This window comes from Tasmannia lanceolata, unplaced genomic scaffold (genome assembly GCF_043159265.1).
Source record: "Tasmannia lanceolata isolate RefF3 unplaced genomic scaffold, GAP_Taslan_0.1 ptg000003l, whole genome shotgun sequence".
NCBI lineage: Eukaryota > Viridiplantae > Streptophyta > Magnoliopsida > Canellales > Winteraceae > Tasmannia > Tasmannia lanceolata.
In genome coordinates this window covers 11,167,322-11,239,410 of record NW_027518680.1, presented here as the reverse complement: position 1 = coordinate 11,239,410, position 72,089 = coordinate 11,167,322, and the positions used below count along the sequence as shown (strand labels likewise).

Here is a 72,089-nt window from a genome sequence, read left to right as displayed (position 1 = left end):
TTGCGATCCTCTGTTTTGCAAAACCAAATCAGTACTTTTGAAAAGCAAAACTACATAAATGAAATCTGAAATCAGCCCAAAGATGGCCGTTTCCCTGTCACTTCCGGCAAGATCCAGCTAAAATTGTCAACAGAGAAATGTTTATTTGATCAATTTTATAAACCTTTGTAGTTGAACACTTTTCTTGAAAATATATTTTTGATCATCTGTTTTGTAAAATCAAATCAGAACTTTTGAAAAGCAAAACTGCAGAATTGAAATCTGAAATTTGCCCGGAGATGGTCGTTTTCCGACACCTTCCGGCGAAAACCGGCTGAAGTGTATAACTAATCAAATGTTCCCTGATGTGTGCCCCACAACTTTGATATGTATCACTTTTGCTAGTTTTTTCCATTTGGATAGTGTAATTTTAAATACAAATGTTCAGCTTCCATGTAGAATGCAAATGCGTGCTTTTGATGCTTGATTCATGCTTAGCCTAGTTGGCAATAAAGGCGTTAGCCCAAACCAATCCTTAGAGGAACCTACTTGGATATGGTAGTACCCTCTTCCCTCTTCTTTCCTCTTCTTTCCTCTTTCTTTAGGGAGAAACCTTCTTAGCATTTTAGGTACCCTTAGACCTTAACCCCATTCATTGTGAAAGGGCGATGAAGGAGTCATCCCAAGCCCATTTTATAGGTAACTTACCCAGTCATAATAGTAATCATCTCTCTCATTTAGAAGACTTGCTAAGTCTTTTAGACATGTTTAAACATTAAACCCCCTTTCTCATTGTGAAAGGGCGATGAATGAGTTATCCCAAGCCCATTCTTTAGGAGACTTGCCAAGTTTTTATAGTCTCTTTCTCTTTGCTTGAGAAGACTTCTCTAGTCTTTTAGACATGTAACTGTAGACACCCCATTTTGTTTTGTTTTAATCAACAAATAAATTAGTGTGTTAAATCCATGTGAGAACCCCCTCTATCATTGATTTATATGTTTTAGGTCATTAATATCTTGATCTGACTTTACGGATCATCAATCGGGACAAAATAAGCTAGGGTCACTTCATAGCCCGGACCCTGATTCCATTCCGAGACCCGATTTCCGTAAATCGTTAGATCAATGGCAGATCATGACCTGGGTCTAACCATCCAAAACCACCTAACCTCTCCTCTCATCCTAACCATTCAAACCTCACCTAACCTCACCTAACCTCTCCTCCCATCATAACCATCCAAACCTCACCTAACCTCACCTAACCTCACCTAACATCACCTAACCTCACCTAACCTTACCTAACCTCACCTAACCTCACCTAACCTCCTATCCCATTCTCCTATAAATACCCTCTCATCTCACCAAAGAAAAGGAGGAAAAAAAAGAAAAGAGGAGAGAACCCCTCTCTTAGAAAATTCAAGCCCTCTCTCTAGACCAAATCCCTCTTCTCCATAAGTTTGCATGGAATATCGTCTACAAAAAGGTATGTCTTTTGGAATTTTATTTTCTTTTCTATATTTGTAGGATTGAGTGTTGTTTTGCGTATATTTTGGTTGATGTCATGTTTAATTTTGTACTAGTTTGGCCTTGGTCATGTTCTCACTTATGCTAAATATGATTAATGTGTTAGGGTCATTAGAACCTATTTGCAATGGGATGTTGAAATCATTGGCTTGTTAGGGAATTTAGATTTCTTTTGGGAAAACAATTCATTAAAAATTTTGAACATTTACAAGAAAGAAAACTTGAATTTTACATGAATTATCAAAACCCATTTAATTTGGCTTACAAAACCTCCATCTTTCAATTGATAACAACAGCCCCCACTCCAATTTGATAACAACAGCCCCCACTCAATCTCAAGAACCCAATATCCATACCCCACCTTGCCAAGTAGATAAAAACAACCCCTTTTTCAAACATCCCATTTGAATCTAATCTCAGGCCCATTCAAGCCATTTTTCATATTCACCGTCTTTTAATCACTAAAAAAATAAGAACTATCAAAAGAAAACATGGGGGTGCCAATATCATTCCCGTCATAGTGCTAGCTGTTAGACTTTAAACAGATTTTTCGACCTCTAAACAACAGAATCGTGGGAAATGGTTAACTACAAAGTCGTAGATATTTTCGTGCCGTTTCCAACGAGTATTCGTGCTAGATCAGACAGCGAGCGGTTAAAAAGTTAAGTCCAAAATGGTTGCGGCACACCTTTAGGCATTTCCAGTTTAATGTTGCTGTCCTTTTGTTTGCAACACAAATTCGAACCTCTAAATCACAGATTTACAAACAATGGAGAACTACAAAGTTGTAGCCCTATAAAAGATCTTTCCAACGCATGTTTGTACGTTGAATTTGGCCAAGCGGTTAAAGAGTTACGACAGTTTTAGTGGGCTGCATTTGTCAGATCTTTTAATGGTCAATGGTTTGTCGAATTTGTGCAATTGTCAAAACTTGGTTGTGTTAACGTCATTTTCCAAACCAAAATCGAAAGATATTAATCTAAAGTACATCCAACCTAAAATTAACAAAACTAAAATTCACCCATTTAAAATCCACTGATAAAAATCCGTTAAAAGCCATTAACCAAAAGACCACTAAAAATTTCAAATGAAACTAAAACCTTCTAAATAAACAACTTTAAAAGCTACCAAACACACTAAATACCTTCAGATAATAAAAGCTTCAAGAAAACTCTAAAAGTTTCCACAAACCCAAAAGAATTCGAGATTCCCAAGAGCCGGTGGATTCAAAATTCCTTTAGGAACCCTTAGAGCCCAATTTAGGAACACTGGTGTCGTGTCGTGTCGTGTCCTAAGTTTTAGGGAGTCTTAGGTTTTAGGGAGTCCTAGAGTTAGGAGTCCGGCCTCATCACGGACGCTTGCTATGTATAGCAACCGTGCCATAGGTCTAGTTACACTAGTCACCCAATCTTTCCCTAGGACAAGCCTAGTAAACTAGGATGTAAGGCAAACCTGCATTAGTCTAAGGGACCATTTGCATTTAGATGAGAATCATATAGCATCTTAGATGAAATCCTAAGATAATAAAATCTTCAACTTGAATTAAATAACTTCTCCTAAAACTGTTGAAACAGTCAATCCCGTCTAGGTCGGTGTCTTAGTTGAGTTAGGCATATGTAACTTAGCTTAGGTGCACCGAACTACGTCGACTCTGATCCCAGTGAGGCTTGGGTACGTAGGCAGCTTGGATGTCTGATGGCATACCACCCGCGAGTCGGCACCACAAACAAATTGTGGTGTTTTGTATATTAATTTTCTTGTAAATGCTTAATCAAATCACTTAGGACTTTCCATGAAATTAGAATTTTAGGAGAACTTTCACTTAGATTGAATCCAGACAAATTAATAAATCAAGATACACATTTAGGATTCACATTGAAATTAGATCATAGGATGCATGTCACTTAGTTCGCACATTAACATAGAGTTGAATGAGCCATTTAAAATAAATTTAAAAGAGTTAGCTTTTGGAATCGAAGACCGATTATCGGGCAAGAATGGTGCATGTGGTGGATAACTCCCCATACCTTCCATTCTCGTAACCAGGTAGCGAGTCTAGATTTCTGGTTAATTACGGGTCCTAGATCCCACATCTAGGTGGCGACTCTGTCAGTCTCTTTCGTGTGGAATTCGGATTGCCTTAGTGATCCCAAGTTCACAGGAAAGATTAATTCCAATCAATAATAAAATGCACACGCCAATCGCGTGGATACGAGAGACCAAGAGAGAGAGAGCGGCGGCTCGCGCCCCACACCCCTCTCGCGGGATCAGGGTACCACAGTCTGGCGACTCTGCTGGGGACCACCTAACTTCATTAAAATTTCAAAAGATAATTCATTTGAATTTAATTTAACTGGCTCATAAAAACTCTATACTTGTTAGATTAGTTTGTCTTGTTTTATTTTCTCATCACATTTTACTCGAACTTAACCTAACAAAACCTGAGGGCATCATAGATTGCGCAAACATATTGCACACACTTACATCACTTGCATCTAAACTCTTGCATCTCACGTGCACACACGTCCTATTTTAGGAACCCGGAGTGTTATCTAGCATGGTTGACTGGGATTTTATCACCTGGTGCCTCTGTGCTAGAGAAGCATTCCACCCTTAGCCTAGTACCTTTATGGTACGTAAACGGATCTCTTGTTCACGTACTGATACGCCGGACACTGGTACAGTATATCGAACAGGGATTCGCGCTAAGGGAACTCTTGGCCTTACCCCTAGATTAACCCACACATGCATGTAGTATACGAACACATGTGCATCATGTGTGTGAGCCTAGTTTAGGATATCCTACCCATTGGTGTCTAGATTAGGCCGTGGTCCATCTTCCAATGGTCACGATCGGTCCTTAGATACACGAACAAAGTCATGAGTCGAGATTCTCTCTCCACTCCGATAGATTAGGATTAGGGTTGATGCCTTCAGGTAACACTGATAAAATGTGAAAAAAAAAAAAAAAAAATTTCCCTTTGGGTTAGGATATAAATCCCATAATTTTCAAAGATCTCATAGGATTAGTCATTCATGATCTATCCGTTGAAAGCAATCTTATGCTATCTCATCTAATCTTTTGATCGTGCGTCTTTCGTTCTTCTGTCATACGATTCGATCGTATCTTCATGCCATCCCCTAACTGGCAGATGCAGAATCTCACAATCTTTCGATTATGCGTTCTCATGATCTGATCATGCCTGGTCCAGATAATCCAATCTTGCTTGTACCCCTGGTCTGTTCCTCCTCTAGGGGCTACCTTTTTCAAGATTATTTTGCTAAGTCCTTCAGAGTTCACTCTCAGAATCATTGAGCTAGGGGCATTTCCCTATGCGAATCAGTCATCATTGTCCAAAATTGAAAGTATCAGCCATGATGATGTTCAGAACGAACCAGCCTTCGCCGAGCCTTCAACGCCAAACAGTTGCAGCAGTTAAAGTTTTAGTCACTTACTATTTTATGTTGAGTCAGTCATCATGGTCAGTATAATTGTTGAGTCCGGTCTTACAGTTAAAGGTCAATGCCTAGTCCAGGCAAGTTATCTTCTGTTTCTCTTTCTTATTTAGAGTTGTGAATCGTGAGCATGTTCAGGATAGGTCGTCTGATGTAATAGCTTTTCTTTAAATAAAATTTCAGTCAGTTCCAAAAAGTTCACTTGTGTCTGTTCTTAAGTGTGCTTCTGATCTTAAAATAAGACTCCCTCCTCAAATGAGGACAAAATTGACGAAACTCCACTTGAGTCACAGCAATTACTTGAACGAGAGGAGGAGCGCCAATCCCAACCTTTCAAAGATGAAATTGAAATGATAAACACTGGCACTGAAACTTTGATTCAGTGAATGCCGATTGAAAATACATTACCCTCTAAAGAGTGTGAAGAATTGATAAAATTATTTCAAGAATAAGAAGATTGTCTAGAAAAGCTACAACCGATACCAGGGGCAAGACATAGATGGAAAGCTCAAAGAAAATGAAGAAAGTGAGAAGATATATGCTATACAAGGGGCATAGAGTGGAAACAACTTTCATATTTCCAATCAATGACCTTGGTTCTCAAATTCATAAAGCCAACAAATTCAAGATGAAAAGTTCAAGAGCAAACAATGAAAAGTGATCATCAGATATCGAGAGTACGAATCCATAGATGGAGGATGTCAAAGAACAAGTTTCGCTCTATGAAAGTCAAAAGCACGTATTAGAATCTTGAAAGAAGAAGATCCATTATCTCTTACCTGGAAATGCCGTCAAACTCCGCGAAAAAAAAAAAAAAAAAAAAGAGAAAAAAAAAATAATCAGTACCAGAGGGACTCTAGTAACCTAGATCGATTCCCAATCTGAACATCGAAAGGCCTCCTTTGGCCGATTAAATCCCAAAATCAAAGCCCAATGTCAAAGGAATACCGATTTGCAAACCCTTCGAGCCTAAATCAAATTTTCTTGAAAACCCATCAAACTTGGGGCATTCCCCCGAACTACGCGAGACCTGATCCCTATACTGGGGTACGTAGGCAACTCGGTTGAACCGAGTTCGGTCGATTCAAAAAGGAAAAGAAATTCAATCCTTTCAAAAAAAAAAAAGAGAGGGACAAGTTCCAAAAGAAGAGAAGTTAATTGTTCCAGAAAGAAAAGAAAAAAGAAAAAAAAATCAAACAATTTATCTTCAAACTAGGGGCATTCGCCCTGAACTACACACGACCTGATTCCTACCTTGGGATATGTAGGCGACCTGTTCACAGGTTCGGTCGAAATCTTTGTTGAGCCTTAAGCCATTCTTTGAAAAGCCCTATCCTACCTATAAAAGTCCTTCTGGTGTTCAGAACTAATGAGCTAGGTCCTGAGATACAATAAAAAAATGAAATGATGATGAATAAGAAAAATAACGGAGTTTGAAGATCTGCTAGACTGAAAACCTGAAAGGGCGGTCTAGGCAAAATTTAAGATCATTCCCCTGCTAAGTTGAAAACCCGAAAGGGCGGCTTAGGCAAAAGCTAAGGGGATAGCCTGCTGGATCGAAAACCTAGAAAGGTGGTTCAGGCAAAAGTTAAGGCTAGCGCGGTCCGCCAAGTTAAAAACCCTGAAGAGGTGACTTGGTCACGGTAAGAGAATCAGTATAAGAAGGCAACAGCCGGTATCAAGACTGAAGATCAACTGAAGTTCAAGCAAATTCAAGTGATATCCTCAAAACTGGGGGCATTGAAGCTAAGCAATCTTAGGGGTCGTAATTAAATTCTTGAGGCATTACTGTTTCGAGGAAGAAGTCCGGTGTTTACCAATTGAAAAACTATTCCTTGAAAGGATAGACTTACCAAACAAAACATTAACTAAGTCAGAAGCATCACTATGTTTGTCAGTATAGTCAGTCAATCTTTATTATTCTAAGTTCACTCCTTCAGGGCTGCTCAATCCTTTGAGTAGTGCCTTTCATCTAAGTTTTCTCTTTAGAAAGAGTCAATTGTCGTTCCTATGTCCAAATGATGTAACTGTCTTGGTGAAGGAGGCCAGGCCTAGGCAGCTCCCTGCAATTATACCTGAAAGAGCTCGAGAATTTAGTCAAACAACTTCATTTCAAAGAAGATCAGCTCAGAAAAATTCAGAAGTAGAAACATCAGAAAGCCCAGCTTCCGTAAAAAGATCATACCCCAGGAAGGCACCTTAAGCTTGGAAGAACCTCAGATGCAATGGTGGTTGAGCCAATTTCTCAGAAAGATGAACCATTCAAATTCATAATTCCCTTCCGGTTAGTTATCCTGGTCAAGAAATGTTTATCTAAACACCTGTCAAGAAGCAGATCCCGCTTTTCCATGTTAATATCCAAGAGAGTCGTTGTTCTAAATTACCAATCTCAAATGTCTTGTTCAAGGTTTCAGTTATCAAAATCCCCAGAAGACAAGACCAGCAGTCTCTTTGAGAAAAATCTTGTTGAAGTTTCATAAAAATGTTCCTAATCCATTCTTGCTAGTAATGGTTCTTCGTTCCAAAGGTTTGCCGTTTCATCATTCGTCAAAGTCCTAGTTTCCAACATCTTTGTCGGACACGATCCATAATATCCCCGATTTCATTGAGTTCAAAAAAAATAAAAAATTCATCAAATCCAATCTTACGTCAAATTCAAGTTCATGGAAAATCTCTAAATTCTTCGAGCCCGTTTGTGAACGGTACCTCTTTTCTCGAGCCCATTTGCAAATGGCCTCGTCTTCTCCTTGAGCCCGTTTGTGAACGGTGCCTCATCTCTCGAGTCCATTTGTGAATGGTTTCGTCTTCTCCTTGAGCCCATTTGTGAACGGTGCCTCATTTTCTGAGTTCATTTATGAATGGTCTCATGTCCTCCTTGAGCCCGTTTGTGGACGGTGCCTCATTTCTCAAAAAATCAAAAATTCATCAAATCCAATCCCCAATTCAAAAAATCCAATCCTACGTCAAATTCAAATTCATAAAAATCTCTAAATTTTTCATTGTTGAATTCATCAATCAAAGCTATCTTGTGTCGTCGAGCCCGTTTGTGAACGGTGCCTCATTTCTCGAGCCCATTTGTGAATGGTCTCGTCTTCTCCTTGAGCCCGTTTGCGGACGGTACCTCATTTCCCAAAAATAAAAATTCATCAAATCCAATCCCCGATTCAAACAAATCCAATCTTACGTCAAATTCAAGTTCATGAAAAATCTCATGTCCTCTTTGAGCCCTTCTGTGAAAGGTGCCTCATTTCTCGAGGCCGTTTGTGAATGGTCTCGTCTTCTCCTTGAGCCCGTTTGCGGACGGTACCTCATTTCCCAAAAATAAAAAATTCATCAAAACCAATCCCCGATTCAAACAAATCCAATCTTACGTCAAATTCAAGTTCATGAAAAATCTCATGCCCTCTTTGAGCCCGTTTGTGAACGGTGCCTCTTTTCTCGAGGCCATTTGGGGATGGTCTCGTCTTCTCCTTGAACCCGTTTGTGAACAGGTTTCTCATTCTCTGAGTCCATTTGTGAATGGTCTCATGTCCTCTTTGAGCCCGTTTGTGAACGGTGCCTCTTTTCTCGAGGCCATTTGTGAATGGTCTCATCTTCTCCTTGAGCCCGTTTGCGGACGGTACCTCATTTTCCAAAAATAAAAAATTTATCAAATCCAAATCCTTAATTAAAAAATAAAAATAAAAATCCATTCCTACGTCAAATTCAAGTTCATAAAAAAATCCCTAAATTCTTCGAGCCCGTTTGTGAACGGTGCCTCATTTCTCGAGTCCATTTGTGAATGGTCTCGTCTTCTCTTCGAACCCGTTTGTGAACAGGTGTCTCATTCTCTGAGTCCATTTGTGAATGGTCTCATCTTCTCCTTGAGCCCGTTTGTGAACGGTGCCTCATTTTCTGAGTCCATTTGTGAATGGTCTCGTGTCCTCTTTGAGCCCGTTTGTGAACGGTGCCTCATTTCTCGAGTCCATTTGTGAATGGTCTTGTCTTCTCCTTGAGCCCGTTTGTGAACGGTGCCTCATTTCTCGAATCCATTTGTGAATGGTCTTGTCTTCTCCTTGAGCCCGTTTGTGAACGGTGCCTCATTTCTCGAATCCATTTGTGAATGGTCTCGTCTTCTCCTTGAGCCCGTTTGTGAACGGTGCCTCATTTCTCGAGTCCATTTGTGAATGGTCTCGTCTTCTCCTTGAGCCTGTTTGTGAATGGTGCCTCATTTCTCGAGTCCATTTGTGAATGGTCTTGTCTTATCCTTGAGCCCGTTTGTGAATGGTGCCTCTTTTCTCGAATCCATTTGTGAATGGTATCGTCCTCCTTGAGCCCGTTTGTGAACGGTGCCTCATTTCTCGAGTCCATTTGTGAATGGTCTTGTCTTCTCCTTGAGCCCGTTTGTGAACGGTGCCTCTTTTCTCGAATCCATTTGTGAATGGTATCTTCCTCCTTGAGCCCGTTTGTGAACGGTGCCTCATTTCTCGAGTCCATTTGTGAATGGTCTTGTCTTCTCCTTGAGCCCGTTTGTGAACGGTGCCTCTTTTCTCGAGTCCATTTGTGAATGGTTTTCTATCCTCCTTGAGGCCGTTTGTGAACGGTGCCTCATTATCCAAGTCCATTTGGGAATGCTTCTTATCCTCGTTGAACCCGCTTGTGAGCGGCGTCTCATCTCCTTCTAAAAACTGTTTGAGAGCGATCTTTGTCCTTTCCCTTCAGAATCCATTCGAAAATGATATCTCATTCTCTAATTGCCCGTTTGTGAACGGCGCCGCATCGAGTTTTTATTATTATTCAAGTTCTAGGGTTTCATCTAAGGTTTTGCATTATGTTAAGGTGCGTTGTATCTAGAGAGTCCTTTGTCGATTAAAACTACGCAAAATGGTTCTGTCATTTTTAACTTTGGTATTCAATGACTACGTCATCTCTACCAAAGAGGGGCATCTGTAGACACCCCATTTTGTTTTGTTTTAATCAACAAATAAATTAGTGTGTTAAATCCATGTGAGAACCCCCTCTATCATTGATTTATATGTTTTAGGTCATTAATATCTTGATCTGACTTTACGGATCATCAATCGGGACAAAATAAGCTAGGGTCACTTCATAGCCCGGACCCTGATTCCATTCCGAGACCCGATTTCCGTAAATCGTTAGATCAATGGCAGATCATGACCTGGGTCTAACCATCCAAAACCACCTAACCTCTCCTCTCATCCTAACCATTCAAACCTCACCTAACCTCACCTAACCTCTCCTCCCATCATAACCATCCAAACCTCACCTAACCTCACCTAACCTCACCTAACATCACCTAACCTCACCTAACCTTACCTAACCTCACCTAACCTCACCTAACCTCCTATCCCATTCTCCTATAAATACCCTCTCATCTCACCAAAGAAAAGGAGGAAAAAAAAGAAAAGAGGAGAGAACCCCTCTCTTAGAAAATTCAAGCCCTCTCTCTAGACCAAATCCCTCTTCTCCATAAGTTTGCATGGAATATCGTCTACAAAAAGGTATGTCTTTTGGAATTTTATTTTCTTTTCTATATTTGTAGGATTGAGTGTTGTTTTGCGTATATTTTGGTTGATGTCATGTTTAATTTTGTACTAGTTTGGCCTTGGTCATGTTCTCACTTATGCTAAATATGATTAATGTGTTAGGGTCATTAGAACCTATTTGCAATGGGATGTTGAAATCATTGGCTTGTTAGGGAATTTAGATTTCTTTTGGGAAAACAATTCATTAAAAATTTTGAACATTTACAAGAAAGAAAACTTGAATTTTACATGAATTATCAAAACCCATTTAATTTGGCTTACAAAACCTCCATCTTTCAATTGATAACAACAGCCCCCACTCCAATTTGATAACAACAGCCCCCACTCAATCTCAAGAACCCAATATCCATACCCCACCTTGCCAAGTAGATAAAAACAACCCCTTTTTCAAACATCCCATTTGAATCTAATCTCAGGCCCATTCAAGCCATTTTTCATATTCACCGTCTTTTAATCACTAAAAAAATAAGAACTATCAAAAGAAAACATGGGGGTGCCAATATCATTCCCGTCATAGTGCTAGCTGTTAGACTTTAAACAGATTTTTCGACCTCTAAACAACAGAATCGTGGGAAATGGTTAACTACAAAGTCGTAGATATTTTCGTGCCGTTTCCAACGAGTATTCGTGCTAGATCAGACAGCGAGCGGTTAAAAAGTTAAGTCCAAAATGGTTGCGGCACACCTTTAGGCATTTCCAGTTTAATGTTGCTGTCCTTTTGTTTGCAACACAAATTCGAACCTCTAAATCACAGATTTACAAACAATGGAGAACTACAAAGTTGTAGCCCTATAAAAGATCTTTCCAACGCATGTTTGTACGTTGAATTTGGCCAAGCGGTTAAAGAGTTACGACAGTTTTAGTGGGCTGCATTTGTCAGATCTTTTAATGGTCAATGGTTTGTCGAATTTGTGCAATTGTCAAAACTTGGTTGTGTTAACGTCATTTTCCAAACCAAAATCGAAAGATATTAATCTAAAGTACATCCAACCTAAAATTAACAAAACTAAAATTCACCCATTTAAAATCCACTGATAAAAATCCGTTAAAAGCCATTAACCAAAAGACCACTAAAAATTTCAAATGAAACTAAAACCTTCTAAATAAACAACTTTAAAAGCTACCAAACACACTAAATACCTTCAGATAATAAAAGCTTCAAGAAAACTCTAAAAGTTTCCACAAACCCAAAAGAATTCGAGATTCCCAAGAGCCGGTGGATTCAAAATTCCTTTAGGAACCCTTAGAGCCCAATTTAGGAACACTGGTGTCGTGTCGTGTCGTGTCCTAAGTTTTAGGGAGTCTTAGGTTTTAGGGAGTCCTAGAGTTAGGAGTCCGGCCTCATCACGGACGCTTGCTATGTATAGCAACCGTGCCATAGGTCTAGTTACACTAGTCACCCAATCTTTCCCTAGGACAAGCCTAGTAAACTAGGATGTAAGGCAAACCTGCATTAGTCTAAGGGACCATTTGCATTTAGATGAGAATCATATAGCATCTTAGATGAAATCCTAAGATAATAAAATCTTCAACTTGAATTAAATAACTTCTCCTAAAACTGTTGAAACAGTCAATCCCGTCTAGGTCGGTGTCTTAGTTGAGTTAGGCATATGTAACTTAGCTTAGGTGCACCGAACTACGTCGACTCTGATCCCAGTGAGGCTTGGGTACGTAGGCAGCTTGGATGTCTGATGGCATACCACCCGCGAGTCGGCACCACAAACAAATTGTGGTGTTTTGTATATTAATTTTCTTGTAAATGCTTAATCAAATCACTTAGGACTTTCCATGAAATTAGAATTTTAGGAGAACTTTCACTTAGATTGAATCCAGACAAATTAATAAATCAAGATACACATTTAGGATTCACATTGAAATTAGATCATAGGATGCATGTCACTTAGTTCGCACATTAACATAGAGTTGAATGAGCCATTTAAAATAAATTTAAAAGAGTTAGCTTTTGGAATCGAAGACCGATTATCGGGCAAGAATGGTGCATGTGGTGGATAACTCCCCATACCTTCCATTCTCGTAACCAGGTAGCGAGTCTAGATTTCTGGTTAATTACGGGTCCTAGATCCCACATCTAGGTGGCGACTCTGTCAGTCTCTTTCGTGTGGAATTCGGATTGCCTTAGTGATCCCAAGTTCACAGGAAAGATTAATTCCAATCAATAATAAAATGCACACGCCAATCGCGTGGATACGAGAGACCAAGAGAGAGAGAGCGGCGGCTCGCGCCCCACACCCCTCTCGCGGGATCAGGGTACCACAGTAACCTGGAACATTAGTTCTCTTATCATTGTAGGGGCGATGAAGGCGTTAGTCCAAGCCCATCCTTAGAGGGATTCACCATGTCAGGATAATACCCTCTTTCTTCTTCCTTCCTCCCTCCTCTTTAGGTAGAGAATTAGACCTTTAGACATTAGTACCCCTTTCATTGCAAGAGCGCTGAAGGCGTTATCCCAAACCCATCCTTAGGGGATTTGCTTAGTCCAATTAGCACTCCCCTCTTGTGTATAAAAGACATTCTTAGTTTTGTATATTCTCTTAGAGAGTTAACTCCCTCATTGCAAGGGCAATGAAAGAGTCATCTAGAGCCCTTTTAGGGTGACAAGTTATGTCTCATCAGAAAACTTAAGTCAAACCCTTTGGAGATAGGTATTGTCTCATTAGTGAGTCACTTTTAGGAGACTATCCAAGTCTCACAAGCTGTACCCTTACTAGTTAAAGACCCAATTGGTCTGTTAGTTGCCTATTTCCTTTTTATCATTGCAAGGGTAATGATAAGGATACTTGGAGCCCTCCATAGGAGACACTCAGTGTCTCATTAGATGGTCATTCTCAATTAGGGAGACTCGCCCAGTCTCATCTTTTTCATTTAGGAAGACTCGCCCAGTCTCATCCTTTTCTTTCAGGAGACTCGCCCAGTCTCATTCTCTAGTCGGTTCTTCTCTTTTATGAGACAGGCTATGTCTCGTTGATCATAATGACCATTTTCATTTGAGAGATAGGCCTTGTCTCATCTGCACACTCTTTCGAAGAAGAGCAGTGCACGACTTCATTTCTAATTTAGTTCATCTCCTTTCTCTTAGGGTTTAACTCGGTCTTCTTAGGTTTTCACACCTTCTTGGGATTCCTTCCATTCTATCATCTATTTGAGACACCGATTTGCTTGTTTAAGACAACCCTTAGGCTAAAAGGGTTCCATCTTTTCATCTGACACTTCTCCATGCTATGGATCATAGGAGTGTTCTTTTTTCTTTCTGGTCGTCTCCTTGTTTCCCTTTGGCTAAAAGGGTTAAATCTCTTGAAAATCCAAAAAACATTAAAAACTTGAAACAATTCAAAACATATCAAAATTCCAAAAACACTTGAAACGTATGAAAAACCAAAAATTTGAAAAGTCGTGAGTCATTAGGAGTAGTTAGGAAAATCTGTTCCGAACTACGTTGGCTTGATCCTCTTCCACGAGGTACGTAGGCAGCTTGGGATTCTTATCCCAAGTTCAGTCAAACCGTTCAAAATAAACATTTCAAACCTTCCAAAAATACAAAAAAATTCTTCAAAACCTTTTCAAAAAGATCTTCCCCTAGAGTTAGGAATCTATCCTAGATGTTTGGGGTGTTTTAGAATTAGGAGTCTATCCTGATTGTGTTTGTTCTAGAGTTAGGAGTCTGTCCTAGCTAGGAGTAGGTTATGCCTCTGTCTGGTCAGTTGGCGATTCAGATCGCCGATTGATGACTAGGTCTACGATGCGTTAGTGACCCATTATTTTTTCTTAGGACACACAGCCTAGTTACATATAAGTTGTAGGAATCACCTGCATTAGTTTAGGGCTAACCTGCATTTAGTTAGGGCATATAGGGTGTCCTAAAATCCACAATCAACTGGAATTTAAATAATCGCACAAGAAACTTTAATAATTAGTCCGGTCTTTTAGATCGAGTCTAGGATAGAGGTCTAGATGTCTTAGGCATCATAGCCAAGAATAGGTGCGAAGAACTACGTGACTCTGATTCTCGTGGAGGCGGGGATACGTAAGCTTCTTTGGAGGAACATCAGATCATCTAAAGACTCGGGTTTAGGCCTTAGAGTCTTAGGGTTTGTTGTTAATATTTTAAGGCATATGTTTGGTATATTAATTATGATTTTTTTACATAAGATTATGATAGTATGTGATCCTTTCTTTACTTACTCACATGTTTAGCTGTAGCATTCACCTGCTTATTTACTTTGATCATATGTTTAGTTGTAGCTCATTTATCTTTCTAGCTTATCATATTGCTATATCTTGTGCAGACCTTATACATTTAGCTGTAGCATGCATGTGTTTGCCCATCAGAACTTAGACACCAATTAGGCATGACACTCATAACCTAGCTACTCTTATGTGGCACTTCTTTCATTTCTTTTATGTGTGCTTATTATTCATATCCGAGACATGCATGATTAGGTAGACGTCTTCTCGGATATATAAGTTCTCATTTCACATGATTTTCACCCAAAACTCTTCAAAATCAATAAATAAATGGCATAAGAGACCAGGTGCTTACATTTGGGCGGATGAGATGCTCTTCGGACCTTCCAAATTCGTAACCAGGCACAAACCTTTTGCATCTCTAGTTATCCATTGCAACAGAGCATAGTATGAGATCCAGGGCCGACTTCCTTGGATGGCGACTCTTCTTTATTTAAGGTACGTCTTGAATCCAGGCTGGTCCCCGAATCGAGAGATATCTCACTTTACATCACCACTCATGCTGTGAGGGGCACTTCTTTCGAGAGTTCCTTGGTAGAGCTCTCCTCCACGTGAATGATCTAGATACTTTCGAGGGCTCGTCCCCCGCCTCTCTCGGATCAGGGTCCACAAACCCATTATATATATATATATATATATATATATATATATATATATATATATATATACTAGTAAAAGCACCCGTAAGATGCACGAGGCGAGAAAAATATAAATGGTTAATCACTTTCCCATTTGATGCGGTGGAGTATTTCACACTAATGCTTTAACAGGTGGGTCTCACGCACCATCTATAGCCAAACCCATGCATTCGAGTGGGACCCGGAATATTTTGAAAGGTGGCCGAAATCCGTAGTAGTAAGTACTAAATGAACACGTTCTGTATTAAAAAATAATCGGGTTCGTCAATATTTTGAAAGGCGTCATGAATCCATAGTATTATGTAATATGTTCACAAAAATCCGTAGTATTATATAACATATGTACCCAATCCATAATTTTGCAAAGAAAAAACGTCATATGTGGACTTTGTCCACTTTTTTTTATTAAAAAAGCATAAAGGAGGGGGGGTAGGATTGAAATTATGTGGCTTTAATGGGTGCCTTTGTTAAAAAGCATAAATGAGGGGGTAGGATTGAAAATATGTGGGTTGAATGGGTGTCTTTGTTAAAAAAAGTCAAAAAAAGTGATGTGTAATTCTATTAGAATTTTGGGAGAATTTCAAATAATTCTCTCCTTTTCTCTTCTGCTATATATATATATATATATATATATATATATATATATATATATATATATATATATAGAGAGAGAGAGAGAGAGAGAGAGAGAGAACGGTTCCTACACATATGTGTAGAGAGTTCTCTACACACTAGCTTAAAATACAGTGGGGGCCCACATTGTTTGGGTGATCCAAGCCATCCATTTTAAAGGCCCTCACATAGATAAGGTGTCTACAAAAAATCAGATCCATAGGATCATCCCAACCCTACGATTTGTGGAGGTAAAATGGATGTCTTTAAACCTTCACAAATTAGTCCATTTTTTGCCTCCACAGTTCGAATGGTTAGGATGATCCTATGGATCTGATTTTTTGTGGACACCCTATCTATGTGAGGGCCTTAAAAATGAATGGTTTGGATCACCCAAATAATTTGGCCCCCACTGTATTTTAAGCTAGTGTGTAGATAACTTATCTACACATATGTGTAGGAACCGTTCTATCATATATATATATATATATATATATATATATATATATATATATATATATATATATATATGAGAATACAGTTCCTAAGGTGTCACCACATATAGCTTATATGAGGTGGCGCTTAAAAACATAAAGGGCCCACTTTGTTAGGATGATCCAAAGCATTCATTTGATACGCCCTCACATAGATAGGGTGTGCCCAAACAATCAACTTCATAGGATCATCCTAACCCTTCCATTTGTGGAGGTTGAAATGGATGGGTATAAACCTCCATAAATCTGCCCATTTTTAACTTCAATAAATGAAAGGGTTAGGATGATCCTATGGACCTGATTTTTTGTAGGCACCATATCCATCTAAGGGCCTTTCAAATGAGTGGTTTGGATCACCCCAAAAATGTGGGCCCTTTATGTTTTGTGAGCGCCACCTCATATAAGCTATATGAGGTGACACCTTAGGAACTCTATTCTCTCTCTCTCTCTCTCTCTCTCTCTCTCTCTATATATATATATATATATATATATATATATATATATATATATATAGGTTCTCTAATCCATTCACAAACCTTTTGACACTAAAACTTATTTGGAACATCTAAAAGAGTAAATCAAACATTGTTTAGTGCCTCTCTCATCCTTTGAACAAAGAAGTGGAATTAGGCCTCATTTGTACATCTTTTGTAACCCTTTGTTAAGGGATTTTATTTTTCCTTCTTCAAAGATCGAATTGTAAAAGGGCGAGTGGTGTAGAGTCGCAGAGCCCTCTCCATAGACTGAGTGCTAGAAACGCAGAGTTTTCTTCCGTTATAATTGGCTTGATCTCCGCTGTTAAGGGGGTTGAATAGTGAAGCCATCAAGAAGGTCTTGGTAGAGTTGAGTAGGTCCTTGGATTGGACTGTACCACTATAAATCCAGTGCACTCTACTCTTTATCTCTGTCTTTATCTTATTTGTGCATTTTGTTTTATCTTCTTTTGTGGTTTGAGAATTTGTGTTTGTGGATCCAATTTCACTGTTTCCAATTTTAGAAAGGGAAATGATTTTAACACTAATGTTTGGGCGTGATATTTTTCCCCCGTAAACGGATAAAATCTCCCCCTTTAACGGTTTTTATGAGAGTGGTTCGCTGCTTTAGGATAAATTCACCCCTGTAACGCTTTTCTTTTGCCTTTAAAACCTAATGAATAACGTTATGAGGGGGGGGAATATCATTTCCCTGATGTTTTTATATGTAGCGAAAGTAGCTTGGCATTGCTTTTAACAGGCTGTCAAAAGGTTATTCACAATTCACAGAAAGCTCTGTCAATGCCAACTAAAAGCAAAACGACATTCTACTTACACTAGTATAAAAACATTAGTGTTAAAATCATTTCCCTATTAGAAATTACAAAATTGCCTGATGAAACTTTTGTTTAAAATTGGGCAATTTAACTTGTAAGTAAAAGGTATGCATATGAGTAGAAGGCTATTGGAGACTAAAACCCAAATCCAATGGTTAATATTATGAATGATGGGGTATACATTTATAGCTTCATGTTAGAAATGAGATTAGGGTTAGAGAGGAAGAAGAAGAGGAATAGAGAGATGGAGAGTCTCCACTAGGGAGCTCCCATGTAAAATGATGAATATATAAGGCCCAACTAGGGCAACCAAGTACAATGACTACAATACCCTATCTCTAACAAGTAATGACTAAACTACCCCTAATACATGTTGTTCAACACTCCCCCTCAAGCTGGTGTGTATATACTATGAAGCTCCAGCTTGCTACAAAGAACTACATCAACAACTAAAAAGGTACAATAAGCTCATACACATCCAGCTTAGTATAACACTCATCCTCAAGCTGGTGTGGTAGATACATAATGAAAAGTATAAACAAAAGACAAAGGCCACCATGAACAGCATTGAGATCTACGGCCATAAAAAAGAGCAGCTCCCCCTGAGGTAGCACAACTGCGAGAGCAGTCACAACCGGGTCTCCCCCTGAATGAGAACCGGGCAATAAGTTTGGAACCATGAAGGATCAAACTGAGGCACCTCGACAAGGGAATAGTAATGATCCATCGAGCAAAAAAGGGGGCACACCAAATGTGCGAACAACGAATATCGGCGAAGCAGCACAACGCCAAGTGAAGAGGATAACAACCGATAGGGAAACCATCTGAGGGAGACTAGGTCGACGGCATGAACATCATCGCCTGAAAAGAAAAGAAGAAGAAGGGAAGAGGATAACCAACCAACGATGGAGAAATCATCGTCTGGTGACAAGGTCGATGGCATGAACATCGTCGTCTAGAGATAGGAAGAAAATGAAGGAAAAGATAAACCAATCAACGATGGGGACACCATCGCCTGGAGACTAGGTCGACGGCATAAACATCGTCGCCTAAAAGGAGCCGACCAACAATGGGGAAACTACTGCCCTGACAAGATAGGTCGACGGAAAAAGACCGTCGCCTGTAAGAGAGCAGACCAACGATGGATATGGAAGCTGTAAGCCCAATGGTTTCCACCTTGGCATTCCCATCTTATTTTGATGATTCCAATACACAAGTGATTTATGATCACTAATGTGTTTGATTGTCTAAGTTGTAGATCACATTGGTGCTAAGACAACATTGCTTGGATTGAGGCCAAGAAGCACTCATTGGACCACTTCATGAAGGCCAAAGACATCAAAATCCAAGACAAATGAAGACTTGAAGAATCCATTGAAGATCAAGTTATATAAGATTGTATTAAGATCCAATCTTAGTTTTAGATTTGAAAGGCATAATTAAGTAAATAAACACACACCCTAAAAATATAAGTGATTGTATTAGTGGAGTTCCAACACCTTGGAACCCTCATAGCAATCCCATCTTGGTGTTAAGTTGGAAGCCCAAAAACAGAAATGAAAATCTGCTCAGGCATAGGCTTCTTGGAACTCCGAGAGTTTTTCTCGGAACTCCGAGAATTATTCTCGGCACTCCGAGAAATGGTCCAGTGACATTTTTTTCATCTTCTGTTTGAATTCCCGGAACTCCGAGATTTTTTCTCGGAACTCCGAGATATATTCTCGGAACTCCGAGAACACTACAACGGTCGGAAAAATGGCCGCTGGGAATTTTACTGGAATTACCACAATGCCATTGAACGGTCATATTTTGGTTTTCCTATATATATGGGCATTCCAAATATTACAATGATCAATCCTAACACTCTAAAAACCTGCTTGAACATCCTTAGAGTGAATCAAACTTGTTTATGCCTCTCATCATCTAAGATCAGGATTCGGATCTATAGGCTATATTTGTACATCTTCTGCAAAGTTGTAAACCCTTGTGAGGGATTTTTGCTCTTTCTTTCTTATTCAAGAAATTGTATTCGGGCGAGTGTTCGGAGAAGCGTAGCCCACTCTCCGTGGTGAGAATTGCCACCAAGGTTAAAGGTGATCGGAATTTGTAATCGGCACCGATCTTCGCCGAAGTTAAGAAGATCTCTTAGTGAAGCCATCAACGGGTCTTTGTTGGTGGGGTGGAGTAGGCCTCGCGTTTTGAGGACCGAACCACTTTAAATCTCGGGTACACTCTCTCTTGAACTCTAGCTCTTTATTTTGCACTGCACCTCTAGATTTAACGTGTGTGCTTGAATTTCATTTTGATCTCTTAATTTCCAATTTAGGTTTGAGTTTTCAAAAGATTAAAACTTGTTAGAAACCTAATTAATTCTCACTCCTCATAGTTGCCGTACTAGGGACCACCCTTAGAATTTCAGAAGCCATCGCCCGGAAAAGGAGGGAGAAGATAAGGCATAATGCCAAAAAGACAAAGACTGACTAAGAGCACAATAACACTCCCCCTCGGGCGAAACTACATGAGCCCGGAGATGACAAGACAAGAAAAGACAACAAGGAAGACGATAACAATTACTAAGGGGACGAATGAAGAACATAAAAAGAAGAAGATAACACTCCCTCTAGAAAAGACAACCACAAGAGAAACAATAACACTCCCCCAAGAAAACAATATTAAGACAACACTAACACTCCCTCTCAAGAAGACAATACTAAGTAAAAGACAACACTCCCCTGGAAAAAGACACAAAGAACTACATGAGAACACTCCCCCTCAAGTTAAAGGCCAAATGCCTTCAACTTGCATCGAAAAGATGACAAGCAAGAGGCTACACCTCTTTCGGACATTTCACCAAACACTTGGTGTGTGCCTAACATAAAGAACATTAAAAAACACAAACAACACAAATGACATAGAAGACAATGGAAAGAAAGAAATAGCAAATTACAAGAAGACAACCATAAGCCAACAAAAGAAAATAAACAACACCAGCAGCTACAAAAGAAGACTTCCAAGGCACAATACCTCTATCGGACATTTCAGCGAACACTTGGTGTGTGCCTTGGATAACAACCCAAAGGAAAAGAAAATAAAGAGGTTTGGAGGGGGTTTGGGTGGATCGGGGAAGCCAAATGGGATGGTGGTGAGAAAGTATGGTCTAAGAAGGATTTGGGATTGTAAGTTGAGATTGGGAATTTTGAGTGGAGAGCCAGAGAGGCAAAAAAATATATATAGAAAAAAAGAAAAAAAAGGTATAGAGGAATTCAAAAGAGAAAGAAAGTAGAGATTAAAGTGTTGGATGGAGAACCAGAAGGGGTTTACATCTTCTTTTTCTTTTATGGGAATTGGGGAATTGGGTCATGGCAATGGATGTGGGGGTTCATGGCAAACATAGACAGAGAGATAAGAGATTTTCTTTTTCTTTTTGTGCTGGGTTTTACATCAACTAAATATGATTTGAGTTTCTACACAAAAACAAGTAGTTAGAGAGAGATTGGTAATCGCAAGACAAAAATATATATCTGGCCCAAAAAACAAATATGTGCGAGGGAGGAGAAAAACGAGGGGCAAAGAGACATTTGAGGGATAAAGAGAGAGAAAATAGAAGTTAGGGCTGGAAAATACGGCAAAATCAAAAAAGAAAGGGAGAAAAGAGATAGGCATGAATGGAGAGAGATTTTAGGGATTTCCAAGAGAGAGAATAGGGTTAGAGATAGTTTAGGGTTTTTAGGAGAGATTTTCGAATGGAAATATGGGTTTGCAAATACGGCAAACAAAGAAAGAGAGGGTTTGCGCAACACACAACAAGAGATTAAGAGAGAGAACAAAAAAAGGGTGAGAGAGAGAGAGATAATGGATGGGGGATAGACTCTTCTTTGTTCCTTCTTCCTTCCCATAGGATCTTTGCTCTATACCATGTTAGAAATGAGATTAGGGTTAGAGAGAGGAGGAAGAAGAGGAATGGAGAGATGGAGAGTCTCCACTAGGGATCTCCCATGTAAAATAATGTATATATAAGGCCCAACTAGGTCAACCAAGTACAATGACTACAATACCCTCTCTCTAACAAGTAATGATTAAACTATCCCTAATACATGTTGTTCAACACTTCAGTTTACATGTACAAATAATAAATTACCATCTTTAACCCATTATTCAAAATAATGGATGCCAATCGAGTTTCTGGTTCAAACTATGCTGCAAACTATTAGATAAAATTCACTATCATTTTAGCCATTGGCCGAGTCAATACCATCATGCTTCATCTCCCTGACACTTTCTGTTCCTCTAGAAGAAACTAAAGCTTATGATACATGCCATCAAGATGATCAGACGGCCAATTGTTATGTCTTTGCATTTGAGATGAATTTGCTTCAAAAGAAGAATTAGGACTAGCCCACAACCAGGGACTTAATGGCACAATTTAAGAGAGATTGTTCAGAAATAGAGATGTGCATCTAGGCAACTGACTATGTGTGAGATCCCACATCGGAAAAGGAGGAAAAGTTGTTGGCCTATATATATGTGGACTCTCCCTCCCTCAACTGTATAGATGTGTTTTTAGCATCTCCAAGGAGCGGGGCCTTACTGGGTGGGTCGGGCACGATAGTGCTGCTAGAAAATAAAATCGGGACAAGTAGGACACCCATAAGTGGACAACATTTGCACAGTGTCAAGTCGTGGCACCTCCTTCAATACGGTGTGCGAGCAGAGACGTTGAGCCCCAAGGGAGGTGGATTGTGAGATCACACATCAATACGGTGTGCGAGGAGGTGGATTGTGAGATCCCACATCAGAAAGGGAGGAAAAGTTGTTGGGCTATATATGGATAAATTTAATTCTACTTGGGTTTATTAGTAAATTTTTCAAGCTTTATGATTGAATGACGTTGTATGGATGGACATTAATTTCCACAGGTATATATCCATTAACTATTTTTATTAGGGGTGCAACTCGGGTCGGGTTCAATCCGAAAAAGAAAGGTCAGGTCGGGTTTGGGTTGAGTTTTGCCAACCCGGGTTAAATTCGGTTCGGGTCGGGTCGGGTCGGGTTGAGGGTCTGGGCAACCCGACCCGAGTAAAACTCAACATTTTTTTATGAAATTTGGTTTTTGTAAGCTTAAAAACTCAGGTGGGTCAGATTGAACTCGGGCCAGGTTTGAAAAAAGGTTTCCTCGGGTCGGGTCGGGTTGAGCCTTGTGGGTTGGAAATCCGGTGGGTTGGAAAAAAGGGCTCGTCGGGTTGGGTTGGGTGGGTTGCACCCCTGATTTTTATAAAATTAAATCATATATAAGATCCCAAAATTATGTGACTGGGATTCCAGTATGATTAGTGTTGAGAAATTCCGTCGGGCAAACCGATCCAATCGTGCACAAATTAACTAAAAAAGATAAAATTAATAAACAAACATGCCACAAGATTCACCAAGATTTTACGTGGTTCGGCCAAGCCTACTCCACGGGCGAGAAACACGATCTTCCACTATGAGAAAAACAAAATACAAGGATTACAATGGATTAATCACAAACCCGCAACCCTTTCCTTGCTTCTCAAACCTAAGATCGTACCCAAGAGATAACCCGAGAAAGAACCCAAGATAAAGCCCAAGAGAAAGTACCCAAGAAAAAACCCAAAGAAAAGTCTTTCTTCTTCCTCTCTCTCTCTCTCTCTCTCTCTCTCTCTCTCTCTCTCTCTCTCTCTCTCTCTTCTCTCTCTTTCTCTCTTCCCTTGTGGCAGCCGACACACCACAAGAAAAAACCCACGCACAAGTCACCACTCTTGACGTGTTTTCTAAAGAACCGAAATAGGCTCTTTCCTATTCTCAGTTTCTGCCTTCCCACCGAGTGGTGGAAAATAAGGCAACTTTCCCAGCAATCTCCACCTTGGCTTATTTCCCAGCCACCTAAAGATTTTCTGTTGATCTCGCCACCGGTCCGCTATTACCGCAAACCACCATTGGCCTTCTGAAGTACCAGCTACATACTCTCGAATCACCCGTTCTGACTCCTCCCGATTCGATCAACACGGCCAATGCACATGTGTAGCTACCAACCCGTTGACTCACCCATTCAACCTTGGAGAGGGATCTTGATCCATCCTCCCCAACGCAGGTATTGTCACCTTCTCACCATCGTCTGTACCCTGGAAACCTGTCTCTGCACCAACTGCGAAAGAGACCCTACGTGTGCACACACAATTACCCTGTTTCGACATTTCCAACTAGCCATTGAGATATTAGGAACACTAGTCACCGTGTCCCCAACCAGACGATATAATCCACCACACTTCTCTCCTTTCATCAGAACCATACAGCCACGTGTGATTTTCATGGCTCTACCTGCAGCTGAAAACCTACAACCCCTGGAGTCCAACCTGCCAAGAGATACTAGATTCTTCTGTACTTTGGGACATACGCCACACCACCTAAAGTACGAACCACTCCATCGAACATCTTGATCTTCACTGTCCCAACTCCCGTGATGTCACAAGTAGACCCGTCACCCAAGGACACTACACCAGCCCTTTTCTCTTGGAACGTATCAAAATATTCCCTCCTAGAGCATACATGAACAGAGCACCCTGAATCTAAAATCCACTCGTCATGAGGAGAAGTGTGATTACCTATGGAGACTATGAGAACGTCTCCAAACTCTTCGCTCTGTTCATCAATTACCGCCACCACAGTATTCATAACACCATTGTTCACTTGGTCAGCTCGCTTTGGACAATCCCGCTTGATGTGGCCATATTCCTTGCAACGGTAACATTGCACACCCTTTCTGCCGACCCTGGATCTTGACCTGCCTTTTCCAGATCCCTTGTCAGACGACCTTCCTCTTTGATTCTCACCATGAACAACCAACCCATGTTCTTCACTTACACCAAGAACAGGTTTCCTCCACATCTCATTCGATAAGAGCGACGCCGTGACTTCCTCCAACTTTATCGTATCCTTACCATACAATAAAGCCGTCAGCAGGTTGTCATACGAATCAGGAAGGGAAGTAAGAAGTAATAGGGCCTTATCTTCTTCTGTTAACTTTTCGTCAACCTTGTGGAGTTGATCAACAAGCTCGTTGAACACCGTAATGTGTTCCAGAAGATCCCCGCCTTCCTGCATCTTCAATCTATACAATTGCCGCTTCAGATACAACCGGTTGGCCAAGCTTTTTGACATATAAAGCTTTTCCAACTTCTCCCATAACTTAGGCGCATCTTCTTCTTCCATAACGTTAAACATAATGCTATCTGGCAGACATAGCCGAATTGTGCTGACCGCCTTCGACTCAATGTCTTCCCACTCGGCACCTGTCATCTACTCCGGCTTCCCATCTTTTTCCTTCAATGCCTTAGCCAAGCCCTATTGAACTAGGATGTCCTTCACCCTTATCTGTCATAGGGAGAAACTGCCATTTCCGTCAAATCTGTCGATATTGAACTGGGTAGAACTCGATTTTACCATCATCTCATATTACTTTGCACTTCTTGGTGTAGCGCTCCACCTCGAACAAGAATCGTTCTTAGACAATCTTTCTACGCCAAAAATCACTCTAACCGCGATCCAACCATAACACCCACGGTCACTCCGCCCGGCCTCGATGATCGCTCCACTTGAGCTCTGATACCACTTGTTGAGAAATTCCACCGGGCAATCCGATCCGATCGTCCGTAAATTATCGAAAAAAGATAAAAGTAATAAACAAACATGCCTCAAGATGATCACCAAGATTTTACGTGGTTCGGCCAAGCCTACTCCACGGGCGAGAAACACGATCTTCTACTATGAGAAAAAAAAATACAAGGATTACAATGGATTAATCACAAACCCACAAACCCGCAACCCTCCCCTTGCTTCTCAAACCTAAGATCGTACCCAGGAGATAACCTGAGAAAAAACCCAAGAGAAAGCCCAAGAGAAAGTACCCAAGAAAAAACCCAAAGAAAACTATTTCTTCTTCCCCTCTCTCTCTCTCTTCCATTGTGGCAGCCGACACACCACAAGAAAAACCCACGCACGAGTCACCACTCTTGCCGTGTTTTCTAAATTACCGAAACAGGCTCTTTCCTATTCTCGGTTTCTGCCTTCCCACCAAGTGGTGGGATAGGGCTAGCAACGGGGCGGGTCGGGGCCGGATGTTGGGGTCCCCTACCCCTTCCCCTCTGCGGGGAATTTCCCCCCTCCCCTTCCCCTCCCCTCTGCGGGGATGGTGGGGAATCCCCCTCCCCTCCTCGCGGGGAATATCTAGTCCCCTTCCCCTCCCCTTCCCCTCCCTGCATCCTTCGGGGACAAAATCCCCGCCCCGCCCCAACATCACCCCCTCTTTAGTCATTGATACACTAATGCTAGGTGTCCCTAATCAACTTGATGCAATTTCAATATATAAAAATGTTATAAACTAACAATCGATAGGCTAGCTGTTAATTAAATTAGCAAGAGATTGGTATAAGGAGTTTGTCTTCTCTTCTTTATATATTGATTGAAATGCTGGGCAGCAACAAACGTCCAGATTTCACTTGTTTGCAGTGTTTTTTTACTTGAAGATTTAATAAGAGAGGGCAGATCCATATTCGATATTTGTGTGTGGACGATGGATGGGTGGACCCATTGGACCGACAGTAGCTATTGTTGGATGATGGAATTTCCGCACATTGCTAATTGGATTCGATCCAACCTCAATTTTAGATCAAGTGGTATCATAGCCTGCCACTTAGAGTACCCAACATCCAAACCTCATTTTGGATCATTAATTTTGGGAAATGTTATGAGCACTACTGTATTCTGATGATCGCACTCCTGACTTTATTAAAAGTAAGGTATGGCCCGCACCATAGGATGATCCAAACCGTCCATTAGATGGTGCACACCCTAAATAGGTTGCGCCCAAAAAATCATTTCCTTAGGTTGATCCTTACCCTCCGATCTGTAGAGGTACTGAATGATCCTATTCCTCTGTAGATCGGAGGGTTAGGATCAACCTATGGAAATGATTTTTGGGGCACAACCTATTTAGGGTGTGCCCCATCTAATGGATGGTTTGGATCATCGTATGGTGCGGGCCATACCATACTTTTAATAATAAAATGCAATTTATTTTGGCTACCGATGTTGGCACTACGATTTTTTGATAATTGCATACACTCACTCACTCAGCTTGTCTTTATTATTTCAACATCTGTCAAAAGGTTATTATAGTTCCCAAAATGCTCTCAGAAGCTAATTAAAAGGAAAAGACAAGCTAAGTCTATGTTTGGGGAATCTTGTAGCCGATTCACAGAGTTTCTAGTAGTTTTCCTAAAAAAAAACACTTAAAAATATACAAAAAATGGCATTGATTAACGGGGCGGGGCAGGGAGGGGACAACTCCATCCCCATCCCCTTCCCCTCCCCGCACCGGGGAATTTTTAAAATCCCCTTCCCCTCTCAAATCGGGGAATTCCCTCCCCAAACGGGGCGGGGTAGGGCGGATCCCCGCTTTTTCGGGTGAAATTGCCAGCCCTATGGTGGGAGATAAGACAACTTTCCCAACAATTAGAATACTCCAATTACAATCATCCTACAATTAGAGCCCTATGACCTTTGGAGATTCCACACTCCAATTACAAGTATCTCAACTCAACTACTCAAGCAAACTAGTTGGGGTCGGCTCTAGAAATTGTTTGGAGCCTATTTGGAGAAGAAATGATCTAGGCAAATATGTGAATCAAGAGTAAGAATAATGCAGCCATACTTGGGCTGCTCACAGCGAATCCAAAGCATTTTTCTTTTGTTTCTGTTTTATTTTATTTATAGACAATTCATGAAAACCACAAGTTCCTAACATGGCTCTTTCATCTCATAGCAAGGGTCAGTTCTTCAACCCAACAGATCAGTTGCATTTCTAGGTTTGGCTGTGTTTTGCTTAGGCTCTTTAAACTCACGACAAAATAATCATTTTTGGGCTGGATTTTGTCATCTCACGACAAGGGTTTTGCTGGTTTTTTCATTTCACGACAAAATATACATACTATTATACTTTCCTAGTTTTTCCTAGTTTTTCATGATCATCTCCAGGTTGCTTGAATACGTGAGTTATTGACTGTAAATACTAAAGGTCATTGAAGCTTCTTCATACTGTTCTAATTTTTGTCTCTCTGGATACCCCAGACGAACAATCTCAAAACGGGCAACACATCGCTCCTCCCTCATCACTAGCATCCACAGACACACACCCACACCCTGTGTTCGACGAAACGTCCAACCTAAGCACCCTTCACCCAGCACCACCAACGAATTCACCACCATCATCGTTACCCGAATATACCACCGCCACCTCCAGTTCCTCAGACGCCACCTCATTCACTTCTAAACTACCCCCACGCCCGATCCCACCACAACAAGTAATCCTCGGAAGCAACAATGGAGATTCGACCACCTATTATACAGCACCTGATACCATCTATACTTTCACCAGTTCAGGTGAGGAAGAAGATGTGTTCCCATCAAATGAACGCCATGTGTTCGAAGTCGAAACTGTGAACCAACCATTACGTTCGAATTCAACACCGGCTTTCCTATTTCCATCACAGGCTTCCCATGCCCCTTCTCTATTGCCACCGCCACCAGACCACATAAATGGAGGACGAGGTGGTTCCCAGCCTTCGCATCCCAACCGTGCAAGGTCAGACAATCAATTGCAGCCATCACCATCTAGTTTTGGCACTGCCTTGAGTTTCTCGAGGGTCACCTGTTTCACCTACGATGAATTAGCCAAAGCAACCAATGAATTCTCGGCTGCCAACCACCTCGGGCAAGGCGGTTTTGGGTCCGTCCATAGAGGAATGTTGGCAAATGGTATTCAAGTGGCAATCAAGCAGCTAAAAGCCGGCAGCACACAAGGTGATCGTGAATTTCAAGCAGAGGTTGAGATTATTAGCCGGGTACATCACAAACACCTTGTTTCATTGGTTGGATACTGCATCGCTGAAGAACGGAGGATTCTTGTTTATGAGTTTGTTCCTAACAACACACTCAAGTTCCATTTGCATGGTAAGACTTTTATTTCTTGAGAATCCAAACTCTTGAGTTCTCGTACTCTATTGAGATTCACAAGTCTACCAATGGATGTTTCATATTTTTTTTAGAATACTCAATCAAATTCTTTCTGATCTTTCATAAACCGATGGTTGAAAATATATATTGATCTATGATTGCATGAAATCTTCCACTTAGTGTACTATACCACTTTAATTTTTAGTTTTAGTTTGTCCTCCCTCTTCTGTTTCTTGTTGCTTTTGGTAAATAAGACTTGATGAACCAATTCAACTTGTAAAATGGGGTTTCAAGCTCTGGTTTTGAACTTGGGTTCTTGTAGGCATTGGGACACCAACCATGGAATGGTCCTCAAGAGTAAAAGTTGCTTTGGGTTCTGCAAAAGGACTGGCATATTTACATGAGGACTGTAAGCTCTCCCTTAATTGAACTTCTTCATTGAAATGTGTCAAGGCATTGTTCCTTGTTCTTACTGATATTTTTAATTTGTAGGCCATCCTAAGATTATTCATCGTGATATCAAGTCAGACAATATTCTTCTTGATCTTAACTGCGAAGCGAAGGTCGGATGCAGATCTTTGTTTGTTTAGTAGAATATATTGTAATGATCTAGCATGTTGATCTGGTTTACCAGTTTTTCACAAAACAATCTTTTTTTTTTAAGAAAGCAACAGAATATATATTTATATATATGAATAAGCAGAACCGAGATGATCCTGTCGGAACAATGAGCAAATAAAATAGCAAGACAATGACTCAAGGGGGGAGATAGTCAAAACACTCCAATTCGGCCCGGGAAACACCACTCTTAGCCAGAGAGTCGGCTGCCACATTGGCCGATCTCCGGACATGCTGAAAGACCATGGAGTAGCCCTTTCCTCTATCCTCTATCTCCTCAAAGAAATGCACAAATCTCCAAGGGGGAGAAGCGTCTCCCGAAAGCCAGCGAATAACATTTACGGAATCGCCTTCGACTATCAGACTGTCACACTCCAAGCGAGGCATGGAAAGAATCCCACTGTGAACGGCTCGAACCTCCGCCTCAGACGAGTCGGCAAATCCAAGAGGCCCCGAATAGGCCCAAATGACTTCCCCTTTATGGTTCCGACATAACCCCCCCACTCCAGCCGCTCCTGGGTTACCGATAGAGGAACCGTCAAAATTGAGCTTCAGAGACCCCGATGGCGGGGGGGACCAGGAGGGTCGAGATTTCACTTTGGTAACCGATTCCATGCATATGGTTGACCACCCTTCCCAAAGGGCATACGCAGAAACAAACCGAAAAAGAGGAAGGGAACGGGCCCAGGAGATGACCGCTGCTACCACCTGTATATAAATCCAATATGGGGACCTGACCTTCCCTTCAAAGACCCGCGCATTCCGCTCTTTCCACAAGAACCACCAGGAGGCTAAGAGACACATCTTCCACAAAATTCGACCTTTCCTCTTCCACGGAGCCCAGTCCCAACTCGTAATAAATTCGGCCATAGAATTGGAAGCAACCCAACTGACTCCAAATCTAGAAAAGAGATGACCCCAAATATATGAAGCAACTTGGCAATGTATAAATAAGTGGTCGATGGATTCCCCGGCGGATAGACATAGTGGGCAGTGATCCACCAGCCACATTCCTCTCTTCCGTAAGAAATCTATCGTCTGAATTCGTCCCCAGCTAACCGACCACCCAAAGAAAGCAACTCTTGGAGGGCATGCGAGGCGCCAAACCGCGGAGGACGCATGCTCCACTAGAGTGGGGATCAGATGGAGATAAAAAGATTTAACAGAGAAAATCCCCGACGGATTCCAAATCCAAATACGACGATCTAAGCCCGAAGACTTGATGAAGCAAGAGTCCAATAAGGAGATGAGGGCGCTGTAATCGCTTAACTCCCGAACAAAAAAGGCTCGACGGAACTTGGGAATCCACTCCACTTGCCCTTGGACCCGTTCGAAACATTCCGATACCCAAGCTTCTTTCTGAGAAGATACAATATATAAGTCAGGAAACAAAACTTGAAGAGAATGGGACGAACACCAAGGGTCCTGCCAAAACCGAATTCGATCCCCCCTATAGACTCTGAAGCGAACTCCAGGGGCAAAAAAGAACTTCAAACGCAATATGTCCCTCCATACTGTGATTCCTTTGATTTTGAAAGTATCAACGGAGTCCCAATTCCCAGGAGATGAACCATACTTACTGTCAATGACCCGAACCCACAAAGAGGAGTGTTCTTCTCCGTATCTCCACAACCACTTGCCCATAAGGGCCTGATTAAAGAGTTGAACTCTCCTGATACCCAAACCTCCGTTTTTAATTGGAGAGCAGACTAGACTCCATTTAAGAAGGGAGACCCCCTTGGAAGTCCTTGAATCACCCCACAGAAATCGTCTCTGAATTTGCTCTATGCGCTTAGCAACAGAAGCTGGACAATGAAAAAGGGATAGAAAATAAATAGGCATATTAGATAGAACAGCCTTTATAAGCACCAATCTACCTCCTTTGGAAACCAAACGGCGCTTCCATGTGGCCAATCGACGCTCAATCCTTTGTATAATAGGAGCCCATAGGTTGTGTCTCGGACGGCCCACCCCGAGAGGTAGACCCAAATAGGTAGCGGGAAAGACATCTAGACCGCACCCCATAATTCCGGCGAAGGATGAAGCCTCGCTCTCAGATACATTAATCGCATACAACCGAGATTTGCCAAAATTGGATCGTTGACCTGAGACCATCTCATAACACCGAAGCATGGCTTTAAGGTTGAGAAGCTGGGAGAGGACCGGTGAACAGAACAGGAGGGTATCATCCGCAAACTGAAGCAGCGAGACTTCCACCTTACTGGTCCCAATTAGGAATCCTCTATATAGCCCCATGTCACTACCCTTTTTCAGTATACTGCATAAGGATTCGGCCACTATCAAGAAAAGAAATGGAGAGAGAGGGTCGCCCTGCCGCAATCCTCTAGAGGATTTGAAGAATCCTTTTGCTGAACCATTGAGTAGAACAGAAAACCATGCAGATGATAAGCAATTCCGGATCCACCCTCTCCACCTTTCCCCAAAACCCATACGACCCATAAGATAATCTAAAGCGGCCCAATCCACTCGGTCATATGCTTTCTCCATATCAAGCTTACATAAGATGCCGCCTTCCCCTGACCGCCGGTAATAGTCAATTGCCTCATTTGCTGTTAAGGAACAATCAAGAATTTGACGCTTGCTTAGAAAAGCACTCTGATTTACCGAGATAATGGATGGAAGAACTACTTTGATACGGTCCGCCAGCACCTTCGCAAGTACCTTGTATAGGCTGCCCACCAAGCTAATCGGACGAAAATCTGATACTTTGGATGCTCCATCAATTTTGGGAATAAGGACTAGAAAAGTCGCCCCCGTCCCCTTGTCGAGAATAGCACCCTCAAAAAACTCTAGGAAGAAACGAATAAGATCCGATTTGACTGTGTCCCAACACGTCTGAAAGAAAGCCAAGCAGAATCCATCAGGACCAGGGGCTTTATCCTGAGCTAGAGAGAATAGAGCGATTCTGATTTCCTCCTTAGAGAATGGGATTTCCAATCCAGCAGAAGCTTCCAGACTCAAATTTGAGAAACAGATGTCTTGGGGTATTGGGCGAACAAGCCCGTCATCGGAGTACAAAGATCGGTAGAATGTAATAGTTTCCGCAATAATCCTCTCCCGGTCCGAGACAACAGCCCCTTCCACCTCTAAAGATTCAATTCGGTTCCTTCTTCTGCGAGCACTGGCTATGGCATGGAAGAAGGCTGTATTTTTATCCCCCTCCATCAACCACTTGACTCGGGATTTTTGCCGCCATGAGATTTCTTCAAGCCTTAACAACTCTTTATGTTCTTGGATGAGCCTTCCTTGTTGCTCAAAATCCTCCGCCGTTGCCGATCCGCGATCAGCCAATGAATGGATCTCCAACAATCGGTCCTCAAGGACCCTCTTCCTGCCGAGGGCAATCTCTTTCTGCTCCTTAGCCCATGCTTTTAATTTCCCTTTGATGAACCTTAATTTTTTGCCAATGACAACATCACTGGGTCCCGAGAAGGCACAGTCCGCCCACCATCGAACTAATTGAGCCTCCAAGAGGGGATTTTCCAGCCAAGCTAATTCAAATCGGAATGGAGGGGCGCCCCAGGACTCCATTTTAGGGGACAAAAGAAGAGGGCAATGATCGGAAACAGAATGGGGTAATGCCTGCTGGTAAACTTCTGAGATGCCTGTCAACCAGTCGCCCGATAAAAGAAACCTATCAAGGCGGCTCCGGTTCGTACCTCTTGCCCATGTGAAAGATGCACCGCCCAACGGTAAATCGACTAGCTCGTTGTTTGCGATAAAATCAGCAAAATTTCTCATACCCACAGTAATGCGCTGACCCCCAATTCGATCTCGTGAATCTAGAACTTCATTGAAATCCCCCCCAATACACCAAGGAGCAGAACATAGGCCACGCCTCTGATTTAATTCTTCCCAAAAAGAACACTTGTCGGAAGCGGACAAAGGACCATAGACGCCTGTGAATAACCATTCTGATTGATCATTACATTTGAGGAAGGCTACAGATAGTGAGAAGACCCCTCGCCAAACATCCGAGCTGGCCCACAAGTCTGTATCCCATGCCACCAAGATACCCCCTGAAGCTCCTTTGGATGCTACGAAAGCAAAATTCCAATCAGAGTTGAACCCCATGCTACTCATATCTATGGAACTGATTTGCTCCATCTTAGTTTCCTGTAGACACACCACCTCGGGTCGCCGGTGTTTAACTATTGCTTTTATTTGAATTCGTTTCTCCCGAGAGCCCAAACCATTGATATTCCAGGATAGAATCTTCATCAACAACTAGAGTGCGGTGAGATCCTCCCCTCCCCAACTCCATTTTTTCTTCCTTTTGTCTTACGCTTGAGACCACTGCTATGCGATCCAGAGTCATAATTGATATCTGAGTGGAGTCGTATCAATTCTCTCTCCGTACGTTTCAGATTTGCATCGGATATAGGAGCAGGAGATGACACTCCATCGACCTCCCTCAATTCTGCCGCCTTTATGTTGGATCGGTAATCTTCAGCCGGCCCCGGATAAACTAGGCCCAAGTGTGAGCTGAGAGACACTGTATGATCCACCATCAATTCAATCACCTGATGGATAGTAACTGGACCAGATTCAACCCGAGAAGAAGAGAGTGATGGGGCACAAAGCAGGGGCTGGAGGACTGCCTTGCTACACCATCTTGGAGAAGGAGGATGGGAGTAGTTGCCGAGTGAAACCTGGACTAGTGAACAAAAGGGCCGCCCTCTAGGGGTACAGTAGAATATAGAACGCATATCACCCCAGCAACGATTGTCAAATAGCACCATCCTTAGCCCCACCCGGCACTGAAGGGAAAAACAGTCTTCTCTAGGTAAAAAGAAACCTCTGCTGGTGGGATTTATTGTCTTAGGTCCTCTCAACTGGCTGACCCCAGTCTCCTCTGCTGTCACATAATAATAAGATCGATTGTTACCCGAGATACTGTTATTGGAAATAAGACTCTTCTGGGTAGAGCTCAAAACTGCTGAAGAGGAGGGGGTGATTGAGCCAGGACATACGTGATGAGGCTCGAAATCCCTCTCCCCTTCCTGGGACCCAAGATCCGCCAGCGAAGAATCCCATCTGACTTTATCGCCAACCCCTTGTGCATCAATTTCCTCGCACTCCGAAGCGAGCACGAGACTGACACCCACTCGAGAGGAGTCTCTTTGATACGGAGAAGATAAGATAGATATAATATCTGCATAGCTGTTGACCTGGGAGTACGGAGAATCGGAATAGGGAAGTCCCTGAATAGGCCGATCGGAACTGTGCCACCTGAGTTCCTGTGTGGGACCCTCTGTTTGAATTTGAACATTTGCCTCAGAGGTAAGGTTGAGATCCGGCAACTCCTGCTGATCCCGAATAGAGGCGATTGGTGGGAGCGCAGATTCCACCATTCCGGGGTTGGCGACATTGAAGGCCGACTCTGAGAGGATCTCTGGGACGACAATGGATGCATTAACTGCATGCTGGACTTCATTGATGGACGGCATCATCTCATTGATATCACTCATGTTGTTAGTAATGAGATGATGATTTACCTCCTCCTCCTCAACCAGCATCCCATTTGAATCAATAGCTGATAAATTGACACAGTGCTTTTTTCCTTCGTCAATTTCCCGGGAGGCGAGAATCCAGCGAATGGTGCCATCGATAGAGCTCTGGATAGAGAGTTCATTTCCAGGGCGACCTCCAGTTACGATCTTCAACCTACCCACCCCATATCCGGAACCAGCATAGCATGAGACATCCACCTCCACCACTTGGCCTAATTTTTTACCGATGCGCCGAAAATTGTCTGCACACCAAGCATCAGGCGGAACGCCTTCTATTTTCCACCAGGACGATTTCCCCCCCTTAGGAAATTTTAGATCCCAATTTTGCAGGTCTGCCAAAGGAGAATCGAATGAAGAACTCCAGTCTCTGATCAAAATCGAACGATTAGCACCTGCAGGGATGGCAATGTGTAGTTCAAGAGGAGCAATTTTATACACCACTGCGTGACTCCCTTGTCTGCTATTCTGAACAAGCCATATCTCCAAGGCATCCAGATCACCATCCCAACCCTCCTTCATCTTCCCCCATAGCCCCAAGTCTGCATTACTGATAGATTTAAGGGGGACTACATCAATGCTGAAAGCTACCCCTTCTGAAGTCGCAGGAAGCAAAGCCTCCGATCTAACTGTCTCAGCAGGGAGCTCCTGTGGTTGAGGAGGAAGCGGACGACTCACCACCGAAGCCGCTCTCTGTAAGTGTCGACTGGGAAAATTGAAGTCCAAACTGGACCAAGCTTTGTGACATTTCAAGCAGCTGGCCCTCCTGCTAAAATTCCGAAAAGTACACCTGTGGCATCTCCAGTCTCCCAAAGCTCGACTTTGTCTTCGGTGGAAGGCATTCTCCAGACGTCTGTTCTTCCTGGTTCGGACGGGAATCCAAGCCGCCTCTTCAGCTTGGCGATTCCGGAGGCTCACCTCATCGGTAGGCCCAGACCGTAACGGATGCCCACAGGCCGTCCGGGCGCCCAAATGACTAGGTTCATGTTGGATTCGCCGAAATCCAAGCGGGGTTAAATTCGCCCCAGTTGCCCATCTAGAGTTCGCCCCCACTACACGGCTGATCCCGCCGGAGTTCATATAAAGCACCAAAGATTCCACCACCCAGCAAAATGTGTCGTTCTCCCAATATTGTGAACGGATCCTTGACGGAACTCCGATCCCGGAATCTAAAGCAAATTCCGGCGATCCGCCCAGCGTCTTGAGTACTGCTGCCGTCTGGAAGTCGTCGGGGTCGGATCTCTGGTGCCGGATTCGGAAACAGGGACCGGATCGGGATGGAATCGCTCCGCCGGTGAGCACCCGCCGGATTCCGTCGCCGGTGCTCGGAGTAACAAGGCTGGATCTCTCGGTAACCGGAATCCGATCCGATCTTGTGAAGCCGATTCAGATCTGAGAAGATGACCCGTTTCAGATCTGAGAAGATGACCCAGATCTGAGAAGAAGATGACCCAGATCTTGAGAAGGAGAAGAATCCGATCCGATCTTGAGAAGCCGAGTCAGATCTGAGAAGATGACCCGTTTCAGATCTGAGAAGATGACCCAGATCTGAGAAGAAGATGACCCAGATCTTGGTTCATGGCAATCTGTTCAGAGAAAGAAGGATAAGAAAGGGATTCAAGCATGTTCCAAGTCCTTAAGAAGAACCCCCAAAACCCTCTTTCATCTGAAAATAACAGGCCAAGATCCTTTTCGTTAAGCTACAAAAAGGAAAAAATCTTCAGGGCAGCTTCTTCATCTGATTTCATGGCAGAGAGAGGGTTTGAAAACCCATGGCTCGTGACTCAGTCCAGCTCGCTCTGTTCCAAAACCCATGGCAAGAAGAAGAGATACCTGCTACTCCGACCACATGGCAGATACTATGTTATAACTAACTGAGGAGTATTAAAAAAAAGTCCTTCCTGTTTCTTAGTTTTTAATCTTTTCACAAAACAATCTTATCTTGAAATTTCTTATGTTCAAGTTCATGAAGAAGTAGCTTTAATTAAATTAAAAAAATCAAGCATTTTCCAAGCATTACTCAAACCTGCTTGTTGCATTGACCATTCAATGACAAAGTAAAGGCACTTTTATAGTTTCTCATTCCTAAACTTTTATTTGTATGGTTCATCTAATGAACTGAAGTCATTATCCAGATTGCTGATTTTGGCCTCGCAAAGATTTTTCCTGATGACAACACCTACATTGAAGTCACTCGAATAATGGGAACTTTCGGGTAAGATGACGCATTTCATTTTCATAAAAATCTTGCACTTTTCACTGGGTGTACTAGTTGAGAAGATCTAAGAAACATTAAGATTGGAGAGAAATTTGTAATATCTGAGAAAGTCAAAGAAATAATAGAATAGTAAATAGGAATAAGGGTACAGTTACCAAAACAATTCACCATTGGGGGTCTCTAGGAATCGTCCTAGATCAGCATACCATGAATCCAAACGGTTCTGGCTTGCAGGCTCTTGAAAATGTTTACAATCCATTTAGGTATTATAAGCAACTAAAATACACTAAAACTTTAACTCCAATCCTATTAAAATTCAAACAGTAATGAAACTCCTATTGGAACTGAAACTTAAATCCTAATGTCAAGTCTCCTAACTGAAATCAACAATTAATTAATTAACCCAAAGACAAATCTACACCTATGCCACCCAGTAATTAAAAGAAAAGCAACAACAACTTTTGGTGGATAGATGGCCCCCCATTATTTATTTTTCTTCTTCGTTTGGTAGTCCCCATCACCCAGGTGGTGTGATTTTGGTTCTAATTATCTCATTTTCAATAGCATGATATATTATTATTCTTGTGTGGACTGATCTCAGGTGAAAAAAATCCAATTTCATTGGTTTATGGATTGTCTGAGTTGAACTAGGGAGACCTAACTGGTGTGAATTTTGTTTCTAACTCCCGCATTTTGATAAAAGGCTATACTCTATTGTTATCCTGGTTTGGACTCATTTCTTGTCAAGAGCTCCAATCGCATTGATATAGAACTGATGTGGTCACATTAGAGTAATGCACAGACCTAGTTGGTGTCATTTTTTTGTTTCTAATTCAAGTTCTGTTATTGCAGAGTCCGTGTACTTAAGTGTTTGATTAAAACTACCAGTTTTTTAAATGTTATTGAAGAGAGTCAGACATGGGAAAGGGAATCATTTTCAAATATCCAATGACAAACTCCATTTCTTAATTTAATCATCCATACCTTTTGCTTTTCTCTATTAATGTGTTTACTAATGACAGGTAACTTAGATCCGGAATGTTTTTTTGATCTGTAAATTCATGGAAAACAGAATCATTTTCAAATATCCAATTAAGCAATCCATTTCTTGCTTTCATCCATTTCTTGCTTTAATCATCCATACATTTTTCTTTTCTCTAGTAATGTGATTTTTCTTTCTTTAATCATCCATACATTTTTATTTTCTCTATTAATGTGATTTCTAATGACAGGTACTTAGATCCAGAATGTTTTTTGACCCGGAAATTCACTGAAAGATCAGATGTTTACGCTTTTGGAATCATGGTTCTGGAGCTGATTACTGGACGCCAAGCTGTTATTAGGACTGAGTCCTCAGGGGTGTATAGCTTGGTAGAGTGGGTTAGTATTGTACATCACCGATTCTCCCTTTCCTTACATGTCTTGAACATAGATCTGCACAAATCTTCACTTACAATACCATTCCTATGCATGAATCCTGAAATCCCAAGACATTGTGGGTCTTAAAATGGCCTATTCCTACTTTTGTTTGTGTTCTGTCTCCCATTTCCTACCAGATCTGGTAGGAATATTTATCATGGAAAATTGAAAGATGAGTTGTCTGGCATTGCAGGCTAGACCTTTAATGGAAGCTCACAACTACTATGTGCTTGTTGATCCACGGTTGGAGTCAAACTACGATGTCAATGATATGACACAAGTTGTTGATTGTGCAGCTGCTTGTGTGAGGGCGTCTTCTCGAAGTCGACCGAAGATGAGTCAGGTATGATATTAGAGTGATTACTCCTATCGTGATTGTAGCATAGTTAAACCTTTCACTAGACGCATAAGGAAGTACATTTATTGGTCCTGTGAGATGCAAAAAACTTACACTTCGACACTGATTTTAACATTAGGAACTCTATTTTGTGTTTAGTTGTACTTGGAAATTTCTAATGTTTTACTCGTTGACACTGATTTTGACATTACAAACACTTCATTATTTTGTCTTTAGTTGTATTTGGAAATTTCTAATTTTCATAATCCTAACCTTATCGTAGGTTTCATTGTAAAGAAAATTCCGATTTTGCGTTTGCTGAAAGTTTCAAATTCATAGATTTTAAAAACAATGATTTTGGATTCTCCGAATTTTAAATATGTATGTTGTTTGGGTTAAATTCTTGTATTTGCACTGTTTGGATGAGATCTGGAAATTTTCCTGTAAATCGTATTGGTGCTCTTTGGCTTATAAAGAAATTAGATTGGCAGTACTCTCCATTGCAACCTTGAGGTTGCTTGTTTTCTCCTAGCATACCTAGCAGAATGGGTAACATTGATAAAAAAAAAAAATTTTAAAATCCATAGCTAGATAAATACGAATAAACATTTTAGATCCTTATTAATGCGATAAATTCCTTCAGCAATTGTTAATGTTTGTTGGCATTTTGTTTAGTAAAGCTGCCTACTTGACACAGAGAAGGACAAATTAAAAGCACAAATAACATTTATATGGTCTTATGGGTACAAATAGCATTTAGATGGTCTCATAACACACACTCTCTCTCTCTCTCTCTCTCTCTCTCTCTCTCTCTGTGTGTGTGTCAAGAAGCTCTCCTTGAATATGTTTATTGTAAGTTTGTAACCATCTTCCAAGTTCTTTTTTTTAAACCCGAGTCTTATGCTTAATGACAAGAAGGGAAAAAAAAACATGAGTGCATGTAAAAGAGCATAAAACGTAATTGATTTGTAGAATTAGTTAAGGAGAAAAGCTTACTCAAGAAATTACTCCCCCGAGGACCATATTACAGAAATTACAGACAAAGCTCTTAAAATGTTGCACGAGGATGGTCTTACGTCTGTTCCTCACTGACCTCAGTAAATATCTCAGAGAACCTCATTACCAGCTGGAAATTTCCTGATCTCTATTCTCATGAAACTTAGTACTTAGGAGGAAGCCAGCACACGTTGAAGTAATCAAATTCTAGAGAGGCGGCAGAATTTCTCTTAGTTTTTTATCTCAACAAATTGAAGAATAAAAAGATAATTAAGTGGAAATTCCAGAAGATAACAGGAAAAATAAACTACGGAATTCAATGGGTTCCCCATCGCTCTATCCCTTCATCTGCAAAGAAAAACATCAATCATTCAAAATAAATTAAAAATCTAAGCTAGCAGCTGCCCTAAACCCATCAACTAAAACTAAAGTTTTGAGTTAAAACTCAGAAATTACACATTCTACCAAGGAAAAACCAATACTAAGTCAATTAAAGCTCATTAACAAACCCTTTTTTAAAACTGCAGCCCTAATTACATATATACTTCCCCCTTCACAACTGACCTACTAAACTAAGGACTCTTTTAAATGACTAACAATCCTAACACAACTTTCTAACTACTCACTTCAAATGGAAATTAAATCAACTTTAGCCTTAAACTCTTACCCTCTGAATGCATGAGCAGCAGCATGAACAGTAGCATAGAACAATAATGTGAACAATGACATTAATAGTGACATGGGCCTTTTATTCTATTTCACTCAGATAACTTTTAGTGAATCTTTCTTCATTCTTGGGAGGGATGTGCCCCATCTGTGTCACATTGTCCTACAAGTGAAGTGGGCTCATCTGTGTTAAAATTGGGATCCAATCCTGTGTCAAAATTTGGCTATGAGGTTGTACTTCGTCAGTCACCGCATCTTGAACTGAACACGATCTCGAGTTCAAGTCATGTTCTTCTACAGATAATCGCTTGTCAACAAAAAGATTAAAAAAGAGGATACTTTGTTGGTAACTATAGTGGTATATAAATAAACTCCTCCAAGATTGGATATCCGATGAATTAAATTTCAAGATTCATCTCATCCAATTGATCTTCTTTTTCTGCCGTCAATCCGTCATATATAACTACACCAACGTCGAATGATCACACACCAGATTTCTTTGCACAATTTCTTTTGGTAGTGTTCTATTGGGCTCAATTTTTTCATCACAAATTCTACCGATTGTGATATCAATGAATCCTTCTCTAGATTAATATGTTGTATTTAAAAGATAGGCATACCTCGTAGGATACTTCATTCAAATCCTCATACGATTCATCAAAATGAATCCCTTTTTGGACTAATATGTCGTATTAAAACTGATTGGTGTATCTTATAGGATTCTTCATTCAAATCCTCATAGGTTTCATCATCTTCTACATTTGCACGCAAGCAAGTCTTCTTTCTCATGAATTTGGGGTGTGCAGTAAATCATAGTTGCACAGAAATTGAGAGAGAATGACGTTGTATTGTACGAACTGGTCTATCATCTCATTCATCCTTTGGTTTTGCTTCTCTCCTTGTAGAATTTATTCTCCTCCTTGAGTTAATTTCTTAATCTTCTCAAGATTCTTGTTTTCTGGAAGCTCTTCGCTATAATCAGGACATGAGGGCTTTTTCAGAGCTATCTTAGGTGTGATACCAGATGAGATAGGAAAAAAAATATGCTATTGATTATCTTTTAGCAAACTATGTAGCTTATAATTGATATACGATCCAAGAGTCTATGTGTGGCCCTTGAATTTAAATATCCACACTATAATTCAAATGTTGCTAAAAAGTAAATTACTGCTTAAAAATTATAGCAACTCACCTTTTATTTGATAATGAACCAAAATAATGAATCAGCTATCCCATTTCAAAAAAAAATAATGAATCAGTAAGTTTAATTTCTTCCAAATATATTAAATCACTGATAAAACCCTTACTTTTTTGCTCTTATTCCAGTATGTCAAAATAAATGCTTAAAATTGTAGTCCCAATTAAATGTATACTTCTTTCCTCGTGGTTATCCAATTAGAGTTCTCATTAGACTGCACTTCTAATTAAAAAAGATTGTAGGAGCGTAACGGACTTGCTAAAATAAGGACTCTTTTTAATGCTATCAATCCTAATATGGACTTCAAACATAAATAAACCAACTTCAATTCCAAACTCTAACCCTTGAATTATTGATGTGAACAAGAACACGAACATTGACATAAGCAGTGACATGAACAGTCACTTGAACAATGATGTGAACAGCAACATGGGCCCTTTTTAATTCTAATGTACGTAAGTAAATCGAGTGAATCTTTCTTGATTCTTGTGAGGGATCAGCCCCATTCACGTTACACTGTTCTGCATTGAAATGGGACCCTTGTCTTCCTCAAAACTGGGCTCCAATCCTAGATCAAATTTTGGCTTTGAAGTGTTATATACTTCAGCAGACGTCTTCAAATGGAGACTTCTTACAACCACTTCAAACATCTTTTAAAAACCTTCAAAACATACCCATAAAATATCCACTTGATAGGGTAAAGTACGGTATAACCGTAAGATCATGCCACGTGTCCATAACTATCCCTAAAAGATCTCTCATCATTACTCATCATGATCATTATCTATTATCTTTAAGAGAGAATAAGCAAGCGGCACACGTTATTAACTTCTATGGCGACCAACATTCCACCCAATCCGAGGAACTGGTGTCTTTTTCCTCAAATGATGAAGAGAGTCCACGTGGCACACTGACAAAAGAAGTTGCATGCATGAGAGACAAGCTGATATGCGGAAAAACAATAACAAGAAAGAAACTGGAATCAATAGAGAGATCCCCATCTCCAAAAACCAGGAAGAAACTAGAGGAACATTCTCCACCATTAAAGAAGGGCCTTAATTGCCCGTTAAAGCTGGGATAACTACTGGAAAGGAAGGGTAAGAGGTGCTAGATGCCATTACTCTCCTTCCCCCGGACCCTACTCCCTCCTTGGATCACCCACACCCCATAAAGAACCCGTAGTTGAATTCGGTAATCTAGTTACCCATCCCATTATCTTGCGGGTTCATTTATTTGGTTGAGGTCGAAATCTGACTTAGGTGTCGAAGTGGTTGTCCGGGACCAAGCCCGGACCCTCGGACCCCCTTTATCTGTGATTGTAGGTATCAAGCGGAGGTTCTCTATCAGCCGCACGATCACGGATCCGGATTTTGGCATCATCAGATTGGCGCCATCCGTGGGACCCTTTTTTGCTAGAACACTTTTTGTGGCAATGAGAAACCCTCTTCCCCGGCAAGAAGATGGAGTGGTAACTAGGAGCCGGGCTCAGCTTGCGACGGTGGACGTTTCCATTTCTAGAGAGCAAGCTTCGCGAGCCTTGGGTCAGAATTTACCCGTATCAAGTGCCCCTCAAATGGTTCCTACCATGGAGATGTTTAATGAATTTCGTCTAGAAATTCTTTCGCGTTTGCCCCCTCCACTTGCACCGCCATCTCCGGAACCTACCCCTCGAGGACGTGTCACAGTGTGCGAGGAGGACAGTGGGGAATCACAGGAAGATCGCCATCCTCGACGACAACGGGAACATGATTTAGGGGTGTTCATTATTCGGTTTTAACCGAATAACCGAACCGAACTGAATTGATTCGGTTGGTTCGGTTCGGTTTTTTGCAAATTCGGTTCGGTTCGGTTTCGGTTTTTTTTTTTTTTTTTGGTTAATTTGGTTCGGTTTTGGTTATCTCGGAAAAAAAATTCGGTTAACCGAATAACCAAAATTAACCAAAAATAAACATTATTTTTTCAAAAAATGGTGTATGGGCACTCCGTAGGATGATCCAAACCGTCCATTTGATTGATCACAACTTCAATATGTTGTGCCTAAAAAACTGTTTCGATAGATTGATCATAGCCCTCCGATCAAACCGTCCAAATAGATTTTGTTTGTCTTTTTATCACTATTCGGTTATTCAGTTATAACCGAATAACCAAAATTTTAATTCGGTTCGGTTTTCATAAAATTCGGTTCGGTTTCGGTTTCCGAAATTTGATAACCGAAATTATTTCAGTTATCAAATTTCAATTATTTCAGTTCGGTTATAGCCGATTGAACACCCCTAACAGGATTACGCTGCTTCCCCTTCCACCAACAGTCCTGCGCCTTTCAAACAGGGAGCTTGTCAAACCAAAGCGCGTCGACCGCCCGCCTCTAAGCCAGCCGCACGAAGCCATGTTAATAGTGTCCGCATAGGCCAACCCTTAGGGCCGCCCCTTGCTCGTGAAGAAGTGGTGACCTCTGCCCAATTGCTCGGCCTAGAACAATTTGCTGAACTCCAAAGACAAATTTGAGAGGTTAAGAGGGAGCTAAAAAAGCCCTACACTAATGACATTCTGGATGAGTGGGAAAGGGAGACCTCCTCCCCTTTCACTTCAGAAATAATCAGGGCTCCGGTCGATGCAACAATAGATTTGACGCGGATTGGATGTTATGATGGCACCACCGATCCGCTGGAATTTTTACAAACTTTTAAGAGGATAATGTCTCTTCGTGACGCGTCGGACGGATTCACGTGTAAGGCATTTGCCTCCTTGTTAAGGTAAAGTGCCAGTGACTGGTATTTGCGCTTGGAGCCCGCTTCCATCGGTTCCTTTCACGAGCTGGTAGGAAGTTTACGACGCATTTCGCCAATAATCGCTTTCGCCATGATCCTGCAGACGCCCTCCTTGCACTCTGACAAGGGAGAAATGAAACTTTAAGAGATTTTATGGTTAGGTTCAATGCTGAGTTGTCCCAACTCACCAAGATCGACGTTCAGATAGCAGTGGCTGCCTTGAAGCGCACTACCAGTGATCAAAATTTGAAGGTGCACTTAACACTCAAACAGCCCAGCAGAGGAAGCTTGTAGTCACGACCGGAACAGGGATCAGGCCAGTCCTATAGATAAAAAGAAAGAAGATCCGAGGCCACTCGGGAGGTTGCGAGCGGATGATAGCCAGCTAATAAGAACGATGTCGTAGTTTTTGAAAGATTGGGATATGTCCCTTTGAAGGTCCTTTATCGCACGTCCTTTTTGCAATAAGAGATCAAGGTCTTCTGACTTCCCCTAGGAAGCTGAAAACTGATCCTAAGAAGCGCCTCACCAGAAAGTAGTGATTTCCATTTGGACCATGGTCACGAGACAGATGATTGCTATCATCTCAGGCTGCAAATTGAGAAATTAATCGAAGAAGGCCAGTTGAACCGGTATCTCTGAAGCCCAACAAGGATAGAAAGACCCCGTACCCGATCAGAAACCCATCACCGTTCCCCGCCCAGCCGTTCACGAAGCCGGCACCATTTTCCACGGCGGTCTAGAAACAAGCGTCATTCCCGTGATCGCCATCATACTTCCAGGCACCACCAGTCCCCGAGGGGGCATCGTGAGGACAGGCTCCCTCATAATGCGCCTGACCCCGAACAACCCCGAACAGCCTCCTACCGTGGCCGGAAATATTAATATCATTGCCGGGGGACCTGCGGCTGGAGGTCCTACAACCGCAGGGCGACGAGCGTATACTGAATGCGTCTTCTCCCTTGAATTGCCGTAAAAAAAGGCTCGGGTGGATTCTCTAAAGGTAAATCAAGTTTTTTTTTTTCTGACACAGATTATGAAGGATTGCAGGTTCCGCATGATGATGTGCTGGTTATTCGACTGATTATCTTGAATTTCGACGTTGGCAAAATCGTGGTCGACACTGGCAGTTCAGTAAATGTTTTGCATATTAGAACGTTAGAAGAGATGAAGCTAGGCAAGAACAAGTTGGGAGCGGCAGGATATTCCATTTATGGATTTTCCGGGGCATCAGTGCAGATCAACGGCAAGATAGATCTCCCTTGCCTTCTGATTCCCCCGAAATCCCATTTATGGGTAAAGGAGGGAATCAAGTTGGGCAAAGGGTTCTGATTCAGCAAAATAAATCCCTCTTTTACCTTCTTATTCTCCCAAAATCCCACTTTTGAGTAAGGGAGGGAACCAAGTTGAATAAAAGAGCACGGATTCAATAAAGAAATCCTCCCCTTACCCTCTAATTCCCCTGAATCCCATGTTTGGGTAAAGGAGGGAATCATGTTGAGTAAAAGGGGCTTGGATTCCCCTAAATCTTACTCTAAGGGAAAGAAAGAATTGAGTTGAATGAAGAAAAAATCGAGCTTTATAAAGCAGCAACCCTATCGACCCAGATTCCTCCAACATGATTATTAGAGCGTAAAGATAAAAAAAATAACAAAAAAGCAGACAAGAGTTGAAACAAAAAAGATTCTATTCACTTCACAAAATGGCCTGAAGGCCCCATACGAAAAGTTATGGAGGCCCCATACAATCTGGTCCCAAGGGCCCCTTCCACAAAAAGAAAAAAAGAGAGAGAGAAAAAGAAGAAGAAAAAAGGTCCTTAAGCAACAGGATCTGAATACTAAGGTTTCTGAAAAAGTTGTTTAAAAAGAGGGCCATAGAAGTGCCGGCATCCCCCCTCCCTCACTCAATCCGAGCTGTTGTTGGGAGAGTTCTCTTCATCGGATAAGTCATCACTCTTCACCCCCTCCTCAGACGAACCCTCCATGAGAGGGTCACTCTCCTGTTCAGCCAGCTCGGCGTTGAGCTCGCCGACCCTTCGCCCCAGGGAATGGTTTTCCAGCCCCAGGTAATCAATACGACGACTGAGATCCAAAACCTGTTGGCAGAGCTCCAGCCCTTGATGATGGGAAGGAGAAGCAGCCTCTTCTGCTTGTCGACGTATGCCTCAATTGATTCATCCTCCCTAGGTAGGGAGGGAAGTCTCGGAAAGGGAGAACAGGGAGGAGCCTGCTCATTCACTCGGGCCCGCTTTGATGGATGGGGAGGGCGCCTTGGCTTCTTGTCTGACCCCGAGTCACTCGAGGAATCACTATGGGGCCCCATTGGGGTTTTCCCCTTCCCCTTACCTGAAGAGGACCCCTGGAAAGATCTTGACATCTTTAAGGAAAAAGGAGAAGGTTGGGGAAGAAAAAGGAAATCGTTTGAAAAAGGGATAATTGAGCTTTTCCCCTCTCTTGTATAAATAAATCTCCAAGGGAGGGGAAGGTAAAACGCACCCTCCACGTGTCATCTTTTAACAGGAGGGTCAACAGACGTGCCATAATTACATTGGAACCCCTCAAAGGATGCAGCCGACTAACCGTCCCATCCTCTTGAATTCCAAAGCCTTCATAATTATGAAAAGCACCAGATTCATTGGTATAGTAAGGATTTTTACTCCCTTGGCCCATTTAATGGACCAAAGGAGTTGGGAGGTATTAAGATAGGGTAAAATACGGTGTTGCCGTAAGATCATGCCACGTGTCCATAATTATCCCTAAAAGACCTCTCATTGTTACTCATTATGATCATTATCTATTATCTCTAAGAGAGAATAAGCAAGTGGCGTACGTTATTAACTTCCTATGGTGACCAACATTCCACCCAATCCGAGGAACTGGTGTCTTTTTCCTCAAATGATGAAGAGAGTCCACGTGTCACACGACAAAAGAAGTTGCATGCATGAGAGACAAGCTAATATGCGGAAAAAACAACAAGAAGAAAGAAACTGGAATCAACAAAGAGATCCCAATCTCCAAAAACTAGGAAGAAACCAGAGGAACATTCTCCACCATTAAAGAAGGGCCTTAATTGCCCGTTAAAGCTGGGATAACTACTGGAAAGGAAGGGTAAGAGGTGCTAGACGCCATTACTCTCCTTCCCCCGGACCCTACTCCTTCCTTGGATCACCCACACCCCATAAACCCGTAATTGAATTCCGTAATCTAGTTACCCATCTCATTATCTTGCTGGTTCATTTATTTGGTTGAGGTCGAAATCTGACTTGGGTGTCGAAGTGGTTGTCCGGGACCAAGCCCGGACCCCCTGACCCCCTTTATCTGTTATTGTAGGTATCAAGCGGAGGTTCTCTATCGGCCGCACAATCACGGATTCGGATTTTGGCATCATCAGATTGTTCACCCTCCGACGCGGCAGGAAAAGAAGGTAAGAGTCTTTGAAAACCACTTTAAACATCTTTTAAAAACATTGAAAACATAGTACTTGATTTTGCTTGGAGCTTGGTTATACTAAGTGGTTGATATGGTTTCAGAAAGGTCTTCAAGCAAGCTCTGCAAATGTATAGAGAATTCTCTTTGAGAAAGATGGAGGAAGAGAAGGGCAAGGGAAACCTTCGGGTTGTCAGTAGTGGCCATGAAACCACTAATATATATATATATATATATATATATATATATATATATATAGAGAGAGAGAGAGAGAGAGAGAAAGAGAGACGACAACTACAAAAAATGACCGATGAGCTAGACCTTGATGCAAAGACAACCGAGATAGTGAGAGAGCCGACAATTGCAAAGAACGACTGATGAGCTAGAGTTGAGGCAATTACAACTGTGAGAGATGGGGGATGTTCAAGACGAAGGAATGAAAATGAAAGTTGGGTGAGTCCTCTAGTTCAGATCATGGTTTTCATTTTGGACATCACTAATTCAGATCATTTCAAGGTTCAAAATCAAAATTATAAATCCATTTAGGCCAACTTGGCGAAGCTTGTGAAGAGCCTAGATTTGGACACAGATTACTCGGAACACGACCAATGCAAGCTGACTAGGTCAAGTTCCTATTTGATTAGCAAGCTTTTGAAAACCGAAGTATGTATTGAATGGCTTTAGCATGTCTGATTGTGGACCCCGATCCGAGGACGTGACGAGGGACAGATCCCCCCTACATCCTTTGGATCTCCACATGTGAAGGCGAGCTCTACCAAGGAACTCTCGAAATGATGCCCCTTACGGCATGAGTGGTGATATGTGCGATACCTCTTGATTCGGGGACAGAGCCTGGAGCCAAGACATACCTAAAAATAAAGAAGAGTCACCATCCAGGGAAGTCGGCCCTGGAACCCATACGATACTCTGTTGCAATGGATAACCGGAGATAACAAAGGTCCGCGCCTGGTTACGAGTTGGGAAGGTGTTAGGCATCCAACTCGCCCGAGCGCATTCGGTCTCTAATGCCATTTTTATTATTTTCAAAGAATTTTGGGCTAAAATCATGTGAAATGGGAACAGGCATCCCTGAGAAAACGTCTATCTAAGCATGCATGACCCAGGGATGGGCAAAGAAAGCAACCAAATCCTAACTCATCACAACAAATCCTAACTCAACACATCTAAATAAGCAGCAAAAAACCACATGCACAGCTACAGCTAAGCAGATAATGACATATATGATGAGATAAGCAGAAAAAGCAGTAAAGAGCTACATCTAAGCAGATAGTCAAGATAAGATGAATGAATAAATGCTACAGCTAGGCATGTGAATGAGTATGTGAAACTATGCAAGAGGTAATGCTGAGAGAATAGTAACTAATCACATGCTAGAAAAGTAAGCAAGCTGAAAGTAAACACCAAAGAAACTAAAAACAAACACGCGAGAAGCTGAAAGATGCAAGGAAAGAAAAGAATCGGAAAATCAACGGTATACGAGGATCAGAAATGCCAGGGAAAAGAAAATGGGATATACGATAGGCTCAGGAAGTGATTCTAAAAGAATCAAGCCCAGCGATCCTGATCCGCTAAAGATCGGACAAGTCTCATGGTCGTCATAGCCTATCGTTGGGCTCAACGAGGACAATCCCTGTGAGGGTCCACGCTATGTCGCCACCCATCCCAAAACATGATAAAACGTCGGAAAACCGATGAAAACCATGATCAAAATCGGAAATGGAATGAAAAGGCGGCTCCGAGTGACCTGGCAATCACCATCCTTGCCGATTTTTAGTTTTTGTATTTTTTTAGTTTTTTGTTCTGAAAAAGTTTGAAAAGGTTTTATTTAAATGGTTTGAATGATTTTTGAAGAGATGTAAATATGTTTATTGTAAAGGTTTGAATGATTTTTGAATAGATGTAAAAATGTTTATTGAAAAGGTTTGACTGGACTTGGGATGATGGTCCCAAGCTGCCTATGTACCCTGTGGAAAGGGATCAAGCCAACGTCGTTCGAAAACGGAATTTTCGAAAAACGCTTTTAGTGCTTTTCAGTTTTTTAATTGTTTTTGGATTTTTGCTATTTGATTTTTATGTGTTTTGTTTATCGCTTTTGATTGAAAAGAAGTTTTGGCTCAAGAGATCGCCGTCCGCTATTTCCAAAACCCGACGAAGATGTTCCCAAAATCAATGGAATCTCGAAACTCGAAAAGGATCCTAAGGAACGCGCAAAGGAATATATCCCGAAGAACTGAAGTAGATTGCGAAAGATGGAGATGATCCTGAAAACTCTAAATTAGAAATCCGAGATCACCAGAACAATACGTAGATCCTGAATACGGAGGTGAACCTGGAGGAGAATCAAAGAGGAGATGACGAAAGATTTGCCGCTTGGATTGACTTGTTCCATATACAAATGACTTGGATTTGACCAAAACAAAGAATTCTACTACATCGAACAGCTTGTTCTATGAGAAATGAAGCCAATATGAAGCCGATCAGACCATCCATGAAGTATCGACCACAAGAAGCGAAGTCAACTTGATCGAGATAAACAAATTCGGCATTCTGATTGACTCCTTTTACATGAACCAAAGCCATACCGATGCGCGCATTGCTAGGTGCTGGGCCGAAGGAATGTAAAATGACCATCTCAGTAATTATCAACTCTACTAATCAGATGACTCAAGTCGGAACCAATAATCCGATAAATCTTGTAAACAACATAGCAAAGGCATCGAGTCTATAATGTTTAACCGCGGAATTCACAAGATCTGCAGAACTTGATGTGAAATTACTACTCCCTTCATTGAAATTGGGCAAAAATAGGCATGAATTTCAAGAATCAACAGGTACAACAAAATGGATTTGACCTAAGCACCACCCAATTTAGATCATCACAAACCAATTTAAAAAATGGTTGAGAATTAGCCTGTTCTTGGCTGCAATGATTCAATACATCTATTGCTGCCTTTTTTAGTATACCTCAAGATCGAGAGTAGAGAATGAACCAAAAAATGGACAGCATAATTTCAACTTTACATCCTCTTTTAATGATGCAGTGTGAAGCTCTAAGAATAAAAGGAAATTAATATGACAGACCTCTCTATGGAAAAATGTAATACAATTCGCAGACCCTCAAAATAACAAAATTATTCCAAATTTTTATGAAGGTTGAGATGAAATGTCTATGAGAAAAGATAACCTTGTGAGCTCACAAATTACCCAAAAAACTTATACGAGGATAAAAGATAATGGAGGAACGGTACACAGAAGCTTTAGCTTTGCGAAATAAAGTTGAAATCCAAGTGAGAACTGCTCATAGGTAAACGAAAAGGAAATCAAAACCTTGATAAGATGGGGGAAAGATTGAGCATTACCGAAATCAAAGTTGGAATCTAAATGTAAAAGAGGTTGTTCATTACCTATTTACCCACTTTCCTCTTTTTTATTAAACAAAGAACGAGTTGATGAAACAGAGCAATCTCAACAATTAGAAAATCGTATAACCCATACTGCCCTAATCAACAAAATTCTCATTATGACAATGAATTGAAGGAATAGGAAGAAGATTACCTAAAGTCTTCAATGATGGATGGGCTCCGGATCTCAGGAGTCTCCAGCGAGGGTCTGTGAGCTCTAAACAGCAGATTGATCTCTTCCTTTCTCCTTCCTCAATCCTAAATCTCCTTGTTATTCTTTTTATATCAGGCCTTTGAAAGAGAACCTCACAAAATATGATAGAAATGGTGATCAAATTGAGGTAGAAATGACTAATTGAAGGGTCTGTAATGGCCGAGATGCCAAATTGGGAGAGGGTCTTGGTTCAGATTTGTTGGGAGTAGCGATGCAATGCGAGTGGTGGCCATGGTAAATGGACTTATGGAATAGAGTTGATGATGGGGGATGGTGAAAATGAGTGGTCGGATGAGAGATAAAACTCAGGTTCGGTAAGCAATGGAGATGGGTTTTGGGGACATCGGATCAGAGGGAAGGCAAAACAGGTGGATGTATTGTTAGCTGATGGTTTTGGGGGTGAAAATGGAATGGGTTTGATTAAATGAAGGGGTCTGGGGTGTCTATGGAGGTGAAGATGGAGGGTTGTAATGGAAGAAGGGTGATGGTGGTGGTCTCCGGTGTTGGGTTATTGAAATGGGTTTGCAGAGATATGAAGAATTGGTTATGGAATAGGGTGTAGATGGGTTTTATTGGTGATTTGAGATGGGTTTGGGTTTCAAAGACACAAAGGGATGTGGTCGTAGGTTGAAGATGGTGGCCGGACGTTGATCAGAGGTGGAGAAATGGCCATGGTGGTCATTGGATCTATGGTTCTTAGAGTTAGTAAAGGCAACTAAGAGGGTTTCAAGAATCTATGAGGTTAAATGGGTTGGTGGCAAGCTGATGTGATGGTGGAGCTTGAAGTAAAGGATGACAATGGTGGCGCGGTGGTCGGATTCCGGCAAGATTGCCGGAATCAATGGAGATGGTAGTAGAATGGTGTGGGTTAGTAGCAAGGGAAGGAGAGAGGGTTGCTGAGCTTGAAGATGTGGTGGTGCTGGATGGGCGAGAGGAAGATGATGGTTTGATCTCCGATGGGACCGCCGGAGAAGATGACCGGAGTCCACTCTCTCTCTCTCTCTCTCTCTCTCTCTCTCTCTCAGCTGGGGGGGAAATGAAGAGGCCCCCCTTTGATGCCCTAATCGGATGGCATTTGATGAAAGGGAACTAATTTTCGCCCCTTTTCTTCCCTTGGTCAGCCCCTACCGGGTATTTATTACTACTCTTTTAGCATATAGAGGGTGGCTAGGCAAGGGAAAGGGACAAACATATCACTTCTCTTTTAATACAGAGGTTTGGTATTGGCACGCCTCGTTTAAATTCACCTCCCTCTCCTTCTTACCTTCTTTTAATGACATTTGCACATTCTTGTTTTTGATACGCACACTCCCCTAGCTTTGTCTTTTCTATGTTAAATCTCTTATGGATTATGATAATGACACCACCCAACTGGCTTTTCTCTTAATACACCCATATTTGATATTTGCACAAACTTGGCCTATCTTTTCTTCATTTTTATCGTCTTGTAGGGGTACTCTTGGGAACAGAATAACCGTTGCGTAACTTTATACACACTATAGGGCAAGGTAAGTCAGTGAGAATATCGAAGTAGGGGTGCACCAGTACCATTAGAACTCAAGGATGGGCGATAGCAAGGAGGCACAATATCGCAACTCAGCGGTATTTTTGTAACTTTTCTGATTTTTGTAAGAAAATAAAAGACAGGATTGGGGCAATTGATCGGAGGATATCAGTGAGGTTCAGGGATCACTCGGGCTCCACAAAGGATTTCAAAAATCATCTGCAAATGGACGCTTTCGGTTTTTTTCTCAATCGGGGTTTGGTTTTTTTCAGAAATTTTGAGATTCGGTTTCGGAGTTTTTTTCGACTTTGGGATCTTATTCGATTTTAGGGGTTTAGGTTCCTGTCAAAATGGGGTGTCTACACTGATCGTTTTCTTCATTATATGTTGGTGTCTTGCATAAACAAAGCTGATGTAACCTATTGAAATTGCCATCTATGTGTTTTTTATGACTCAATAGTTTTTTAACATCTTCCTTTTGCAATCTGAATCTGTGCAGATAGTACGGTACTTGGAAGGGGATTTGTCACGCAACGCTATGAACGAAGGCATTACAATATCGCGTGCCTCAACATTCAGCCATATTGAGTCCTCTAGCCTCTACAGTCCGACACCACTGCCTTGAGCAGTGGAGGCGGCTAATAAATTTGCAAAAGGGAGACGGGATGACGAAAACGACAGCCAAGTTTTTGGAGGAAACCCGTGAAAACTGACAGGTATCGCCAGTCAAAACCCTCGCTTTCTTATTCCTATCTTGTACTAGCAAGAATGGGGATGCTTAGACTAAAAAGTTGCTGTTGAGTGATTTGGGTGAAATGAATTTGAGAGAGAATATGATAAGCACCAAAAACTGTTATGTATATATAATTTATTTGTTTCATTCATAATGATACTCCTATTCAGTCTATTAACGAAAGAAAGTCTACTGAGTGAAAATAGTTATTTTTCTTCTTTGTCCCACTGATTATTCATCTGGTTATGCTGTTTTTTATGCACCATAGCCCAAAAATCACACTGATTGGATACTATCTAACTGAAGAACTCTCATGGGCTGGATAGTTATGATCAATGGTCTACATTTAACGAATAAGTGTCTTCGATCAAATAGTTACGATCATCTAATCTATGTGATTACTGAGCATCATGTACCTGATTAGAATCAATGACACGAAGAAAGGCACAAAAAAAAAAAAAAAAACTATTTTTTGCAGTTTACTTTTAACATTCCCATTAAAAATGTTTTCAGTGAATTAGTATGTTATTGTATGGTTTGATTTGAATTGAATTTTCGATGTAGAGTGAATTCTGTTAAGTAAATAAGAAGCACCAAAAGCTGTTTTAACAGCTTCTCCTCGTGGGAGAAAATCATTGGAGATAATGATCTAGATTCCAGTGGCTTAGAGAGGAAGATAATGATCTCTTTCTTTCTATATTGTATAGTTCACTTAGCTCTATATCTTTCTATGTAAAGTGACCCTAGGTGACTAATTTTGCAGTCATTTTATTTGTTGATATTCGTACTACCTTATTTTGATGAGACATGCATGTGAAACCATGAATGTTGATCTTGTAGATGAAGGATTATAAAAATGGATATCTTATCCGTGTAGATGAAGGATTACAAAAATCAACAGTTTATCTTTTCACCCCTATGATACTTGATAGAACAAGGGTCTATGATCATCTGATCAACATGGAGGGAAATGGACTAGGATTATGGTCCCACGTCGGATCAAAAGATCCTATCATGTCCACATGTTACCTGGAGCAACAAGTGTTTGTTAGAAATAGCTCTCTCTCTTTTTACCAATTTTCTTTCGACAAAGACACTATTATGTTGAAGTGTAAAAGAAAGAAATGAGTGAAATTATATCCAAACTAGGAGCTTGTGTGTTATTTTCTTATATTTTACGCGCCTAATATCTAATTTATATTTCTTGATGGGCTTAATTATATGTTTTACTTCATACTCCTATTTTTATAGATGGTTACATATAAAGGAACATAACAGAACTCGAAATTTGTTGTATTGATAATGGCACTCCCTTTATCTATACTATATACAGTGGGGAAAACTTGGGTGTACGGGTGCAACTAGGGCTCGGGTTGGGTTGACTTTTCCTCGGTTTGGGTTGGGTTAGGGTTGAATTAGAGTTAGGCCTACGGCAACCTGACTGCACTCGATCCCGCCCCCCATCACCCTAATTTCGTTGTGATTTTATCATGATTTTCAAAATCATTGCGGGAGGTGGGTGATCCGTTTTTGGAAAACACGCCCCAAACCGAGATCCGGTCGAGGCACGTAACAACGCCACACGTTCATAATCACATACCACAAACATGTAAAGCATCTCAAATAAAACATGTTATCAACAGAGCATAACTAAACTAACTAATTTCATTAATTTAATAGACTATGGAAGCAACTAAAATTTGTCTAATAGACTACATGAACAATAAATCAATGAATAATGTCAAGTACTGTCTGAATAATCTAATCAACTGGAAGTTCTTGACTTTCTCTCCGGTCGTCCGAGACGAAATCTCCTACTGATCAGCATCTGTAGATATAAATAATAACGAGTGTTCAGCACAATGAATACACAAATTCTAAAAAATAAACATGAATATCAATCACGATAAATATTTATGATCAAATGAAACTGCTAATTGGCAAATCCATACAATAATTGTATAATTGGCTAGCACAAAAATAGTACATGACTAGCATAACAACATGTTGGCATCATGAAACTGGGTCCACAAAATCTGCATTAAGCCAAGTCCCCACTAAACATGTGGGCAATCATGTCCTCACAATACCTGTGAGCAACCCGATCCTTGCTAAACCCGTGAGCGATCGCATCCCGCAGTACTTGCGGAAGATAACTGTCCGTAATCCGAGTCATGCACTATAGTGACTACATGTTTAGCCACTGCCCTTTTTTTAAAACAATTCTCACTTCTGAAGGCCTCTTCTCTCCCCCCAATGCAAGGAGGTAACTAGGTAAGAGAAGGGGATAATAAGACAAGCTCTCACTCTTCTGTAAACAATGCAAGAGAGTTAAAACTGGCTTTTCCTTTTATCTTTAATTAAAAACTACTTGTCTTCTTTCTTCTACCCCAAGATAAGAAAAAACAGACTGCATTATCATACAAAAAACAAAGATGATCCAAGCACTGGTTTTAGTGATTTTTCCTGTGAGTGCTGAGACTCTAGCGGCGAAGATCGGAGATTGGACGACGGATGTTGCAGCGGAACATCTTCTTTGTAGGTTTGCTCTGATTCTAGTGGTAACAACACAGAGAAGATGAATCTGAAATCCAATGGTGAAATATGAAAATGGAAGATGCAATCTATAGCACGATAATTACAACCTGTTCCCGGCCCAAGAACTGTACGGACCACATCACAGGTTGATCCAAACCGTCCATGTGATGGAACACAACATCAACAGGTTGTGCCCCAGAAATCATTTCCATACGCTGATCATAGCCGTCCAATCTATAGAGGTTTCCATAATATGTTGTTCCTCTTACATCGGATGGTTAAGATCACCCTATATATTTTTTATTACAAAAGCATAAAGGAGGGGGTAAGATTGAAATTATGTGGCTTTCATGGGTGCCTTTGTTAAAAAGCATAAAGGAGGGGGTAGGATTGAAATTATGTGGCTTTAACAGGTGCCTTTGTTAAAAAGCATAAAGGAGGGGGTAGGATTGAAATTATGTGGCTTTAACAGGTGCCTTTGTTAGAAAGCATAAAAGAGGGGGTAGGATTGTAAATATGTGGGTTGAATGGGTGTCTTTGTTAAAAAAGTCAAAAAAGGTGATGTGTAATTCTCACAGATTTTTGGGAGAAATTGAAATAATTCCTTTAGTTTCCTTTCCTATATATATACTAGTGGGACACCCCGTGCGATGCACGGGGAGTGGAAAAACATTATATTTAGCTTCTCATGATAGACAATAGAGAAACAACTGCATATTACGGAAACCTTATAGATCGAAGGGTTGCGATCATCCCATTGAAATGATTTTGGGGGCACAACCTACCGCTTGGATCATCCTATGGCGTTGACCGCAAACTTAATTTGAAAAATCTACGTGGGGCCTACAATTTGGCCTTAATGTTAATGCACGACCCAAACCATAGGATGATCGAAATCATTCATTTGATGGGCCACAATGTAAATAGGTTGTGCCCCAAAAATCATTTCCATTGGATGATCACAACTCTCCAATCTATAGAGGCTTCCGTAATATGCAGTTTTTCTTTAGATCGGAGGGCTATGATTATCAAATGGAGGGTTTGGATCATGGGTTGGTGCATACAATTCATTTTGAAAAATATAGGTGGGGCCTACCTCGTTCAAAGATTTGAAGAAATTAATATTTGGGCCCCGCAACTGTGGGGGATAGACTAGTTCAAAGATTTGAAGAGATTAATTTCTGGGCCCATCAAAAAGATTTTGAAAAATATGGGAGGGTTTGACTGACCCGTAAGGATCGGGGTGACAAGGGCCAGGTCAAAATGACCGGGGAAAATTTACGGGTCACGAATCTTGGACTCGTACCCGCCCTAAGAACTATACGGACCACATCACAGGTTGATCCAAACCGTCCATGTGATGGAACACAACATCAACAGGTTGTGCCCCAGAAATCATTTCCATACGCTGATCCTAGCCGTCCAATCGATAGAGGTTTCCATAATATGATGTTCCTCTTACATCGGATGGTTAAGATCACCCTATAAATTTTTTAATACAAAAGCTTAAAGGAGGGGCGTAAGATTGAAATTATGTGGCTTTCATGGGTGCCTTTGTTAAAAAGCATAAAGGAGGGGGTAGGATTGAAATTAAGTGGCTTTAATGGGTGCCTTTGTTAGAAAGCATAAAGGAGGGCGTAGGATTGTAAATATGTGGGTTGAATGGGTGCCTTTGTTAAAAAAAGTGATGTGTAATTCCCACATATTTTTGGGAGAAATTGAAATAATTCCCTTAGTTTCCATTCCTATATATATATATATATATATATATATATATATATATATATATATATATATATATATATATATATATATATATATATATATATATATGAGGAAAGTGTTGGTGAGCTTAAGCTCACCAAACTTATGATGCGCTTAAGCGCCCAATCACATGGGTCCCACATTTTCTGTGGTGATCCAAACCATTAATTTGCAAGGCCCTATCATAGATAGGGTGTGTACCAAAAATCAGCTCCATAGGATCACCCTAACCCCTCCATTTGCGGAGGACAAAAATGGCAGATTTTTGGACAAACAATGTCTGTCCATTTTGACCTCCACAAATGGATGGGCTAGGATGATCCTATGGAACTGATTTTTTGTACACACCCCATCTATGTAAGGGCCTTTCAAATGAATGCTTTGGATCATCCTAACAAAGTGGGCCCCATGTGATTGGGACTTATGGTGCGCTTAAGCTCACCAACACTTTCCTATATATATATATATATATATATATATATATATATATATATATATAGAGAGAGAGAGAGAGAGAGAGAGAAAGAGAGAGAGAGAGAGGAAAGTGAAGCTACACCGCCGGCTTAAAATACAATGGGCCCACATTGTTTTGGTGATCCAAAGAATTCATTTGATTGGCCCTCACATAGATAGGGTGTCCACCAAAAATCAGCTCCATAGGATCATCACAACCCTACGATTTGTGGAGGCAAAAATGAACGTGTAAAAACCTTCACAAATTTGTCCATTTTTGCCTCCACAGTTTGAAGGGTTGGGATGATCCTATGGAGCTGATTTTTGGTGGACACCCTATCTATGTGAGGGCCAATCAAATGAATGGTTTGGATCACCAAAACAATGTGGGCCCGTTGTATTTTAAGCCGGCAGTGTAGCTTCACTTTCCTCAAGCTCACGGGGACTTAGAGCTTACAATACACCATCTCCCATAGTAGTTTGACTCATCCAACCCATTAATTTTATACTACCTTACATAGATAAGGTATTTCTAACAAACCAGCTCCATACCATAATCCTAACCATTCGATATATACGATCCTAATTCTAACCATCCATTTTAAACCTCCTATACTAACTTACATAGATAAGGTATTCCTAACAAACCAGCTTCATACCATAATCCTAACCATTCGATCTATACGATCCTAATTTCTAACCATCCATTTTAAACCTCCACAGATCATAACCCTAACCATATCCATAATACTAACTATAACCTATAAAATGAATGGGTTGGATGACTTAAACAACAATGGGAGATGTGTATCCTAACTCTAGCTCACAGTAAGCTCGAGCTCAGAAACCATTTCCCATATATATATATAATACAGTGGGGGCCCACATTGTTTGGGTGATCCAAGCCATCCATTTTAAAGGCCCTCACATAGATAGGGTGTCTACAAAAAATCAGATCCATAGGATCATCCCAACCCTACGATTTGTGGAGGTAAAATGGATGTCTTTAAACCTTCACAAATTAGTTCATTTTTTGCCTCCAAAGTTCGAATTAGTTCTCTCTCTCTCTCTCTCTCTCTCTCTCTATATATATATATATATATATATATATATATATATATATATATATATATATATATAGAGAGAGAGAGAGAAAACGGTTCCTACACATATGTGTAGATAAGTTATCTACACACTAGCTTAAAATACAGTGGGGGCCACATTATTTGGGTGATCCAAACCATTCATTTTTAAGGCCCTCACATAGATAAGGTGTCCACAAAAAATCAGATCCATAGGATCATCCTAACCATTTGAACTGTGGAGGCAAAAAATGGACTAATTTGTAAAGGTTTAAAGACATCCATTTTACCTCCACAAATCGTAGGGTTGGGATGATCCTATGGATCTGATTTTTTGTAAACACCCTATCTATGTGAGGGCCTTTAAAATGGATGGCTTGGATCACCCAAACAATGTGGGCCCCCACTGTATTTTAAGCTAGTGTGTAGAGAACTCTCTACACATATGTGTAGGAACCGTTTTCTCATATATATATATATATATGTGTGTGTGTGTGTGTGTGAAAACGGTTCCTACACACATGTGTAGATAAGTTATCTACACACTAGCTTAAAATACAGTGGGGGCCACATTATTTGGGTGATCCAAACCATTCATTTTTAAGGCCCTCTCATAGATAGGGTGTCCACAAAAAATCAGATCCATAGGATCTCCTAACCATTCGAACTGTTGAGGCAAAAGATGGACTAATTTGTGAAGGTTTAAAGACATCCATTTTACATCCACAAATCGTAGGGTTGGGATGATCCTATGGATCTGATTTTTTGTAGACACCCTATCTATGTGAGGGCCTTTAAAATGGATGGCTTGGATCACCCAAACAATGTGGGCCCCCACTGTATTTTAAGCTACTGTGTAGAGAACTCTCTACACATATGTGTAGGAACCGTTTTCTCATATAAATATATATATATATATATATATATATATAGAGAGAGAGAGAGAGAGAGAAAACGGTTCCTACACACTTGTGTAGATAAGTTATCTACACACTAGCTTAAAATACAGTGGGGGACCACATTGTTTGGGTGATCCAAGCCATTCATTTTAAAGGCCCTCACATAGATAGGGTGTCCACAAAAAATCAGATCCATAGGATCATCCCAACCCTACGATTTGTGGAGTTAAAATGGACGTCTTTAAACCTTCACAAATTAGTCCACAGTTCGAATGGTTAGTATGATCCTATGGATCTGATTTTTTGTGGACACCCTATCTATGTGAGGACCTTAAAAATGAATGGTTTGGATCACTCAAATAATGTGGGCCCCCACTGTATTTTAAGCTAGTGTGTAGATAACTTATCTACACAAGTGTGTTGGAACCATGCGCAGCTGCTCGGATAACTTATCTGAGCAGCTGCTTCAAAAACTCATGTGGCCCCACATTTTTGGGGTGATCCAAAGCATTCATTTGGAAGGCCCTTCCATTGATAGGGTGTGTACCAAAAATGAGCCCTTTAGGATCATCCTAACCCTGCCATTTGTGGGGGGAAATGGTCAGAAGCAGTGTTTGTCCATTTTGCCTTCCACCTTTGATTGGGTTAGGATGATTTTTGGTACACACCCTATCCATGGAAGGGCCTTTCAAATGAATGCTTTGGATCACCCCAAAAATGTGGGCCACTTGAGTTTTTGAAGCAAGTGCTCATATAAGCTATCTAAGCAGTTGCGCAGGAACACTATTCTCTCTCTCTCTCTTTCTCTCTCTCTCTCTCTCTCTCTCTCTCTCTCTCTCTCTCTCTCTCTCTCGCTATATATATATCAGGAAAATGATTGTACGCTCGAGCGTACCAAGCTTATGGTACGCTCAAGTGCCCAATCACATGGGTCCCACATTTTTTGTGGTGATCCAAATAGGGGTGTTCATTATTCGGTTAAAACCGAATAACCGAACCGAACCGAATTGGTTCGGTCGGTTCGGTTCGGTTTTTTTTCATTTCGGTTCGGTTTCGGTTTTTATTTTTGGCAATTCGGTTATTCGGTTTCGGTTTCGGTTATCTCCAAAAAAAATTCGGTTAACCGAAATAACCGAATTAATGATAAAAACCATTATTTTTTCAAAAAAAGATGTGATATGGGCACTCCAAAGGATGATCAAAACCGTCCATTTGATTGATCATGACTTAATTAGGCTATGATCAAAAAATCATTTCGATTGGATCATCCTAGCCCTCCGATCGAAACAAAGATTTTGCTTTTTTCCCTCTTTTTCTCCCACTATTCGGTTATTCGGTTTATTCGGTTATAACCGAATAACCGAATTTTTAATCGGTTCGGTTTCGGTTCGGTTTTTTAAAATTTCGGTTCGGTTTCGGTTACCAAAATTTGATAACCGAAATTATTTCGGTTATCAAATTTCGGTTATTTCGGTTCGGTTATAACCGAATAACCACCCCTAGATCCAAAGCATTCATTTGCAAGGTTCTATCATAGATAGGGTTTGTACCAAAAATCAGCTCCATTGAATCATCCTAACCCCTCCAAAAGTGGAGGGCAAAAATGGGCAGACCTGTGGACAAACAGCGTCTGTCCATTTTGACCTCCACAAATGGATGGGTTAGGATGATCCTATGGAGCTGATTTTTGGTACACCTCCCATCTATGTAAGGGCCTTTCGAATGAATGCTTTGGATCATCCTAACAAAGTGGGCCTGCATGTGATTGGGCACTCGAGCGTACCATAAGCTTTGTACACTCGAGCGTACAATCCTTTTCCTATATATATATATATATATATATATATATATATATATATATATATATATATATATATATATATATAAAACGAGGAAAGTGAAGCTACACCGCCGGTGTAGCTAACTTAGTTACACCAACGGCTTAAAATACAGTGAGCCCACATTGTTCGGGTGATCCAAACCATTCATTTGATAGACCCTCACATTGATAGGGTGTGCCCAAAAAATCAGCTTCGTAGGATCATCCCCACCCTTCAAACTGTGGAGGCAAAAATGGACAGATTTGTGAAGGTTTTTACGCGTCCATTTTTGCCTCCACAAATCGTAGGGTTGGGATGATCCTATAGAGCTGATTTTTTGGGCACACCCTATCTATATGAGGGCCCATCAAATGAATGGTTTTCATCACCCAAACAATGTGGGGCCCACTGTATTTTAAGCCGTTGGTGTAGCTAATTTAGCTACACGTATGTGTAGCTACACTTTTCTCATAATATATATATATATATATATATATATATATATATATATATAAACGGTTTCTACACGCAAGTGTAGATATGTGTGCCCTCACAGTGGAGGGCATATTGTTTGGGTGATCCAAACCATTCATTTAATTGGCCCTCACATAGATAGGGTGTCCACAAAAAATCAGCTCCATAGGATGATCCCAACCCTACGATTTGTGGAGGTAAAATGGACGTGTATAAACCTTCCCAAATCTGTCCATTTTTTGCCTCCACGGTTCGAAGGGTTAGGATGATCCTATGGAGCTGATTTTTTGTGGGCACCCTATCTATGTGAGGGCCAATCAAATGAATGGTTTGGATCACCCAAACAATGTGGGCCTCCACTCTACTTTAAGCTAGTGTGTAGATAACTTATCTACACTTGTGTGTAGAAATCGTTCTCTCTCTCTCTCTCTCTCTCTCTATATATATATATATATATATATATATATATATATATATATATAGAGAGAGAGAGAGAGAGAGAGAGAGAGAAAAGGGTTGCTGTGCTCGAGCACAGAAATAAGGGTGTGATCCTAACCATTCATGTGGGCAGATTTGTGGATAAACAGTGTCTGTCCATTTTGACCTCCACAAATGGATGGGTTAGGATGATCCTATGTAGCTGATTTTTAGTACACACCCCATCTATGTAAAGGCCTTTCAAATGAATGCTTTGGATCATCCTAACAAAGTGGGCCCACATATGATTGGGCACTCGAGCGTACCATAAGCTTGGTACACTCGAGCGTACAATCATTTTCCTCATATATATATATATATATATATATATATATATATATATATATATATAGGGAAACGTTTTCTGCGCGATACCTCACCGTGAGCAGCCCTCTATAAAACACTACCTACATGTTGTTTGACTCATCCTACCCATTCATTCTATAGGACCTCACATAGATAGGGTGTCCCTAAGAAACCACCTCCATACCATAATCCTAACCATTCGATTTATAGGAGTTTAATTTGCAGCCATCCATTTGAAAACCTCCACTAATCATAACCATAACAATAACCCATAACCCATAACCCTAATCCTACCTATAACCTACATAACCAATGGGTTAGATGACTCAACCAACTATGGGAAATGGGGTATCTAGAGGGCTGCTCACGATGAGCGATACCTCAGAAACCTTTTTCCCAACATATATATATATATATATATAAGGTGGCGCTAGCGCTAGCTTATATGAGGTAGCGCTCACAAAACATAGGGGGGGCCACTTTGTTTGGATGATCCAAAGCATTCATTTGATAGGCCCTCACATAGATAGGGTGCCCACAAAAAATCAGGTCCATAGGATCATACCCATCCATTTTAACCTCCACAAATGCAAGGGTTAGGATGATCCTATGAAGTTGATTTTTTGTGGGCACCCTATCTATGTGAGGGCCTATCAAACTATGAAGAAGAGGTATCAAAATATGACAATTACGAAAAAAACTACTTTTCCTTATTAATTTTTTGAGGATATTATGAATCCCGCACACCTGTAAAAATATTTAGAAATTCCGGGCACCTTGAGACGAACAACAGATTATGGAAACTTCTATAGATTGGAGGGCTAGGATCAACCTATGGAAATGATTTTGCGGGCACAACCTATTAATGTTCTGTTCCATCACATGGACGGTTTGGATCAACCTATGATGTGGTCCGTACAGTTCTTTGCCGGCCTGTGCATCGCACGGGGTTTTTTACTAGTATATATATATATATATATATATATATACCCACGCCATTATTCTACAAGGTTGGCAACCCGACACTACTTAGCACTATTCTACAAGGTAAATCCTTCGTAAATCATAGTTTGTCTCCTCCCTATTGACTACTTATACCACTAATGTACAAGGTAACTATCTGTATCCAAATAATAGTGCAAGGATTTTCTAAAATTGTGTAAAATTCCTCCCACCCTTTTGTCTCCTAAATCAAATAAGGAAAACAACAAGGGTACACTCCTTGCATGGACATCCCACCTACACGAGAAATCCACGTATTTGTGGTCGCCGTAAATCACTGTTTTCCTTTTGAAGGACCAACTACATACCTTCGAACAATCCTCATGTTAACTCTACTCAATCAACACGGCCAATGCACAAGTAGCTTTCACAAATCACCTTGCATGGCACCTCAACCAACACGGGCAATGCACAAGGACCTGCCATTGCATGAGAAAGCAGCCACATAGGCTCACTTTTCAACAGATTTTGTCTTAATTATTCATTTAGTTCATTTGTGGTGGCTGCTCTCTCTCTCTCTCTCTCATGCAACAGCAGGCCCGCAAAATTTCTCCAGTGATGGTCCCTAGCTAGTCCCTTATAAGATACTTTCAAATACTAACTAGAGATTTTTTCTGTACTTAAAAATACTCACAATAATTGCCATTCTCACCATGATCTCATGTACTAATTTCAGTACATATGCTGTCCAAATTGCCCTAAACATGACTGGAGTGGGGCCAGAATCATCGGCAGTAAGCTCTAAATGCAATACGATGGTGAGCGGTTGTAAACAAAATCAATTTTCCTATACAAAGTAGTGCTAGGTGATTAGGATCATTGATCACGTGGGCGGGTGGGCCATCGTAGTCATCTAATTAGTGGCCCCTCAAATAGGCGATTAAGAGAGGTTGAGAGAGAAAATTAGTAGTGGTTGACAATTCAAAGGATTTTTTTTTTGATAAATTATGAGGAAAAATTTCCCAATATCTGAACAGAAAATGATCGTCAAAAGTGTCACGTGTTTTGTGGGCAAGATCGTGTTTGAAAGGGAACACATTTTGGAAATATGAGTTCATAGAAGCCATGTTTGGCCACCATATTTGTGGGGCCAGTTGTGACTAGTGAGAGTTAGACCGGAGATGGATTGACTTGTGAAGGCGGGAGTGAGGGGAGCATGAAGAGCTTCTTAAAAACAGGAAAACAAAAATGAGTTCTAAATAGGTATTTTTTTCACTAGTTTTTATGGGTTTTTGATACAATTTCTACTCCCACCCACTCAATTCTCTCCCTCTCCTTCTTCGCCCCTCTCACATACTTGGGTCCATGAATCTTCCACAGAATAATTCTCCGTGGCTGCCAAACATGGCCAGAGTTGCCACCAAGGTTTTAAAGTTCGACCGAAATTTGAAATTTTGGGTTCGAAATTGGGTGAAATCGAAACGTTACAAATTTTCAATCGAAATTTCGATTTCCTCAAAATTTCAGGCCAAAATTTTAGGGATAACTCCAAAAAATCTGTTTTTTTATTTATGATTTGATATTATCCCGAACTTTCAACCGAAATTTCGGCTGAGTAATTTTGCAAATCTTTGCCGAGGGGGGGGGACATGGCCCCCCTCATGCTATATGTACCTCCGCCCCTGAGCTGTTGTATGCTGTCCGGACAGTGTTTCTTGGATTTAAGTAAGAAATCTAGGTTTTTGAAATCACTCCCCCATCCTGAGATTTCTAAAACATGGAAACAGGGGCGATCTCCTGCTCTCTAGCTTGATGGAAAGAAGGGCATGAAATCAGAAAACGACGGCTGCTCTACTTTTCTCTCGTCTCCCATCTACTATTTTGAGGAAATTCAAGATTCTGAAATCCGCGTATCAAACGACCCATTAAATCTATTCTAAATTATAATTTGTGCCCAAAGTTCAATGCCCTTGTCGCACTCATGATTGGGGGAAGGAATGTGAGTTGCACCTTATCACTCTTCTAGTTGGTGGGAAAGTTGCCTTGTTTCCCACATGTTGTGGGCTACAGTGGAGATGCAAAAATAGAAACCTTTTTTTTAGGTTTTAGGGAAACCTAGTATAAAGAGAAGGTTTTTATTCTCTTGAGAGCTGCGGCTACACAAGAGCCTTGGGGTGTGTATGCTACCTCAAGGGGAGAGAGAGAGAGAGAGAGAGAGAGAGAGGGGGGGGGGGGGTGTTACTTTCGTGGTTCTTTCTCGGGTTTCTTCTCGGGCTTTCCCGATGGGTTCTTTTTGAGTTTTTCTCTCAGGTCATGCTTGGGTATAGTTAGAGAGAACAAGGAAAGGGTTACAGATTTGTGGGTTCGGGATAATCTGTTGTAATCCTTGTATGCTGTTTTTCTCATAGTAAAAGATCGTGTTCTCGCCCAAGGATGTAGGCATTTTGCCCTAACTATGTTGTTTTTCTCATAGAGGGGTTTACTAATTTCGTGTTAAATTTGTATCTTATTAGTATAAACCATCATTCTACGTCCCTAATTATGTTTTAAATTTCATCATTTTATTAGTATAATCCAAAAACCCTATACATATTGAATAACTTCTTACCATCCACTTTGTTCCCTTTGTTGTTAGCTCTTGTCTCCTTGAGCCACTTTGTTTCGTTGTTTCCCCTCCCTGTTTGGGTGGGGTTGTTACCTTCTCTTCATGCTGTATCCATTTTCTTTATTAATGCAACTGGTAGGGGTCCGCCTAACCCCGACTTACCCATCAAAAAAAAAACTTCTTACCATCCAAGGTAACATTCCCATGTAAAACACCATTCCATTCTCCTTTCAAATAAAGAATTACTCAATAATAAAGGCTACACAACCCATAAAAGGGACATATACATAAATGGTGATTAAGAATCTAATCAAGCAGCATATTGGTTATATAATAAAATCATAGCGCTAGTAATTTTTTGGGTAAAAAGCATTCATTTGTTTAAGTTTGTCTCAGCTTTCGATCTTTGGGAGGGATGGCGCTCGGTGTGCTCTGAAGGTATGAGTCGTCAAAAGAGAAGTCTGAAATGGGAAGCTCCCCCTGAAGGTTTTATTAAATTAAATTTTGATGGGTCATGTTTTGGAAATCCGGGTCCAGCTGGGATTGGGGGTCTACTTAGGGACTCCCGAGGGGGAGTTTTGTGGGCTTTCGCAGGTCTCATTGGAATAACTGATTCGTCTGAAGCGGAAGTAAGGGCGGCATATCAGGGGATTAAGCGTCTAAGTGTTGATTCCTGTGATAGGACAATTGTGGAAGGAGACTCTTCTAATGTAATCGGTTGGTTATCGGGCAGAGTGGTTCCTCCGTGGCGCTTTTTAAGCTATTTTGAGGAAATTCATGACCTTATTTCAGGATCCAATCTGGTTTGTAAGCATGTTAGGCGCGAAGCAAATGGAGAGGCGGATTCCCTCGCTAAATCTGGTGTTGCAAGAGAAGGACTAGAGTGGTTCGACTTCCTTCCTCCGTGAGAAGAGGGGGCTGTTTCTTTAATGTTTCTTTTCCTGTTCTTCTTGTATTAATATTCTAGTTTTCTCTTTGTATCTCTGGTGGTCCATCTCGGATCCCTTTTTTATATATTATCATTTCATAAAAAAAAAAATCTAATCAAGCAATAAATCACTCAAAGAATCAACCAATCATAAATCGGTCCTACTCATCTAAGGGTGATCAGAGACATTCAAATCAAAGCATCATGACCGTAAATTCTTCGAAGCTAAGGATGACATTGCCATCTAGATCGAACACACTGATCATAGCTTTACATTCCTCGATCGTCCTTGATTCGCCCAACCGACAAAGCATCCTCTTCAAACTCTTGGGTGTGATACACCCAGACCCTTCCATATCATACATTCCAAATGCCTCTCTTAAATACCTTCTCTTCTCATCATTTCCTTCAACTTCAAGTAATCTCACAAAATCCTCAATTCCCAACAACACATCTCCATAACTGTGATGATTCTACTAATGCCTCCGCGTCTTCTACCGGATTCTCCTCCCCCAAATTCTTCATACATTTCTTCATTTCAACGGCTGAGATCTTCCCTTCTCTGTCCTCGTCGACGGGTCGAAAGACCCTTTCGAATTTAATGCACTTCGGCACATTGGGAGTGATGGAGATAGTGAGATTTTCGGATTTCATGGAAGAGTTATTTTCTACATAATTTCCCAAATGTTGAGAAAGATGAATTTTCTATTGGGTCTTTCTCGAATTGCAATTGAGAAGTAGAATGTAACTCTTCTGAGCTCATTCGTGTTTAGGAAAAGATGCAATATGATAAGCAAGTTAGGAAGATAAGTACGTCCTCTAATAGATATCGAATGTTTTGGTAGTTCGATTTTGGGGAGACCGTTATTTTTTAGCTCTCTCTTGTCTCTATATATAGGTGTACGAAGGTGGTTACCCTTTATCTTCTTCCCCCCGCTGTTTCATGGCACATGGTTTTTTTAAGCCTAGGGAAAGTTTCGGGGCATTTCTCTAACAACATTTTAAAAAAAGAGAGAAAAGAACAGCTTACAGAAGTTCAACTCCGCGTTTTAATTTTTAAATTTCTGTCCTGACAGGGTAACGGTCAAAACTACAGTGAAAGACGTGTTATCCCATGTCCTCGTGACAAATATTGTTGGGAAAATTTATTTGGACCTACCCGTATGATGTTAGCATGATCTCGATCGTTCATACGAGGGCCCACACGTTGTGAGAACAATTGAATGTAATCAAAGCTATTCACTAGTAGGGGATGTCAACTGTCCGGATTGGGTCCACCCATTTTCAAGTCACAATTTGCTTGAATCCTAATTGGTGAATTCCTTGGATCTTACCCCTCTCAATGTTTGAATCTAAGCTCATTCTGATCCAACCCATTTGGTGGATCATTTGGAATCTAAGAGTAGATTAAAAAGCTATTTGACTATATAATTACTATTTGTCTTTGAAATTAAGTTCTTGGCTTGGAACATAGTCGATGTGAGGCAAAACGTCCATTTTAAAAACACCCCCTCCGTTACAGTCCAGAGTTCTCTACGAATGTGCTTCAATTTAGGCTTCACGTACATCTTAAAAGCTTCTTGTTGTATCATTTTCACGAGATTATATATGATGTGTTCGCATGATGTGCAGTATATCTCAAAAATTATAGTGGGTCCCACTTCATAGAATGATCCAAAACATTCGATCATTTATTGGGCAACAACGTATATAGGTTGTACTCCATATATCATTTCCATACGATGATCGTGAATTTCCAATCTTTGGGACTAGACTTGAAATCTCTAAAGATTCAGGTTTATCCTATGGGATGAAATACGGGATACAACAGAAGTGAATGCACATGTAGACCGGTATTGGTACGTAGTACGACAGAAGTACCGCCCTTCATATTTGATCTCGTAGAAACATCTTGAAAAGTGTGCTGCTGTTGGATCAAATATCAAGGCCATTATGATCAATACCGATCTACATGCGCATTCACCATATAAAATCTCCCTGTTTACGTGGTAGCTCTTTGGCTACCACGTAACCTGTACATGTGTGGCTCTTTGGTTTAAGGTCATTAACCCGTACAGGTGTGGCTCTTTGGCTTAAAGTCTTGGGTATGCTCCCTAGAGACAAGATTTCGAATCCCCCTGGGCTTACCTGATGCGCGTGGTTTACGGGTGATTGCGTATCCGGAGGGAATTAGTCCCACTCTACAAAGTCGGGTAGGGACACCCTACGTCATCAACAAAAAAACAAAAACCTCCCTGTTTACGTGGTAGCTTAACAAATAATTTGTTTAGGAGAATTTACATGGTGCCAAAGCAGGGAGTCCAGTGTAGGTGGTCCCATCCTTCTTGTAATCTACAAGGTAATTACAAGATTAGATATGATGCTAAACTCACAGGAGCCCTTGTACAAACCGGCTACAGGGGCTCCTCCGTTGGATCCATGTCATTTGCTTCTAAGTTATGAGTGCCATTATAATAAAAGAAGCAAATACACAAACACAAGATATACACAATTCGATAACGATGCTTATGTGGACAAAGCAATATTCAATCCTCTGCTATGAGTAAGAAACAATACAAGGATTTCCATGAAATAAACTAACTCTCTCTCTCTCTCTCTCTCTCTCTCTCTACTAAGGCTATGTACTTTCTTCACAAGAGAGATAAGCAAGAGAGAGCCCACAAGAAAAAATCAAGTGAAAACCCCCTCACAAAACCCTTAGCTTTTAGGTCTTACATAAGTCTCTTATATAAGGTCACTTCCCCAAACTTTAATATCTAGTTCTCTTTCTTAAGAGTGCACTCCCTCAATTTTTCAACTCCTCTCTCCATTTTGTCTCTTAATCAATTAGGAAACAAGAAGTCCTACTTGCATGGAGAGTACTGCTACTTACATGGGAAACAAGACATCAATCTCTACCTTGGCCTGTTTTCAAGTCATTCTGAAGATTTTTCACTGACATCCCCAACTCTTTGTTGTCCCCAAAATCACCAATTGCCTTCTGAAGGACCAACTACATGCCATCGAATCATCCTCATTCCGGCTTCATCGGACCTGAGCAACATGGCCAATGCAACTTGCATAGTAAACTCTTGAGAGGGACCTTGATCCATCCTCCCTGCCGATAGGAACTAACTTCTAGCTAGTGTTTACGCCACAAAAATATGTCACGTCTGTCTCCTCTAAATGTGAAAGATTCCCTGTACACCTTGTCACTCTATATGCATCATAGAATTATCATGGTGGTGGCTCTATTGACACACTCAGTGCATATGTGTAGCTTGCCACAACTCAACTCTCAACTAACCACAAATTTTTAAGTTTTTAGCCGTTGATCTGGATGTGTAGATAATTCCGATTACTATTGGAGCATCTAGCCCTCGATCGAAAAAGATGAGTCTCCATCATCAACCCCAGGTGGGGCCGGGTACTCATCTAACTCTTTTCACCATGTCAGATGGTTGGCGAACAGCGAGGCTGATAGATTAGTTAGGGAGGGTTGAGATCTCTAAATTATATGTATATAGTTAATGTTGAGTTGGGTGTCTTGAATTTAAACCCGTTTAGGGTCCGAGAAATTGTGTGCGATCCGGATTAGGCTCGTTTATTCGGCAATGCGTGGGCTTTGCCCACCATTGCCAGGAGGTTCAGGGGTGAAGCCCCCAGCCGCTTGGTCCGCTCCGTTTTATGTGTTTTCGGCCCGATAAGACTAACTTAAAGCCCGCTTTATATAAAGGGGCTTTTAGGGCTTATTTCGGGAGTAAGTCTTGTAAAGAGGGTTGAGAGCTCTAAAGAAAGGGGAAAAGGGTGTGCTAGGGTTTCTAGTGGGTTTGGTGAGAGAGAGACCGATCTTCTCTTGTAATCTCTGAATCTTATAGTGGATTTTCTTGTCGCCTCTGCCGTG

At 41.0% G+C, this 72,089-nt stretch overlaps 1 protein-coding gene and 1 long non-coding RNA gene across 2 annotated transcripts; one reads left to right on the top strand and one right to left on the bottom strand.

Annotated features, from left to right (window-relative positions):
* The first annotated feature begins 27,535 nt into the window (after nt 1–27,535).
* Nucleotides 27,536–54,124, top strand: LOC143861224 (proline-rich receptor-like protein kinase PERK1). The gene is made up of 8 exons (XM_077372160.1): nt 27,536–27,663; nt 27,964–28,845; nt 29,171–29,257; nt 29,341–29,411; nt 37,133–37,212; nt 38,448–38,595; nt 38,828–38,977; nt 53,664–54,124. The coding sequence occupies exons 1-8, from the start codon at nt 27,639–27,641 to the stop codon at nt 53,787–53,789; spliced, it is 1,569 nt and encodes a 522-aa protein (XP_077228275.1). The 5' UTR covers nt 27,536–27,638; the 3' UTR covers nt 53,790–54,124.
* On the bottom strand, nt 39,891–52,758 carry LOC143861217 (uncharacterized). Its single transcript, XR_013239941.1, has 2 exons — nt 51,601–52,758; nt 39,891–40,315 (listed from the first exon to the last, which is right to left on the bottom strand). It is a non-coding gene; the product is annotated as an uncharacterized LOC143861217 (long non-coding RNA).
* Nucleotides 54,125–72,089: the final 17,965 nt, after the last annotated feature.

Coding starts and splice junctions, on each gene's coding strand:
- LOC143861224 (XM_077372160.1), top strand. CDS start 27,639: ATGGCTCTTTCATCTCATAGCAAGG. Junction 29,258..29,340: donor GGCATATTTACATGAGGACT/GTAAGCTCTCCC, acceptor TTTAATTTGTAG/GCCATCCTAAGATTATTCAT. Junction 37,213..38,447: donor CGAATAATGGGAACTTTCGG/GTAAGATGACGC, acceptor TTCTAATGACAG/GTACTTAGATCCAGAATGTT.